General features: G+C 61.3%; 1 protein-coding gene and 3 long non-coding RNA genes across 12 annotated transcripts; 2 read left to right on the top strand and 2 right to left on the bottom strand.

The window, feature by feature from the left end:
* The first annotated feature begins 6,887 nt into the window (after window positions 1–6,887).
* Window positions 6,888–9,469, top strand: LOC105070387 (uncharacterized). Its single transcript, XR_012509474.1, has 5 exons — window positions 6,888–8,210; window positions 8,291–8,421; window positions 8,498–8,614; window positions 8,698–8,826; window positions 8,904–9,469. It is a non-coding gene; the product is annotated as an uncharacterized LOC105070387 (long non-coding RNA).
* A 14,698-nt stretch (window positions 9,470–24,167) lies between these two features.
* LOC105070388 (uncharacterized) lies at window positions 24,168–29,263 on the bottom strand. Its single transcript, XR_012509466.1, has 3 exons — window positions 28,290–29,263; window positions 24,635–28,043; window positions 24,168–24,487 (listed from the first exon to the last, which is right to left on the bottom strand). It is a non-coding gene; the product is annotated as an uncharacterized LOC105070388 (long non-coding RNA).
* On the top strand, window positions 26,015–59,306 carry LOC141578796 (uncharacterized). 7 transcript variants are annotated; one of them, XR_012509473.1, is made up of 7 exons: window positions 41,272–41,959; window positions 48,180–48,316; window positions 50,575–50,785; window positions 50,918–53,426; window positions 53,675–53,759; window positions 54,138–54,235; window positions 58,334–59,306. It is a non-coding gene; the product is annotated as an uncharacterized LOC141578796 (long non-coding RNA). The 7 variants fall into 7 exon arrangements; XR_012509470.1 differs by adding an exon at window positions 49,973–50,077 and having other exon boundaries at window positions 50,918–53,759; XR_012509471.1 differs by lacking the exon at window positions 41,272–41,959 and adding an exon at window positions 26,015–26,151 and having other exon boundaries at window positions 50,918–53,759.
* Window positions 40,194–47,192, bottom strand: MRPL23 (mitochondrial ribosomal protein L23). 3 transcript variants are annotated; one of them, XM_074371458.1, is made up of 5 exons: window positions 47,044–47,192; window positions 44,954–45,076; window positions 43,955–44,037; window positions 43,325–43,398; window positions 40,194–40,412 (listed from the first exon to the last, which is right to left on the bottom strand). In XM_074371458.1, the coding sequence occupies exons 1-5, from the start codon at window positions 47,058–47,060 to the stop codon at window positions 40,245–40,247; spliced, it is 465 nt and encodes a 154-aa protein (XP_074227559.1). In that variant the 5' UTR covers window positions 47,061–47,192; the 3' UTR covers window positions 40,194–40,244. The 3 variants fall into 3 exon arrangements, with proteins under 3 accessions (XP_074227559.1, XP_074227558.1, XP_074227561.1); XM_074371457.1 differs by lacking the exon at window positions 47,044–47,192 and adding an exon at window positions 45,229–46,493; XM_074371460.1 differs by lacking the exons at window positions 40,194–40,412; window positions 47,044–47,192 and adding exons at window positions 40,428–41,089; window positions 45,229–46,514.
* Window positions 59,307–67,992: the final 8,686 nt, after the last annotated feature.

Here is a 67,992-nt window from a genome sequence, read left to right as displayed (position 1 = left end):
TATGGCAGCCCCAGGGAACTTCAGGGTCTGACCATCCATGCACATCATAGCCAGGGGGAAGGGGCCACAGAGGCCCGGACCTCTGGGAGGATGGCCACGTCCCTGAGGTCAGGAACCAGTCCCACGGGCACACCTAGCTGCAAGGGAGGCTGGTAAGTGTAACACCATAACAATACAGCAACTAGAAGCTTCTAATAAAAGATTTGATGGGTGTGTAAGGAAGTGGGGGGCAATTAGTCATGCATGGTATATGCGGCTGGAACAAATACCAAGGGGTTCACCCAACAGGCTCCTGCTCCTCAGCCCTGCTGCCTCCGGAGTGGGGCCCGAAGCATCCAGCCCTGTTTGGGGAGCAGAGGGGGCGCTGCAGTTCTGGGGAGGGCAGGGGAGTGGCCTGATGCCCACGCACTGGGTTTCTGAGTGTCAGATGAGAAGATTTGGGTTTGCTTAAAAAAGCTCTCGAAGTTTCCAGTGTGAAATGTGTGTGCTACCCAGAGGCACTGCAGGAAGGAGGGGGACCAGGTGTGCAGCGAGGAGGCTGAGGAGGGGCTGCTGTTGGGTCTAATGGGCAACCAGGACCTGTCCTGCAGCAGCTGAGGAAGAGGAGAGTAGTTTCCTCAGCAGGAGGAGGAGGCGGGAGCCAGGGCTCACAGAGGCATTAGGATGGCCCCACGATTGTACCCGTGGGGAGAGTCTGTGCCGGCCGGTTTCAGGGGAGGTGGCAGATCCAGGTTCAGACGATGGCAAACGGTCAGCTGGTGTGGCTGGGCCTGGACACAGCACTGGGTGGGAGGTTGGTACCCAGAAGAGGGGCTGGCACCTGGGCGAGAGACTGATGCCCAGGTAGGCTGGTACTGCGTGGGAGGCTAGTCTGTGGTGGAAAGCTGTACGGCACTCAGGCGGGGGGCTGGCACCCTGGTGAGAGACTGGTACCCCGTGGAGGTATCACTGAGTCTTGCTGATGAATTTGGCCCTGGGGCTGGCAGGGTGGAGGGGAAAGGCAGGGAGATGGACCAGCTCACGGAGGTAGAAGAGACTAACTTCTTACTGACTGGATTTGGAGGCTGGGAGAGAGCAAGGGCCAGGGTGACGAGGCCACCTCTAAGAAAGGAACGTGGGGGAAGCAAGGTGGAGGGTACAGTGGCTGGGCTTGGGGCCTAGAGGCACATGTGGGGCTGCCAGGACAGAGGCTAGGGACGAGTTAGTCCTTCGATTGGAGCCTCCAAGGGTTTGATGGGCTGGGATCAGGGCACAAGCACTGGCAGGGGCCGGGCGTGGGCCGAGGAGCACGGACGGGTGACGGCAGCCGGCCTGTGCCCCACCGCCCCGGTCCGCGCTCTCCGTGGCCCCACAGGACCTGTGCTGCCCGCCACAGCCCTGGCTGTCCTCAGCACGTGACGCCAGTTCATCACCCTACCCTGAAGGCTCTGCCGCGCCCGGCTCTCCCCCGCCGTGCTCCTGTCTCTGCCTCCCTCCGGACGCAGCGATGCTCCTGGACCTCTGCCCGGCTCAGGGTGGGGCCTTCTGCAGTTTCCTTCCAGGACAGCCCATGTGACCATGGCCTTATGTCCTCGTGGGCCTAAATGGAGCCCCGGGCCCCCAACTTGGAACTCCAGGGAGTCATTCCCAGCTCATCAGAGAAGTCTGCAAGGTGACCCAACTTGTCACCCCTGTGCCTGCCGGGCATCAGCGTCAAAGGCGTCCCCTGTGTCCCGGCCTCACCCCAGCGGGTGAGGAAGGGCATTGCTCTGACACCCTTTCTAGTCACTCGCGTTGGGAGGCCCTCATCACCCACTGTTAAGCCTGTACACTGCAGGGGACTGTAGAGTGACTTCTCAGATGTCACCAGCCAGCACTTTCCTCTAGCTTCCAAACGCCAGCAGCCCTTCCCGTGGGCACCTGCCCTGGAGCTGACCCTGCCCGGAAGGGCTGGACAGCCCACTGCGCACCCCAGCCCAGCTGCCGAGGCGGTCACGCCGTGTCCCCAGGGCTGGGCGCGGCGGCTGCCGTCTGAGTACCTTTCTGCGGGCTGAGCAGTTGGACGGGAGCGGTGGACTAGAGCGGCACAGTGTCAGGCGGTAGTCCTAGGTGGCCCAGTGCCCAGGTGAGGGCCAGAGGGGGGCGCAGCTACTGGGCCGGGCTCTCCCATGACTTTCAGCAGGCAGACGCTTGGGAGGCGACCTTGTTCTGTGCGGCAGGGTTTGTTCCTAGGGCTGCGTCTCTGGAGAGCTCTCCATCTTGCTCCTGGGGGAGTTGGGGTGACGGAGGCCGAGGCAGTGAGATGCCGGTCAAGCCATGCAGGGCTGGAGATGCCCGCAGCACAGGGGCCGAGAGTGCCCGTGGGAGAAGAGGTCTGCCCACGGCAGCCCACCTCCCTGGCCCGCCCACACCTGCAGGCTCTGGGCACCTGGACGGGGGCTCTACCCAGCTCGTCTTGGTGCTGTCCCACCTGGGAATCACAGCCCCGAGCCACCCACTTTACTGCAGCCAAGACCAGACCTGGCCCGGGTGCCAGGAGCCCTGGGGAGCCCTGGCCATCCCTCCGCTAGGGAGTCCTCTCCAGCAGTGGAAGCTGCCACCCACCTCTCCTCCACTTCGTCCATAGAGATGCAAATGTCCCATCAGGAGGCAAACAGCCTGAGGTCAATGGCTCTCTCCAAATATCCCCAAATCCTCCCCAGCCTAGAGTCAGTGAAGAGAAGAGGTGCACGAGCATAGTGCGGATCTGAACCAGGAGGACTTCTGGGTCCTGGTGCTGTGGCCCGAGCAGACAGAACCAACAGGAGCGCTCTGGGTCAGCCCAGGAGCCCTCGAAATACAGGGAGCCCGACCACAGGGATGGGACCTGACTCGGCTCCCTGTCACCTGGGTCAACGGTAAGGTGACAGCAGATGCTTGGAGGCACAACGGGTCCCCTTGCCCTGGAGTGAACCTGGCTGGGAGCCCAGGGGATGGAAGTCCAGGGACAGGAGACCAGGTCCAGAAGGAAACCCTTCCCACAGGGCCTCCAGCAGCCCAGGGGTCCTGGGGGCTGCCTTGCCCAATGCAGAAGTATTTCAGGGTCTCTTCCCTTGGTCTTGGGCCAACCCCACTGGCCCACTGCACCTCTTAAAGGTGCTGGGTTGTTGTATGTGTAAAGACAGCAGCGGCCGCGAGGCGGCAGTGCTGGCTCACACATCATCGACCGGGGTTCGCCCACACAGCGTCCGGGGTCCACGCTAGCGGCATCCCGGATCCGCTCAAGCCAGATACCGCAGTGGTCCACGAGGGTCATCAGAGAGATGAGGCACTCGTCTGAGCCACCCCAGTCCCCAGGTCGGGCCACATCGCAGCTTCAGCCATGGGTCCCCGTCTGAGGTCCCGCGGTGTGGGTCCCACGTCACGTCTGCCAGGCACGAGGACGGCGGCACACCAAAGGCAGTACTCCAGAACTCCGGGCTTTTTACTGAGCCCAAATCTGCCTCCAGTGTGAACCTCAGACCCTAACAGCCAGTCATTAACATCTCCATGCAGTTCTGCTGTTTGAGATGCTAAAGATCTGGGCGTGCCGCTGCCTCCGGGTTCTGCCGCAGCAGGGCAGCCGTTCGCGCGAGTGCCGCCACCAATGTAGGGTGCAGGGGCACCCTAGTGCCTAGGGACCATTAAACGGTGGGGATCTCGATGGGCAAGCATGCTCTGTGGCCGGTCAGTTCCCCACGCTGTGCTCTGGGACCCTCACGAGCCCGTGGAGGTGCGTTTCCCGAACAGAGCACCGTGGGTCTGCCCTGGAGCCCATGCGCTGCTGGGGGTGGTCCCATCGCCGCCTAGGGTCGTGGCCCCGTGTGTCCAAGGCCATGGGGTGAGAGGGGTTATGGGAATAGTGGGACCCCGTGTCCTGGAGTGATGAGGACATGATGGGACCCGAGAGTCACAGCCCAAGCTCCGGAGGGACACCTGCCGCACAGGCCACCGGCAGTACAGGGCCCTGGGCACCGCCCCCTGCATGAGGGGCCACCCTGTGAGCTGGTCACACCCCTAAACAATGCTAAGTGGTTGTGGATGTGAAGATGGAAGCGGCCGCGAGGCGGCAGTGCAGGCTCACACATCTTCAGCTGGGGTTCGCCCACGTGGTGTCCCAGGTCTGACGGTATGGCGTCCCGGATCCACTCCTACAGCATTACAGGTCCACCCGCACAGCCTCCTGGGTCCGCTCAAGACATTCCGCGGTGGTCCACGAGGGTCTTCAGGGACATGGGGCGCTCGTCCGTGCTACCCCAGTCCCCAGGTCAGGCCACATCGCAGCTTCAGCCATGGGTCCCCGTCTGAGGTCCCGCGGTGTGGGTCCCACGTCACGTCTGCCAGGCACAAGGACGGCGGCACACCAAAGGCAGTACTCCAGAACTCCGGGCTTTTTACTGAGCCCAAATCTGCCTCCAGTGTGAACCTCAGACCCTAACAGCCAGTCATTAACATCTCCATGCAGTTCTGCTGTTTGAGATGCTAAAGATCTGGGCGTGCCGCTGCTTCCGGGTTCTGCCGCGGCAGGGCAGCCGTTCGCGCGAGTGCCGCCACCAATGTAGGGTGCAGGGGCACCCTAGTGCCTAGGGACCATTAAACGGTGGGGATCTCGATGGGCAAGCATGCTCTGTGGCCGGTCAGTTCCCCACGCTGTGCTCCGGGACCCTCACGAGCCCATGGAGGTGCGTTTCCCGAACAGAGCACCGTGGGTCTGCCCTGGAGCCCATGCACTGCTGGGGGTGGTCCCATCGCCGCCTAGGGTCGTGGCCCCGTGTGTCCAAGGCCATGGGGTGAGAGGGGTTATGGGAATAGTGGGACCCCGTGTCCTGGAGTGATGAGGACATGATGGGACCCGAGAGTCACAGCCCAAGCTCCGGAGGGACACCTGCCGCACAGGCCACCGGCAGTACAGGGCCCTGGGCACCGCCCCCTGCATGAGGGGCCACCCTGTGAGCTGGTCACACCCCTAAACAATGCTAAGTGGTTGTGGATGTGAAGATGGAAGCGGCCGCGAGGCGGCAGTGCAGGCTCGGACATCGCTGACCTGGGTGTCCGTGACCGGGATCCACTTGCACGGCGTGCCGGGTCCAACTCGGCCAGATACCGCGTGGTCCACAAGGACCGTCGGCAAGATGGGGCGCTCATCCGAGCCATCCCAGGTTACCCCATCTGAGTCACCCTCGGCTGCACTGTTGAAGTTACGGAGACGAGAGGGGGCACTGGGGAGCAATGAGTCCTCCCCACGCCTCGGGCTACGTGCAATCGGCTTCAGAGGGAGACCCTTCCCACGGGCCTCCAGCAGCAGGGTACTGGGTGCTGCCCTGCCAAGTGCAAGAGGATTGTGGGGGGGTCTCTTTTCCTTGCCTTGGGCCAATACCACAGGCCGTTCACCCCTGAGTGGCACCAAGCAGCTGTGGGTGTGGAGCCAGAAGCGACCGCGAGGCGGCAGCGCAGGCTCGGACATCGCTGCCCAGGTTGGCCGCGGCTGGGGTCTGCTTACGGCCAGATGTGGGGGTCCACCTCTTCCCAGCTTGGGGGTCCTCCCATAGCAAAGGCTGGGTTTTCCCACAATAAGTTTGGGGGTCCACTCATAGAAAAGCCTGGGGTTTTCCCACTGTAAATTTGGGGTTCACCCATAGCAAAGCCTGGGGTTTTCCCACTGTAAGTTTGGGGGTCCACTCATAGCAAAGCCTGGGGTTTTCCGAATGTAAATTTGGGGTTAACCCATAGCAAAGGCTGGGTTTTCCACTGTAAACTTGGGGGTTCACCCATGGCAAAAGCTGGCTCTCAGGTTTGGCAGGGGACACGCAGCACTTCACGTGCTTCCCAGGAGCAGGGTCTCCCCAAGGCTCTCTCCGAGGTGCGGGAGACCCTGTAAAGCTCGGGGTCCCTTGTTTAGACGTGACCCCACCCAATGGCACCAGCACCCTAGATTTGGTGGCCCAGCCCTTTGGACTGCAGGGTCCCAATTCCCCCCGCCCCCTCAAGGCCAAGGTGGCCGCCCCAAGGACGGGGTATCCAGGGGTGGCTGGGGGGGCTCGAAGATCACAGGTCTTTGTTCTGACTGAACGGCAGAGTGTCCCGGGCGGTGGTGCATAGGGCGGCCGCGGCAGGGCTGTGAGGCTGCACGGCTTGTCACCAGAGCGCACCCGTGAGCTGCGGGACACGGCAGGCGTGCCGCGTCCAGACGACGGACTGCAGTGGCGAGGGGACGGGGCGCCCCGGCCACAACGGGGAGCCCACCACATAAAACCTGCTGTGCTTGCGATAGGCACCATCAACTAGACGGTCCTGGAGCTGGGCGCTGGTGCCGCCTGACCCAGGCAGACCTCGGGCCCTTCCTCGGGCCCAGCCTGAGCCCTGACCCCCCAGCGCACCCCGCGGGACCTCTCCGTGGACCCTGGGATCTTGGGGTAAAATGTGGTCTCAGCCATGGTGGTGGCAGAAGGCGTCCCCAAGTCTCACTTGAGCCCCTGGGGCCCCAGCTAGGACTTCCATCCAAGGGCAGAGTGTGCGCCCAGTGGGGGCTGGGCGGGGAGCCGCCTGCACGGCACGGTCCGCCCTGAGGGGACATGACCGTTTCAACCCAGGGAAGGGGGGAGGGGAGGCTTGGGGACAATGCCAAGCCCTGTGTACAGGATGCCAAAGGAGGGGTGCGGGGAAGGCCCTCTTTGGAGAATTCCAGGACAGGCGAGGAACGTGCGCTAGACCGAGCCGGCGGAGGTGGGCTTTGTGGTGGCCCCAAGCACGGTCCCCGCTCTGATTGGCTGGCGGAGCAGGGGCGGGAGCTCTGGGCGGGGCTACTCCAGTTAGAAAAAGCCCGGGCTAGGGCCCAGGCAGCAGGGTGTGGGAGGGGGGTGGTGGGAGGGATGGGGGGGCTCGGGGGAAACTGGGGAAGCGGGGGAGCCGAGGGGTAACCAGGGAAGCGTGGGGAAGCGGGGTGCAGGGACGTGTGCGTGGGCCAAGGATCACCTTGGAATCTGGAGTCTGGCAGGAGCGGAGAGGGGCTGAGGGGCTGGCTTGGGCAGGGCTGGCGGGCACCTGGGAGCCTGGCGGGGACGAGGTGCGGGCTCCCAGGTGCTCAGGAGGCAGGATAGCATCGGCTGGAGAGTGACGGGCCCAAGCTGGGGGTGCAGGAGGAAGAGGGGGGAGCCAGACATTCATCCCGGTCAATTCTGGTTTCAGGTCGTGGCGGCTGGTGGACAGGGGCAGTTGGAGAGTGGTGCGCCCCGGGGCCAGGGGCCGTAGCGGTGTAGCTGGCAGCCGTGGGCAGGTGGAGACAGCGGTCTGCCGGGCCAGGTGAGTCCCCTTCCCCTCCCTGGGCCTTGCTCCACTGGCCTCTGCACCAGGAGGCTCTGGGAGCAAGGCCGGCGAGGTGAAGCGGGTGACTGCCCGGCAGAGCGGGGATGATGGCAAGGCAGGCAGCACAGGGGACACCGTCTCAGGGGGAGCTGAGACCAGGCAGGCTGGGGGCCGCAGGCCGTCCCAGGCGGGAAGAGCATTTCGAGAGAGTAGCGGGGAGAAGAGGAAGGGCTGCCAGCGAGGGAGGTGACAGGGGGCCGCAGAGATCCAGCACTTGCGGGGGGCATTCCAGGCCCGGGTCGGACAGGACGAGGCAGGGGACTCAGGACCGCAGGGTCCCCAGCCGCCACCTCACCCACTGCAATTCATTTAGGAGAAGGTACAGGAGCAGCTCCGGCCAGGCCTCCCACGGCCTGAGCCGGAGCCTCGAGGGCTGGAGAAAGGGACAGAAGGAGCAGTGCGCGGGGAACCGCAGCGGGTTGTCACCTGGAGGGAGCGGTGGCCGCAGGATGGGCCCCTGAGAGATTCCCGCAGCAAGGAGGCTGCTGGGGGCCTGGCCTGCGGACGCGCCGTTCCCACGAGGCACTGCGGCCCAGGGGCTGGTGCGGGAGGGCCCCCGGCACTTGGGGACACTGTACGCCCTCACCGCTCACCTCTGGGACTGGCATGGTAGACAGGACAGCACCCAGGGGAGTCAAGGGCACTGGCGAGACCAGATTAGGCGAGGCGGGCGGGGTGGAGTGAGTGGGAGTTCTCCGGGGGGGGGGGAGGTTGGGGCGCAAGCGGGGGTGAGGAGCCGGAGCCTGGCGGGGAGCCAGGGGGCACTGGCCTCCGAGTCCGTGGCCAAGCGGGCCTCTGCGGGTGATGATGGAGCAGAGATCGGTGCCTCTGCGCTCGGACCGGAGACGAGGGTGAGTGTCCAGCCCGCCTCCCCCGCGACCCCCACCGCCGCCTCTGCCCACTCAACCAGCATCTTCCTGTTTTCCCACAGTCACGTCTCCGGCGGGGGTGGACGTGTCTGCCAGCCACCGAAGGCCGGGCGGTAGGTAGGACATGTTCAGAGGGACATGATATGGTCCGGCGTGACGGTGAGGACAGACAGGATGCCGTCCGGCCTCCCTGGTAAGTGTGTGTACAGGCCACGGCCCCCAGGCTGACTGAGCCGCATCCGGCCCTCATGCCATCTTCTTTCCCATAGAACATCCTTGGCTGGCCCCGTGGGGAGCTGGGCACCAGCATCTCTGTTCCTTTGCTTTCCTGAAGGAGCCAATACACTATGCTGCTCTCTAGACCCCAGAACCCTCAAGACGACAAGGTGAGGGGTCCCCCGCCACCCAGGGGGGAGGGAGGGGTGGGGCCGGGCCAAAAGACGAGCGTTCACTCTCTCCCGACCCGCAGAAATGGTGCTACCCAGCTCATGCCTGGGCCTTGGAACCCGGACTTCTTCAAGTCCTTCTAGCTCTGATCCAAGAATATGCTGCATTCTGGAACCACTACACCACTTGACTCAGAAACCAGCTCTGGAAGGTGGGCGCAGGCACCCCTCCCGAGGCCCCCTGGCCTGCCTGCCCTGCCCCACCCTCATGTTTGGTCTCTGCCTGCAGGTTAAGCCAAAGGAACAGACGACCCACACCACCGGACGAACCAGCGGCACCCGCGGCCGCACCCACCCACCGCCCGGCAATTCCATCTTTGCGGCCACCCTGCCACGTCCAGGAGACCATCACCACCCTCCCTTCCTCCTCTTCATCCTTTTCTCTGACTTTTTTCTACTCTTCTCTCCTCTATCCTTTGCTCAGAGGACCCAGAGCGTCCAGGACTCCGCTTCCCCGTCCCTCCTGAATTAATTTGCACTAAGTCGTTTGCACTGGTTTGGAGTTCTGGAACCAGCCTTGGGTCTCTGAGCGAGTGTCTGAGCAAACTGCTGAGTGGCCCGGCCTCCTTGGCCTGCGTGCCCCGCCCAGCGCCCACCTGTCCTTCATCTCTGTCTGGGGGTGACTGGGTTGGGGCCCGAGTGTGTGAGGCCCCGCCCTCCCCTCGCCTAGTCTGGAGGCTCCAGACACCGAGCCAGCCCTGAAGCATTCCGTCATGCGGCCCTCTCGCCACGTGCCCCTCCCCACCAGGACTTCCCCAGAAGGCCTGGACTCATCAATAAACTCAGTCACAGGAATCTGTCTCCGGGACTCTGACTGGGACCGTTGGGCTGGGGGGACAGGGACGGGGAGGTCGGGACGTGGATGGGGGACACGCAAAGCACACAGGGGACCGGGGAGGAACCTGAGGGGCGGGGCGGGGCACATGGGAGCAAAGTGGGCAGAAGGGGTGGGGATGGGGCTTGGGCAGGGGTGTCGGGGATGGACTGAGGCGCACAGGAGGGGAGGGGCCGAGGTGGGATCACAGCCTGGGGGGCTGTGGCCCGTGGGCTGAGGCAGCAGAGGGAACACAAGGTGGAGGGCAAGCACCACAGGGAGAGGGTGTTGCTGTGGGACCCAGGGGTCCCTGCAGGGAGAGGTGGGGGCTGAGATGGCGAAGAGGGTTGTCAGCCCTGGTGGGGGACCGCCCGAGTGTCTCTAAGTTCCGCCCTGCCCCACAAATCACTGCCCGCACACGTGACACCTGAGCCTCCCCGAGCCTGCGCCCCGGGCCCCAGAATCCCAATCTGGGGGTTTGGTCTGTGGAGTCATCCGAGGGGAGTGGGCTTGACGTGGGCCCATGAGGTCAGGCAGCCCAGCCAGCCCCACCAACAGCCCTGCCAGTGCTGAGCCCAGAACTCAAGGGCACAGAGATGTCCCCTCCCCTCACACTGCGCTGTGGAGGGAGAGGGGGGGCGCAGAGGGGTGCAGGGGGTACGGGGGGCAACAAGGGAGAGGCTCCAGGGAGTCCACTCAGCTGCAGCAAGGGGCGGACCGGCCGGGGTGAGTTCGAGCTCTCCGTGGGCAGAGGACAGGGGCAACAGGGGCAGAGCGGGTGAGGGAGGAGGTGAGGGCCCAGGGGTGGCAGGGGTCCTGTGGTTGGGGTCCTGCCGCTGATACCCCAGGGCCGTGTCTTGCCGGCGCCTGGCCTGGGGTTTGCTCCTGGGGTTCGCGGTCGGTGTCTGGGTACAGGACAGAGGCTGAGCCAATGACGTCCTCTGCCTCTGAGCCCCCGCGGGCCTCTCAGCTCCTGGGCGCCTGGCGCAGGGCGGGAGTCCGAGGGAGCAGCCCTTGGAAACAGGGCCGGGTCCTTGACCCCTTCCTGAGCTCAGGGCAGACAGGAAATGCCTCGCGGGCCGACTGACCGAGATGCGATAGCGAAGTCCTGGGAGACCCTGCTCTCCGGCCTTTCCCAGCGTCCGGGCAGCGTGGCCCTCGGCTGCCCTGAGTCGGGCCCCGGGAGCTCACCCCGCCGTGCACTCCCCACGGAGCCCGTGTGTCTGGTCTCCTCCCTGGGCCCCATCCTCCCACCCGACGGGGGCCGCAGGACTCCTGGGGCACAAGAGCCAGCCGGGCCGCGGTCCGCACCAATGCAGGGGATGGGGCTGCTTGCGGGAGGCCTCGACGACGGCGCCTCAGGGTCTCCTGAGTGCCTGCTGCTGCCCCCGAGGCTTTCACAGGCCAGGGGGCAGCTGACGGGCGAGGCCACACCTGTCTCCAGGCCCACAGCTGGCTGGACTCACCGACAGGGGTTTTGCCAGTGGGACAAAGGGACCCGTCCTTCAGGCAGGGTCTCCCCACAGCCCTTAGTGCAAATTCCCAGCTCTCGCAGAGCTTTCAAAGCTGGGCCTCAGATGGCAAACATCTGACTTCCCAGGGGCTGGGGAAGGTGGTATGGTGGGCACCTCGGGTGGCCTGGAAACCTCTTTGGGTCACACAGAGGACTCTGCCTGCTTCCACGGATTCCAGCTGCGAGGACAGTGGGGCTGCGGCCTCATCCGGTCACACCCATCCTTCTGTTCCGGGCTTCCACCTGAGGCCCTGAGGCTGATCTGGGGAAGTGGGCACATCTGGATGGGCATTAGGCTGGGGTGGACGCTCCTCTCCACACCCACCTGCGGGAGACAACTCCGTGTTCCCCAGGTCAGCCTGGGACCGTGCACACACCTGTCTGCACACACAGGGCAGTCTACACCCACTCTGGATCCAAGGCTGGTTCCCTGCAGCACCAGGAGGGAAGCCACCTGGAGGTCCCTGGGCGAGGTGTGGGCGGCCTGCAGGCAGGATGGTGGTGGGGCGGGGACCCACGGCTTAGGCCTGGCTCTACAGCCAGGGATGAGCCCTGCCCGAGCTGGGAAAACTGCCCCTCCGTGGAGCTGGGGACCCCAGGTTAGAATGTGCTACTTTGGCCCAGCCCAAGTTCCTCCTTTTAGAGAAGGGGCTCAGAGGGGGCTCTGAGAGAGGCCGGGACCCCCCACCAAAGTCATGTTCAAAATGCCCCTGTGCTGAGTTAAATATCAGCAAGCAAACAGGGGCTTGAATTTCACTCCCAAACCCAGTGGGGGCGGGCGGGGGAAACCAGGGTCTTCACGCCTGGACCCTCCCCGGGCTGTGCTTCTTTGGAGGGTTTAGGCCAAGGAATCGCCAAATTGCCCAGAAAACAGCACTCAACACAGCTGTGTGTGCACGTGTGTGTCCACGTGTCTGTGTGTCCATGTGTGTGTCCGTGTGTGCTCGTGTTTGTGTGTGTGTGTATGTGTGTGCGTGTCCTCGAGGAGTTCAGTGCAGCAGGTCAACTGCCAGCTGCGTGCTCTTGGGCTTCGCAGCCCTGACTGGCCTCCTCTCTTGCACTGTGTGTCCACGGGCGTGTGGCTGGGGCTGTGAGCGAGGGTCTCTAGCCATGTGGTCATGCTGGAGGCATGGAAGAGGGCCCCCTCCTGCTTAGGGGCGCTCTGCGGGGCCTGTTGGCTTTTGTGTGGCCCGGCCCCGGGGAGGCAGTGTCCCCTGGAGCATGGACTCTGGGCCTGCCCGTGCATGCCTTTGTGTGTGTGTGGGTTTGGTCTCGGCCCAATTTAATGACCCCAGGCCCACCTTCAGGCAGGACGTGGACAGTGCGGGCAGGGTGGAGGCCGGCTCTGGATGACCCCTGAGTGGGAACAGAAAAAGGTTCGACAGCATGAAAGAAACGACGTCCCTTAACCAGGCCCTATGTGACTTTTGGGGCAGCGGCAAGTCTCAATAAACAGGGTGGGCCTGCGAGGCGGCCCCTCGCTGCACCCCGGGCTCCAGGAGGACATAGGGTGCCGTGGGCCATGGCCCAGGCCAGAGGCCAGTGGGGCGGCACCGACAGGGAGCTGGAACCCGACCCTGGCCTGGGCTGGGAGCACTTTCCTTCGCCTCTCCCTGTGTCCAGGGTCCCCTCGTGGGCTGCACCAACAAGGTCTGGAGCCAGGGGCCCCCGTGGAGATTGCATGACCCCCAAAGGGGGAACAGAAGGCCCTGGAAGGAGCGTGGCCAGCTTGGGCCTCCCTCAAAGCTGTGGGATCCACACCAGGCCACGGCCCAGGCCCCTAGGCCCATCTACTCCCCCCCCGCCCCTCCTTTCTCTGCACCTCTCCCCAGCCTGCACCTGGTGACACGGCTGGCCCTTCGCCGGGGCGAGGGCACCAGCAGGGCCCCTTCCTGGAAGCCCACCTGCAGGCCAGCTTGCTGCGAAGGGGCTGCTCCCTGGCGGACCCCGCCCGCTGGGAGCCGTTTCCTGGAAGCGGTCACTGTGGATACTCTGTTCCTTGTCAGCACCGTGCTTGCATAAAGCAGACACTGAGATCCTTGTCCTCCGGGACCCCGCGCTCCGACACTGAACACCTGGCCGGACACAGGCGGGCAGCCGGGTCCGCAGGGAGCGGCGCGGGCCGGGGCTGGACCAGCAAACAATCTAGGCGCCAAGCGCGGGGGAAACCCGTCCCGCTCCTGCCCGATGCCACCACGTGCCCAGGCCCTTTGGTACATCCTGCAGGCCCGGGAAGCAGAGCTGACAAGGGGGCAGGGGCACCTGCGGGCTGCAGGCCGTGGGTTCCCACACTTTGCAGAAACCCATCTGCCCAGATGGAAGGCTCACTGGGCGGAGGAGCGGGGGCGGGAGGCTGGGCAGGAGCGTTCACCCTGAACCGAGCGGGAAGAGGCCCCCGGAGGTGGGGGAGGAGGAAGGGAAGGCCGCCGACATGGGAAGAGCACTCCCTGGGTTCGAGGCTTTCTGGAACAAAGAGGTCAGGAGTTCAGGATGCCTGAGACAGGACGGCCACCAGCGCTGACCCTGGGGGCACAGAGCCGCCTGGCGGCCAGTCCCAGACCTGGGCGAGCGGTGGCCCAGAGGGTGCTTGGCAGAACACCGACCACCCGGAGCATTCGGAGCAGCAGGTCTGGGCAAGGCTGCAGGTCAGGGCTCCGGGCACAAGTGGGGACAAAGGCACTGCCATGACATGACCCAGGGTGTGGCCTGGGGGATCCTTGGCTGCCACGGGAACCCCGATGTGTAGAAGAGTGGCCAAGGAGGTTTAGGGATGTTGGGGGAGAGGCTCTGGGGGCCACACATCTGAGCGGAGCACAGGACCAGGGCTCAGGCCTCCTCCCGCCCCACCCATCCCTGCACCCGCCTCTCCTGTCTGGGCAGCAGAGTTGGTGGGACTTGCAGGAGACAAGACTGGGAGGAAGTAGGGCCCCTTGGGTTTATTCAGGTGGCTTTCAGATCGCGCCCCGTGCATTGCGGGGCCCACGGAGTGCAGAGGAGCACACACAGAGCCCCCGATGGGCTCCCCATTTGTTGGTGGTGACATCACCCCTGTGTCAACACAGTGCACAGGAGTCGGCAGCTTCCCGCTGGGGGGTTATGAAGCAGGACCCGGCCCACTCGGGCCTCCTCCTGCACCCTGCCCCCCACCCCTGGCCCACACACTGGCCCACTGTTCTGGGGTCTGGGGTGGAGGCCTCCTCCCTCACCCATCCCGAGTCCCAGTGTCCCCATTGGAGAGCATGGGGGCCACGGGCCTGGCCTCCACCTCCTCATCCCTCTGGAAGAGGCCTGTGGCTTTGCGGGGCACACGGCGGCCTCTGGGATGGGTCTCAGGCCCAGCGCAGCACAGTGGGCTCCAGTGGGTCCCTCAGAACTCGGGCCAGCCCCCCACAGATCTCAGAGAATCCAGAAGGGGTTTGCTGGCCCCAAGCTCTGGCTGACTGCCACCCTGGGACCATGGGAGGATGGGAAGACCCACCATGGTGACACCCTGCCCACCCAGCCGGGGTCACCCTGAGGAAAGGGGACCTCTTGGGGCCTCCTCTAGAGGTTGGCCTGTACCCTGCAGCTAGGCCCCACAAGCCCCCGTCTCTGGGAGGGTAGCGGGAAGTCTAGGACAGGGCCAGGGCAGGACATGGCCCGAGAGCCTTGCTTCCCAGAACCTCTGCACGTGACAGGGACCCAAGAGGGTCCCCTCCTCAACAGAGGAGCCCCCAGATTCCGCCAGGCTGTGGGGACCCTAGAGAGGCCCAGGAGCTTGAGGCCTGGCATGGGGCCCAGGCCAGGCTTCTGGATGTGGGACACATGCTCCACTAGCACCAGGGCCAGCTGGGGGGACTGCTCCCCTCCACAGCCCCCGTGGCCACACTGCCATGTCCACTGGCCTGCTGGGGGTTCTACTTTCAAGACTTTGCCACCCTGAGGCTACTGCCCACCCAGAGAGATTCCTGAGGCCCCGAAGGGATGAGCCAGCCTAGGATGGCCAAGGAAGTGATGGCAGGAGAGTGAGGGGGGACCTCGCCCCTCCTAGGACCCGACTCCCGGGGAGACGGAAGCCCGTGGGATGCCCTGAGAGCTCATGGGTACCTGTGTACTGGTCTGGGACAGACCCCAGAGCCCCTGGCCTGTGGACAGAGGGGTGGTGGAGGGAGAGGAGGAGAAGGTGGGAGAGATGAGAGGGGCCCCCGGCCCTCTGTCACCGAGGAAGGGGTGAGGAAGGGGGACAGCCCCCTGTGTCAACAGGAGGGTCCCTGCCAGCTCTCACCATCCAGGCTGAACTCCACTTAACTGCCTGTATCCCCCTGACTCTCTGCCGTGTCCCTCCCTCCCCACAGCCCTTTCTGGGGCTGACCCCGGACCCGGGCCTCTCACCCTACCCATGCCTTCCCTTCATGCCGGCCTGGTGGGGGCCGTGGGCCCAGAGCCTCCGACCCCAGTGGCCCCATCCCAGGGTGAACGACCTCACCTGGGACGTGGGGCAGAGGGCATGTGTGCCAAGAGTGGCCCCCAAGGGACACGTGGCTGTTTGCAGTTCGGGAGGTGGCCGAGATACAGTGGCTGTTTTCCCAGTGGGCACAGAGCCAGAGGGGGCCGAGGGGCAGCCGTAGCCAAGGCCAGGCCGCTGCCTCAGGCTCCCCGCAGGCCAGGGCCCAGAGCACGGGGGGAGGGGGACAGTGACACACCAACCCCCCAGTCAGCGGCCTGTGCCCGGGGCAAGGCTCAGCACCCCCCGCCTCCCGGGAGACAGTTCTCACTCGGTTCCCAGGACGCCCCCGCCCCACAGGCGGCCGAGAGGGTCCCAGAGTGTTAGCCTCCCACGTGTGGGACGCTGTCATGCGACAACTCAATTAAGGCCAAATTTCATGGATCCTGGATTTGGGTGAGCACGGCCCCTGCCTGAAGGGGCTGTGAGCCTCAGACGGCGGGGCCAGTGCAGGGGCGGGGGAGTGGGAGTCTCGCAGACCACAGGAGGGGGCCTGGGACCCTGGGATTAAGGGTTGACATGATATGCCTGTCACGGGTAAGTGCTCACGGGGAGGAGGGGACGCTGGGGGCTGGGTGGGAAGGGCAGCAGGACGGGGTCTGGAGGAAATGGAATTCAGAGGTCCACCCCTGCCTGCTCTGCTGGCCTTTCAGCCTCTTGGAGCGGCAAGAAGGCCTCGGGCCAGGAAACAGACCCCCACGCCTGCCTACCCGGGCCTCTGTGGGTGTTGTAGGGGGCCCCCCGAGAAGCCACCCAGACTTCCCTTTCCGAGCTGGGTGTTGGGCCCAGCCAAGTGGGCTGGACGCCATGCTCAGACCTCCCCGGGAGGCCGGGGTCGGTACGAAGAGGCTGGCCGGAGGGCCCTGGCCGCCCAGCTTGGAGTGGGCCCACAGGGTCAGGACGAGCCCCAGACATCCCCGCTCCCTGGCCATCCGTCACAGAGCTGTCACCCAGGAACCTGTCCCAGATGTGCCCCCTCTCCCGCTGAGGCCCCGTGCAGGATCCAGACCCCAGCCCCGGCCCCCCCAGCACACCCTCGGTCTGTGAACACCTCGCCGTCATCCAGGGGCCCCTGATTCCCACTGCCCGCATGGCCCTGGGACACCCCCTTCCTGGCCTGGGCTTGTGGCTGTCCACTTGGAGGTGGGGGGCACAGCCTGTGCACATCTGTCCTGACTCGTCCCCAAAGACACCAGCTCCAGGAGCCGCAGCTTCTCCTCGCAGCCCTTTTGTACTTACTGGCTGCCTCAGAAAGGGGGTGCCCATGATCCAGCCCATGCCCCTTGGGTCTCACGGGAAGGCAGCCCAGGGTGTCTCAGCCAACAGCAAATGGCCCGGCACTTCCAAAATGGCGGCAAGGCCTCTACAGGTGGCCGGGGTTCCTGCTGCTCCGGGCCGGGTGAAAATGCGCTTGGAGAAGACCTTCCGCTCTGCCCCCAGCAGGCCAGCTCAGGGCAGGGAGTGTCGGGGGGGAGCTGGGTCAAGCTGCAGGAGGCCCACGTCTGGTCCCCACAGCGGCTGCCTCTGCCAGGAGCCCTGCCCAGAAACAGAGGAGGGAAGGGGTGAGAGAGACGGGAGGAGAGACCCCCGGGGAGCGTGGGGCGCCTGGGACTTCGCATCCCAGAAGGAGCGATTTCCTTGGAAAGGCTGGAAGCCCCCCCGCTGCCCCCCGGGCCTGTGGGCTCGCTCCCAGGAGAGGAGGCTGCCCGCCTGCGGGCCTCGCGCTGGTCTGGTTTCCTGTCTCCCTCGGCCGTCACCCCCTCGTCCACCACACACACTCTCCCCCTTTTTATTTTAACACTTGAGCCGGACAACTGAGCGGGGAGGAGAAGCTGACGGCCAGCTTCTGCAGCCTGAGCCCCAGCAACCGCCGCCCCCAGCGGGCCCCACGGGAGCGGCCACTCGGCCTGAACTGAGTCTGCTATCCTTTCTGGATCTGGGTTATTCCAGACTGGGGGTGACCCAGGACCCTGCCATGGGCAGAGGTGCAGCTGGGTGGTCAGAGGAAGCTTCCTGGGAGACGGGGCTCAAGGTCCCAACCCAGGACTCTCTGGCCTCCAGCGCCGACCGGGGGCCCCCTTCACCAGCACTGCCGGCAGGAGTCAGGGAGACCGGGCTAACCCCAGGAACCTTCTAGTGGAAACACACGCCACTCCCCTGAATCGCACAGAGAGGCGGGAGGGGTCCCCGAGCTCCCGCAGCCACTGAAGGGACCAGCCAGGACGCGGCTGCGGCGGCAGGCTCACCCCCACTGTTTAGACCGCCCTCAGGCTTGGTGTGCCCCTGACGGTCGGGGGTGTTTGGAGGTGCCAGGAGCAGAATTGCCCACCATCCACAGGGGGCCGTCCACCAGCAAGAAGACCGCCCTAGAGGGTGAGGGTGAGGGGCAGATGCAAAGAAATCGGAGGAACTTTCTGGAAGGTGAAAGGCTTCCGAGGCTGAGCCAGAAGAGGAAGGTGGGTCTCGGTCTAACCCCGCCTCCCACCGCCCACTCCCCAGCCCAGGCAGAGTGGGCAGGACGTAGGGATGCTGAGCACGTGGGCTCCGGGATGCACCCCCAAGGCAAAGTCCCCAGGCACTGACCTCCGAGCTCAAACAGGGCCAGCGGGGCTGGGCCCACCCCTGGTGGACGGGGGTCAGGGTCGGTGTGCACGAAGCGGGGGGAAAGGGCGGTGTGTCGAGGGGAGCAGGCAGCCCCTCGGCAGGCCTCATGCTGCCCTGTTTTCATGCCATGTCCAGCCCGAAGGTCGCCTCGAGTGGGGTTGGGGTCTCCCCCTGCTGCCTGCACCCTCAGTGCAGGCCGTCTTTACAATCTCACGGTGCTGCAGGGTCCTGTTGGCAGGGGACAGGAGTTGGCCACCCCACGCAATGCCCACCCAGGAAGACCCTGTCTCTCTGAGGTTGCCCTGGCCCTGGGGGCGACTCTGGGACAAGGCTGAGGATCTCCTGGGGATGCACGCACACCTCCTGCTCTGCTCACAGACGCCTCCCAAGTGTCCCCAGGTTCCTTCTGGGCCGGGAGGGCCTCGCACCTGGATTCCCAGTCCCCTGAATGCCAGGGGTCCCAGCTGCGCCTGGCGTGGGGACAGACACAGGTGGGGCCTCTCCACGCACGCAGTGCCAGGAGCCACGGAGGCCCCCTAAAAGCTCCTGCCCCAGGCGCCTTCCCGAGGCTTTGCTGAGCCCGGGAGCAGGCCTGGTGTGATCACGTGCCCAGAAGCTCGCCAGGCCAGGGGAAGAGATGGGGTGTGTGGCGTGGGCGAGGTGCCTGCATCCCTGTTTCTAGACCCTGCTGGGGCCACATGAGAACTCCAAGCCCACAGGCTGGCAGGGGTCTAGGCCTTGCTCACCGTTGCCTGGGGGCCCAAGGGTGCCTCAGCCCTAGGGGCAGGGGTCAGCGTGCAGGTGGAAGACAGCCTCCTCCAGCCTCCCACGTCGCCCCCCAGAGGTCATGGTCGGGCCTGGGCTCACAGGACCCCTGGGAAGGTGGGGGCTGGGCTTTGTTCCAGGAGGAGAAAGTGCCAGTTCCCTTGGCGGGGCTGTGGCACGGTGCGGGGGTCCCCAGGAAGCCCCAGAGACCTCGGTTTCCATGGGGATGTGGGGCTTAAGGAGGGGCCCCTGTTCCCTCCACTGCCAAGCAAAGAGCAGAGGTGGAAGCGGGTGAGGGCCTCAGCCCCCCAGAGCCCCGGGCATGTAGGAGTAAGGCCAAGAGGTGCGGGGGATCCCCCCCAGCCACCCTCAGTCACCCCACATCGTCCCCCGGCAGTGAGACCCAGCCGGGCCGGGCCCTGCCCTGGGAACAGAGCCACGTACGGAAGGAAGGCCACCTCTTGGACCCATCAACCAGGCCAGGAGGCAATTTCCCCGTCTCCGGGTGCCCAGCCTCCAGAGCCATCTGGCAGGGGAAGACCTCCCCCACCTGGACCCTCAGACGCTGACTGCGGCGGCTCCCTGGGGATCCAAGGCAATCAGAGAAGCACCAGCAACTCTGTTTATTTTCAAATGACACTTTTTAAGAAAAACAGCCTCACCCAAATGCTTGGCCCTGAGTCTGGAATGTGGAGAGACGAACAGCTGTCCGCCGCCCCACCAGCACACACAGCCCTCTGGCTGGGGGTAGGGGCTGGGGGCGCCCTGGGGGACACCGGCTGTACACGGTCAGGGTAAGGAAACTGGCTCTGGGCTCCGTCCTGTGTGTCCTGTGCCCCAGCGTGGCCCTGACATCCCTGCAGACCCAGCAGGGCCGGCTTGTCTTGGCCAACCCGCCGGCCCCATCGCTCCAGGCTTGGAGTTCTCAAGACACTCGCTCCTGCTCCTGTGTGCACACAACACACCCTGGGGCAGCCCTGTGCTTCTGCTCCCACTGGGCTCCAGCCTGTGTCCACCTCGGCCTGCAGCCTGCCCCAACCCTCTCGGCTTTCCTCCAAGCTGCCACCTCCAGGAAGCCCTCCAGAAGACCTCAGTGGAGCCTGGTCCTGATGGGCAACTGGCAGGCCCCCATCCCCACCCCGCCTGAGTGAGGGTCCCGTGCCCTCTTGCCCACAGGCCTTCAGGCAGAGGCTGGGTCAGTGGCCCCCACACAGGGGGACAGCGGGCTCCATGCCCCCTGCCCTGGATGATTTCCTGGAGCCTGTTCCCAGCCGCAACGGCTGGCCCTTGCCCCTCTGGCGTGACCACAGCCCAGGAGGCTGACTGGGTGTCAGGAAGTCAGCAGTGAGGTGGCCCGGGGCTGCTCCTGACCTGGGCGCTGACCTATCCCTGGAACCAGCTTTCCAAATCTGGCCTCCTGCTCTCCCCAGGCCACCTCGGCCCCTCCCGCCCTGGGGTGCCCAGCTCTTCCTGGAGGAGGGCTGCACTTGCTCCTGGTCAGGGGAGGTGTAGAGAAACCCCACTCCATCCCACTGCCCGGCAGGGGTACAGGCGAAGGAGGGGGTGCCTGTGCCACCGCCAGGGCTGCCTGGCAACCAGCCTCCCCTCCCCCAGGAGGGGACAGCCCCTGGGTCCCTGACAGCCCACTGTGGAGGGAGGAGGCGCCGGCTCTGCCCCCAAACCCCTGGGCTTCCTGTTTCACAGCCCACAAAGCCCTAAAGGCCGGCAGGCCCTGGACATCAAAGGCCCCGGCTGCACATCCCGCTGAATTAGGTGTAAACGAGCCCGAGGCCTGCGGCTTGCATTTCCCACAATTACCCCTGCTCTGGGCGGGGGTGGGGGTGGCTCGGGCAAGGGTGGGCCGGAGGGGCCTGGGACAGAGCCGCCCTCCGGAACCAGCGCCCCCCCCCCACCGCCCCTCCCTACCCCGAGGCAACAGGGGGAGGCCCAGGCCGGGGTGTAAGAAGCCCCCCCCGGACGGTGGAGCCCACTTTGACCCCCAGAGAAAGGACCAAGGACCAGGACTCGGGTAGGGGCCGCCCACACGCGGGCCCCTTCGGCCTGCCAGGCTGGCCGCACTGAGGTTTCCTGGGGCTCAGTGCCCTTGTGGGGCCAGGGTGGCCTGAGGACCTGCACGTGGAGTTCTCTACCCTGGTCTGAGGGCAGTGGCCAGCACGCGCGCGCCCCGGAGACAGAGCAGGAGCACCGGCGCCTGGGCACTCTGCCCCTGAAGTCCTGCTAGGTGGGGAGTGGGGGGTGGGTGCAGCTGTGGGAGCCCCAGGCCGCCACACAGACCCCTCCTGCTCCCCTCCTCGGCCGGGTGGGCAGTGTCATTTCCCATGCACCCTGGAGGCCCCAGAGGGAGTGAGGCAACAGCGCAGAGGGAGGGGGCGGGGGCTGGGGGTGGGCAGAGAGACGAGGCCAGTGAGGAGGCCACAGGAAGGGGGCCCAGGAGTCAATGACCCAGGGGATTGTCGGCCCGGGTCTCTGCAAAGTTGGCTGAGCAAACGCCGAATGTCAGGGAGACGTGACTGGCGGGGCCCCCACGGCCCCCTTTCCGCCCACCTCCCCCAAGCCTTGTTTTTCAGGTCAAACTCCAACTCATGATCCACCCCCCTTTGGGACTGATGTTCCAGGAGGCCCGGCGGTGGTCCCAGCAGCCCCATCCACGTCCCACCCCGGGTATCCGGGGCTGAGGCCCAGCCCTTCTCCCCCTGGGGACGGCTCCCCCTGCAGTGTCCCTGAGTACCCCCACCCCCACCCCGCCTCGAGCCAAGCCCTCCCCTGCGTGGGCAGCATAATTTTCTGCTTCTCTGGTGCTGCAAATTGACTTGGACCTGGTAGGGGGCAGCTGTAATCTCATCGTCCCCAGTCATGCCTCCGCTGGGCCAGAGGCGACCTGGTTTCTCTAAGGTCACCAAAAGCCTTGGCCGCCACGCTTGGGTCGCTTTGCCGGGGTTTGGGGAGGCGGGGGCGGGGGCTGCCTTCCTGAGACCCCGGGAGGGGAAGGAGCCAGGCCAGGCAGGCAGGGGGGAAGGAGGGGCGGTGTGGGGGTGGAGGCGGCGCCCCTCGGCCCCCGCGGCCCCTCCGAGCAGCTGCAGGGCTCACTGCCCCGGTGTGAGTAGCCACCACAATCGATCACAGAGGCCCTGGCCCAGGGGGCCAGGCAGACCTGTCAGCCGGCTCCAAGCGGCGGGGACAGCTGCTATTCCGGAGTCTTCCCAGGGGCCAGACCCACCAGACAGCAGCCTTAACCCCTCTTCCCCTAGGGGCACCCCCACTGGGGGCCCAAACTGAGGGGCTCAGAGGCGAGGGCGAGAGACAGAGGATGGAGCCGGCGGAAGAGGTGGTCCTCCAGGCCCAGACTTTGACATCTGGGGAGCCCTGCACCCTGAACCCCCATCGTCTGTCTCAGGTCCCCGTGCAGGTTGGGGGTGCAGGCTGGCGATACAGGCTGGGGGTGTAGGCAGGGTCTCCAATCCAGTTTCCCCCGGCCTGGGGTCGAAGGTCTTCGATGAGACACTGAAAGGAGGGGCAGGCTGACGGATGGGAACAGCTGCTCCCGCAGCCTCACCCGCATGGGCAGGAGAGCCCCCGGCTGCCCCATCCGTCACGGCCCACCCAGGACTGTGTGTCCACACTTTCTTTCTCCTAATCCCCCTGCCGGCATCTGCCCAGTGCTCCCAGCAGTGGGATGCATTTTCCAAATTCTCGGCTGCTGCTGCTTCCTCCTCAAATTCCTTGCCCCCCAGCCCCAGCCTCGCCATGGGAAAAGGCAGTGATGCCCCGACACTTGCTTGGTCCCGGGCTGGGCGGGGGGGGAGGAGCAGCTGGCTGGGCCCAGCAGCTGTGAGGTCCGGGGGTGCCAAGGAGCAGAGCCCAGATTACGGGGGCGTCATGGGAAAGCTGTGAGGAGACGCTACCCAGAGCCCCCCCTGCTGGCGTCCCGTTCCGCTCCCCGTCTGGAGTTCTGGTCTCCGAGTGTCCCTGGAGGGAGGCAGACAGGGCTCCAACAGGGACCACTGTGTCCTGCGGGCCACAGGCTCTGCCAGGAATGTTCATCTGCCTGGGCCCAGTTACCTGGCTCAGAGCTCGGGGACCAGCTCACCCACCGACACCTGCTCCCTGGGATGGGCCGGCCAACCCCAGCACACCCTCTGGGCGGGCGGGCGGGCAGGCTCCTCAGATGGGGCCCGAGATGACCATAGCAGCCTGGGGTTGGGGGCTTCCCAAAGGGCAAAGCTCCCTCCTGGAAGGGGCGAGAGTGTGGGTTGGGCCAGGAGAGAGGCAGGGGCCGCCCCAGCCAGGTGTGCACAGGGCAGATGTCAGTAGGGGCTGTGACCCCCACACGTCCAGGAGCCCAGAGGACAGACTCTCGCGGGCACAGCTGGTGGGCTCCCTGATGCTGATGGGGGGGGGGTGTCCCAACCAGAGACCCTGGGCCTCGCCCAGCACACCCCTCAGGCCACCCTGTTCTCCATCAGACCAGAGTTGCACAATGGTCTCAGTCACTCCGAAAGTGCACAGCCAGCACGTCTGTGCTGGACGGCGGCCCGGGGTGGGATGCACCAATGCTCAGGTCTCAGGGCCGTGGTGAGCGGGCCCTTCGAGGGCCTTGAACCTGGACCTTCCCCCAAGCTGGCCAGCCTGCCCGCAGCTCGGTTCCCGCCCTCCTATAGCTCCAACTCCACACTCTTCAGCAACAGTTCCCCCTTTTCTTTTCTGTAATAAAAATCAGAGTTCTGTCTCCTACCCACTGCGACAGGACCCCAAGGCACGCGGCCCTGGGTCCATGTGGGTTGACCGCAGCCTCCTCCCTGCGCCCGGCCACCTGAAGACATGCACCCATGATTCCGCCCTAGTGCCCTCGTGCGCGGGGGCCCTCTCCCCTCCACCTTTCTCAAGCTTCCCAGTCTCTAAATGCCCCCTGCCTCCCACGCTGCCCACCCCGCTGGCGTCCACCCTGCAGGCCGGGCCAGTGCGCCTGGCTGCCTTCCTGGGGATGAATTTGGCACTTCCCTGGGGACATGCTGAGGGTGCCCGGGGCATGTGTGCCTTCCCACACTGCTGTCCCCACAGCTCCCCACCAGCGGCCACAGCTGGCTCAGGTCCAGCCTCCACTACTCTGTGCAGTGCAGGGCAGGGCTAGGGGAGCCGGGGTTCAGGGGTGGGTCAGAGGACACAGTCTCCTGGTTGCCGGGGGGGGGGGTGTCAGTGGGAGCGGGGCGCCAGAGCCAGGCTGGCAGGCCCACCTGGAGAGGGACGGCGAATAGGACGCTGCCATCTGGCAAGTGCAGGCAGTCCGGAGCTCAAAGTTTTCCAGTCCCTTGGGCAGTTTATGCTTTATTGTGGTAAAATACATGTGACATAGAAACCGCCATTGGACCCGTCCACTGGGGCACAGGGCAGGGACGGCAAGCACCTTCCACTGCTGTGAGCCTTCACCACCTCTCTGTAACGCTTCCTCCTCCCGAACGGAAGCCCCTTGGCTCGCCTGGCCTCCTTGGCCCTCACCCTGGAGGCAGGTGGACGAGGAAGCCGCTCCGTGGCACCCCTCTCCTCAAGGGGCCACCCGAGACACAGAAACGTCGGCTAGCCTCCCCAGTCCCATGGATGGTTCATGGCAGCAGGGCCCTGGGTGGAGAGACAGAGAAGTGGTGGAGGGGCCCATGTCCCAAGGCAGCGGCCGAGTCAACCGTCGCCAGCAGGGCCCAGGCCTGCTGCCCACCTGCCGGCCAGAGGGTCAGCAGCACCGCCCTGACAGCAAAGGAGGGGTCTCACCTTCCAGCCTCTGGTTGTCATTAGCTGCTCCCGGGCGCGAGGTAGGCCCTGCCGCCCGCCAGGATCCAGGCTCGCGAGGGGCCACCTGGACCTCATTACTCTTAAGTGGTCGGGTCTGCGAGTGCAGGGCTGGGGGAAGGAAAGGCCTGCCCCCCGCCCCCACCCCTCCAGACCCGCACTTCGGGGGCTCCGCGAGAGTGGGATTGAGCTGGGCCCACCCCAGAGCCTGGAAGGGACGTCTCTGAGCCCAGCCGGGGAAGAGACCAGAGGGGGGGCAGGGAGGACTCGGGAGGACGGGGGCCAGATCTTGGTCCCTCTCCATCCCCTCGGGGTCCCTCTGCCCTCCCTGAAGGTGACCTGGATTACCTGCAGTTAAGGTCACTGTCAGCGCCTTTTCTGACAGGTGGGAGGGTCAGAGTGCCTCCTCTACCAGCCCCACCCTGGGAAGGACCCTCCTGGGTCTCCACCCCCTCCCAACACCCCAGGAAGTCTCCAGCCGGTGATGGAGCCAGGAGGGTGCCGAGGGGGCCCTGGAGCAGCCACCCAGGGAGCCCAAGATCCCAGCCCTGTGGGCACAGGGGCTCCAGGCGCCCAGGCCCTGCTCAAGGTGCATTTTACCTGACAGCAGGCGCCTGGCCCCAGGTGGGACCGGGGCGGGATCCAGGGAGGGGCCCCCAGCCTAGGCCAGAGTGGCGCCTGCAGCTCCTGCCCACGTGGAGCAGAGGCCTCGAGGGAGGACCCTCAGGGCCGGGGTGGGGCAAGGCCGGCCTGGAGGCTGGGTGGCTGGGCAGGGCCCTGGGGTCCAAGGGACTGGCTGGGGTGCCCACGCTGAGGGCTCCACACTCATCCCCATCCCTTTATCCCAGAGCCCTCCTTGCTGACCACAGGAATGTGCAAGATGGCTGCCCTGGAGGCCGGGCGGGGCGGGGCGGGGCAGGATGCGGTTGGGGGGGGGGGCCTCCGCACAGGCTGACCTGAGAGACGGGAGCACGTCCGGGCTCTTGGCGCCATCACCTCTGTGTTTTTACCCACCGAGCAAATATACACTAAATGGAGCTCAAACAGGCACAGCCACAGGAACGGCCGATTCTGTCCTTTCTTCTTAATCCCTTTGGCTTAGGGTTTCCCGGCCTGGACAGCCTGTCGGAGGGGAAGGCTGCCCAAGGGCACACGGGCGTCCGTCCGGGGACATTCAGGCAGTGACCAATCCCTGGCCTCCTCGGCGTGCGCCCTGCGACGAGGGCCGTCTCCCAGCTGACCAGTGGGGGAGCAGCCACTGTGGGTCCCCGAGTCTCGGTGAGATGGCCAAGGATGGAGCCATGATGGAGACCGGCGTGCGGCCATGTCCGTGGGTGAAGGAGGCACGCAGACCGGGACGGAGGACATCTTTGCCGTCCCCTCGGCCAAACTATGAAAAGCAACCCTCTCCCCCGAGCCCCAGGCACCAACCCGGAGACCACCCTGGGCCGGAGCCCAGCACGGCCGCCTCCGCACCTCGGCCGTGCAGCTTGGGACAGGTCAGTTCCTGGACGTCTGGGCTGGAGCTAGTCCTTGAAAAGCCTCAGGGTCCAGCCCGGTACAGGAGGGCCCGGTGTGGGCTGTAAGGATGCGACCAGGGGCTGGCGGGGGCGCCTGAGCTGGAGTGGGGGGCGATGCCTCCCCTCGGCAACCATTCACCAAAGGAGGTTCCCGGAGTCCAGCTCCGTGGGCTGCAGGGTACTGAGTCCCACCTGGAGACGGCCGCCCCTTCTGCCAGCCACCCGGCCAGGAACCTGGTGCCCGAGTGGCCGTGGCCCCTGGGAGGAGCTACCCCCGACCCCAAATCAGGAAGTGTCCCTGATCCCATCTGATTTCAGCCTGTTCCCTCGCATCCTGGCTTCCCAGGAGGTGGGAGCAGAGCCGGCCCCTCAGGAGGCTCCCTGAGTCCCAGAAGGGGGTCCTCTGAGCAGGTGTCACACTAAGTGTGTTGCTGTGGGGGCCATGCTTGCAGCCTAAGGGGCCTTTGGGATAAGCAGACCCCATCAGGAAAAGGCCCCTGTGTCCTTCACCCTAATTCCCCAGCCCCCAACCCCACTGGGCTGGGAGTTTTGACTTAAGCAAATAATGTGCACCAGCTAAATCACGCACCAGGAGTCTGGTCCTCCCCCTGCCCTCCCCGTGCCCTCCCCCTGCGCAGGCCTTGAACTCCACGGGGCTTTGCATTCTGGGGGGCTTTCCCCAGACGCCCTCCAGCCCCGGCATCATGGAGTTGGGGCAATGGGTCTGTGATCCCAACATGCAAGGAACAGAAGCCCAGAGAGGACAGAGTGGGCCGCTGGGGTCCACAGTGGACAGCAGGGGTCCCCGAGGGGAGTGACCACCATCCTGCTCAAGTGGAGCGTGCGGGAAAGGAGCAGGGGTGAGCAGACGAGGGCCGCTTCGTCTGGGCAGAGCACCTGCCTTGGACCCCAGTGCCCAGCACCCAGCCCTCAGCTGCTGCGGGGGCACTCAGCCTGCTCTGAGACAACTGTCTCCCCCTTCTCCCTGTTCCCGGTGAAGATGCCTGGCCTCTCGGTGGGGCTGCCCCGAGGGCAGAATGCAGCCCGGGACCCCCAGCACCCCCCATGCCCTCCCACCCTGACAACCTCCAAGACACAGACGCTTGTCCTTCTGGTTGTGTGTCCACCGCTGGAGGGTGCTCTTGCTTGCAGGCACACAGAGCGGGGGCGCCCGCCAGGCACACAGGGCCGCACAAAATGGCCTCCGTCTCGCTCCCCTCAGCAAGAAGGGAAGATGCTGCTCCTGGGCCTCGGGCACCGCTCACTCTGCCTCCAGCCCCTGCCGGCTTCGCGCACTCTTCTATCTCCAGGAGTGGCCATCAGGGCCCCTTCCCCCCGGCCCCAGGGGCTACCACCCCCAGTTTCCACCCTCCAGTCTGGTGTTTTGGCCCCTTCCCCAGGGCCCCCACCTGACCGTCTTCCTCACTCCCTCCCCCAAGTCCTTCCTCTTTCTCAGAATGTCCACCCTGTCCCCACTGGAGACCGCCCACCCCTCTTGCATTCTCTCTCACATGTGTGCAGGTCTCGCCCCACCCTCCCCACGAACTCCTCTCTCCTGCTCCTGACCCTCAGAAATGTCCACCTGCTTCCTGCTCCCGCTTCAGAGGGGCCGGGCTCGGAGGGGCTTCGGTCTGTGGGATGGTGGCCCGTGGCTCCCAAGGAAGCCACGTGGGTGAGTGGGTGGGTTGGTGGGCTGGAGGGCAGGGGTCAGGGTGTCTCTCTGCAGTCTCTGCATGAACAGCTGGAGGAGCCAGTCCAGGGGCAGCTGGAGCCCATCCTGGGCCTGGGGGAGGTCTGGCCTGGCGACTATGTGGTCACCCCGTCGGTGTCTGTGTGTCCTGGCCTGGCATGGAGTGGTGGGACACCGGTTGCTGCGGGGACCACACACAGCCTCAGCTGGGGGCCACCGCCTTATAGCACTGGACCCATGCATGTTGCTGCTCCCCTTACAGTGTGACCATGGGACCCCCGATGCCGCCCTCAGGCCAATCTGGAGCTTGCCCAGGCCCCACAGAACCCCAGTGGGACTGAACTTGGAGCCCTTAGAAATATGGGGTTTGGGGGTTTGGGGATCCAGAAACGACCCAACAGCCAGACCAAGATGGCCCACACCTTACTTGCTCTCTCGCTTCCTGTCCCGAGAGACACGCTGGCCACTCATCCGGCTCCAGCCCCCTGGGGCCGTGGCTGCCCACCGGGCTCCAGGCGGGTCCGGGGTGCCCTCGTCTGGGGCTCACCCGCCTCTCTCTGCAGCAGGAAGAGGACGCACGGCCCCCTGGGCCGGGAGAAGAGGGTTCCCAGGCCACGATGCTGCCCCTGGAAGTTGAGGAGGGTCTCGGGGCAGGCAGGAAGTGCTGGGGAGATGAGAGACCCCAGAGGAGTCGGCTCAAGGAGGCAGCAGTGTGGCGGGGTGCGCGCCGGGGAAAATGGCCGTGCCCTGGCTCACAGCGGGGCCTGGCCGCCGGTCTCTCCGCGGGCGTGCCTCGGGCCGCCTGGCCAGGCTCTGCTTGCTGTGTGCAGGGTTTGCAAAAAGTGCTGACTGGCTGAGCCCACAGGCCAGGCTCAGAGGGGACAGGAGGGAGCTTGCTGCCCGGCCTTGGGCACTGCCGACCCAGCTCCCGTTTCCAGGGCACCGGAGCCACCAAATCTGTCGGCTCTGTGCCCATGGACGGGCTTGCCTGGCCACTCAAGGCCGGGCTGTTGGCCGTCACCAGGGAGAGGGTTAAACATCCACCCGTCAACCAAGGCTCCTGCCTACCCTCCACCCAGTGCCTTCTCTAAGACCCTGGACCGCCCACCTTTCCCTTGGGAGCAGAGGGAGGAGGAGGAGAAGGCGGATGGAGGCAGTGACCCTGCCGGCCCCTGCGGGCACCTTCCCACGTGCCCCCACCCCGCCTGCATGCCTTCTGCCCCCAGTTCTCACGGGGCCCAACTCCTGATGGAGGAAGGCTTGACCTCCAGGCTAACTAGCTCTTGCCTGCTCCTGGGGGGCCCCAGGCCGCAGGGAGGAGTCTCGGAGAGCAGTGCTGAGGCAAACCCAGGAGCCTTCTAGAAGGAATAGGCCTGGAGGGCCCGGGGAGGACCCAGGCGTGCCACCTCTGTGGTCTCTGACCCTGTGGTCACTCTGTGGGTCCCAGGGGATACGAGCGGGCAATGCTGAGACGGAGAAGGAAGAGCCAGGGCCCATCTGCCCGGTGCGCGCTGGCGCCGGACAGGGACCCCGAGGGAGGAATAGCCGAAGGGCCGGGAGAAGCAGGGGCCACAGGCAGGCCGGGGAACTTGGGGTGGGGCCGAGAGCGGTACCCCAGGGGAGCTCCAAATGAGCGCTGGCCCCGTTCCGGGCCCCAGGGAGACCACAAAGGGGCTGGGCTCTCAGACCTGAGCCTAATAACTCCATTCCCCAAGGAAGATGCAACGTGAGGCAGAGGGAAGGGCCCAAGGGGGTCCCCGGCCATGAAGGAGGAGGGAGGACACAGGGCCCTGGCAGCGTCAGGAACCCACTCGGTCTTGCCAGGATGGTGGGGGGGCACGTGGGGCACGGTGGGGCTGGGCAAGAGGGGGTGACATGAGGCTGGCAACAGGGAGCGGCCACATTGTCGCAGGGGGTGGGGAGCAGGGGGCAGTGTCTGGCGTGGAATCAGGCCTCTGAGGGTGGACACGTGGGCCCGGCTGGCGTTAGCAGTCAGCAGGACTTGGAGCAGGCTGGAGTCAGTGCGGAGGCCCAGGCTGCGTGCTGGGGCAGCGGGGGATGAGAGAAACCGGTTTTGCCCAGAGTGCGGTGGGACTGGGGTGAGTGAGCCGGCAGCACGCGGCCCCCCGCCCTGCCGCCCCGCCCCCACCTCCGGCCCGCCGCCCGCTTGGGAGCCTTCTGGACTCCATCAGGTGTCACAGCAATCTGGCTGTGACATAATGAGGCAGGCCGGGCTTGGCGGGGTGACCTCTTGTGGCCCCAAGGTTTGGAAATCCCCAAGTCAAAATGACCCAACAGACAAGCTTGAGACTAGATTTTCCAAGAGGGCCCCTTCAATCACCAAAAGACACAAGTGGACAGGCCGTTTCCATTACCGCGGCCTGCGGACAGTAATGCAGCTGGGGCCCCAGGACCACCGGGGCACGCACAGAGCAGTCCTCAGCCCTCTGCTCCCTTGGCTCACCTCTCCTGAACAGGAGGCTAGGACCGCTGGCCACCCGTGTCCCCACAGATGTGAGCAGGTCTGCCTGGAGCCGGCGTGCGAGACAAAGAACAATGTATGATGGAGTGCTAAACGCAGTGTGACCCCATGCCACCCTCGGCACCCGCCACGGGGTCCAGGGGCTAGGGCAGCTGGCAGGATTTGGCAGCTGGAGGGGTCTGGCCAGAGCCGAGCCCCAGTGAGGAGGCTCATGTGGCCGGGATCCGTAACTCACGTCTGGGAGGGGGAGGCATCCCCAGCGTTGCTGGTTTTGGTGGGGGGGGGGGGTGTTGCTTGAGGGATGGAGAGTCCCTCCCACCCCCACGTTCAAAGTCTTGTGCAAGCAGACTTAACATCCCTTTTGTCCTCCCCTCCAGGTGTTATTTGGAAAAGAAAAATACTTTTCAAACTGCATGCTGAAAACTTCAGCATGAAAATTTAATGTCAGAAACCGCATAATCTCTTTCCCAGAGATAAGACACAGCCCCGTGGGGAGGGTCTCTAACCCAGAGAGCAGACTCGGCTGGAAGGCAGGGCCTGGGGGCCGCCTTGGCTGAGGAGGGGCAGCTGAGACCCGGGCCCCTCCCCTGCCCCGGGCGTCCTCCCTGGGGGCACCTGGAGCTCTCTGAAAACCTGTCACCAGCTGCCCTTCTGGGTGGCACTGGCCTCTCCGGCATCAGGGTCGGATATTTCTGCTGCCCTGGAGGCTCAGATGTCCCGGTGATGCCATAGCCTTTTCCTCAGACCCTAATTTTGGCCCCAAGGCTCCCAGCCAGCACAGAGGTTTCAGGTTGCCGACAGCTGAGCCGGGAAGGACAGTGTGGCCATCACCGCACACAACCTTTCCAAGCCACACCCGGACCCCATCCTGGCCAGCAGCGCCGCCCCTGGGGGACATGAGGGGCGCACGTGGGTGCTTCCAAGCCCGAGGCCGTGGGGGACACTGTCCCGTCCAAGGCCCCGGCACTGGGTCCACACCAGCTGTCAGCCCCCAGGGGCCGGGCCTGGGTGCGGGTGTTGGCAGTTTGGGACTGCCCTGGTTGGCCCCCATGTTAGCCTGGTTTGGGGGGAGGTGCACAAAAGACCCCAGACTGAAGCTTGCCTGGGTTTCCCCCTGGTGATACAGACAAAACTCCTCTAGGTGGTCCCCAGGGGTCTCCACCTGGAATGGAGCCTCCCCCGGGCCCTTAGGGAACACCCGGACCCCCACGCCCAGGCCTTGCCTGCCCAGCATGGCTCAAACTGGACAGGCACCCCGAAACGAAGATGGGTGCCCCGGAGCCTGCAGGGCCCCAGGCCCGAGTCTGGGCCTGCATTCCTGGGGAGGGGGTGGCAGGAAGGTGCCTTTCCTGGGGGCAGGGGCCCTTGCAGATCATCAGCAGACGGCCCTCTCACCATGTGACGCTACTGCCCCCGTCAGGCGGCCACCCTCAGGGCTCCATCCCGGTGGCCTCCCCCAGCCCTCCTCTGAGGGGTCCGGGTACCCTGCCAGCCTGAGGGGCAGGGGAGTTGTGGCGGGGTCCCTGGGTCCCCATTTTAGCAGAAGGAGATGAAGGCCTGCTGGGAGGGGGCGTCCATCTATGAGCAGACAGCCCCAGAGCCCCCAGAACATGGTTTCAAGATGTCCAAGCCCCTCTCGTGACAAACCCCAACATTCTGGGGTCCCCCAAGCCCGGGGGACCTGGCTGCCTCGCCCCAGCCTCCTAGCCCCCGTGCACAGGTCCCTGCATGGCGTCCTGGCTCGGGCCCTGGCGGGGCAGGGATGGGACGGGGTGCACACGTCCCGGGGCAGGGCTGGAGCCAGGCCAGCCTGCAAGCTCCTTCTCCCAAACTTGGCAGTGTCTCTCCAAGCCTGTCCCACCCCCTCGAGGGGACAACCAGGAGTCAGGGGGCCACTCTGTTTTGGGCTGTTTGTGGGCCCCTCCCGGCGTTGTCATGGCAATATGGGGCGAGGCCGGGGAGCCATACCTCAGAGGTGACTAAGTGTGCGTGTGCCGCGTTATGGCGCCCGGTGCCCCCCCGGGACTCACACACCTCGGGCCCCGGACCTGGCCCCCCGCAAGAATGTTCCATGAGCCCCGTGGGCAAGCATGTGGCCCAGCATGCCAGGCCAAGCACGCCCGGCCGGCGCCTGCTCCCCTCCGGCCCCAGGGTCACCACCCGGCCCGGAGATTTCCGGCTGCGGCCACCCTGCCTGTCTGGAGCCTCCTTGCTGCTGTCTTCCTGGTACAAGGACCTTCCGCGTCCCCTGCCTTCCTTTGTGTCCCTGCAGAGAGACCCTTGGTCACTCTTCCTATGCTGTGTCCCGCCTGCGCTGCAATGCGCCCCACACTCCATGGGTCCCTCATGGTCCTGGTCCCCCAGCCGCCCCCACAGTCTGTCCTGCTTCTCAGGGAACAGGCGGCTGACCGGCGACTTCCAGCTAGGACACCCGCCCAGCATCCCAGCCTGCAGAGGGGCCCTGGGTGGGGAGGAGAGTCCAGGCCAATGTGAGGAACGGAGGCCAGGGCCGCAGCAGTGGCTTTTGAGTGGCTACTCTTCACCCCTCTCCTGGGGGCCTCTTGGGGGGCCTCACATCCTCCCTGGCCCTGGGGTCTGGAGACCCCTGGTCAGCAGCCCTGGAAGAGCCTGAGGTCAGGGGAACTCGGACTCGCCGCTCTGGCTGGGGTCATTGTGACCGATGTGCACAGCTGCGTCCCACCTCCCGAAGCTATTTTGGTTTTAGCGGGAGTCAGGAGGGCTGGCACGCGGGCCCCCCGGCATCCAGGCGGGCAACACGATAGTTTCAGATAAAGGACATCGCTCATCACCCTCCCCGGGCAGCTGCCGGCTCCCCTCACTCTCTAAGCCCCAAAGGAGGCTCGGAACACACAGTTTTCCTGTCTTATACCAGCCGAGGGGCCCAGGCGGATTTAGCCAGGGTGAGCCCAGGGCCCAGGACAAGCAGGGGATGTTCTGGGAGGTGAGGACAGGCCAGGACAGGAGTGGCAGCTGGTCCTAATACCACTGGCCTCCTTCAGGACGGGCCCCCAGGCCTCGGGCCTCGTTCTTATTTTTGGGAGGTGCCTTCTGGAACTGTGCTGCCTCTCCCAGGGGGCCCAGGACCAGCCCGGTGTGGTCACTCTCCGTGGTGCCCCAGGACCCTGGTGTGGGGCCCTCCTGTTCCTGGGCTCTGGGGACAAGAGGCCAGAGCCTCAGGGCTCGGGACTCACACACTCAGCTACGCCTGCCCAGGGTCTGGATGAGCAGAGACTCCCTGGAATTGCTGGCCACCTGCTGGCCTTGCCACTGTCCCCTCCAGGGTCGGGGGCCGGATGAGGGAAGGTTTCTAACATAGACCAGCAGGACTGGAGGCACTTGCAAGGATGTGGGCCGACATGCCACACCTGGCAGTGACGAGGCACCCACTTCCAGCAGTGCCCCCCGGCCTGGACAGTCCCATGGACTGGACGCCCCACGAGACTTTCCACACTGGTATGTGAGGGAGCTCACCCTGGACCAGGGCGCCACGCCCAGTGGGGACACAGGCTGTGGCAGGCCGCACAGGTGGCAGGGCGTGGTCACAGACAGCCATGGGGACAGAGACCTGGGCTGGGCAGGGGGGCTCCAGGCCTTTCACGACACCCCAGAGCAGTGAGAAGAACCCTGCCCAGGTGCTGGCCATTGTCTGCTGGCCACTAGGAGTGGGGTAGGAGGGTGCCTGTGTCCCCCTAAATCCCCAGATGGGCCTCTCATGTCTGAGGTCCCCATGGCCTGCCATCATTCAGTGCTCTGGCTTCAGACACTGCAGGACAGCCTCGGAAGGCCGCCTGCCACCCTGCCCGCCGTGGCCTGGGCCCCGGCGCCCACCTGCACCCCTTGCCCGCTCCGGCCGGCCTCTCTAAAGAGCGTGTTTTGCAGGCCCTTGAATCTGGCCTTCAATGACCGGCTTGTCAGTGGCCACGCCCCACCCAGTGCCCCTGGACACCCTGAGCTGGGTGCTGTGGGCTCACGGTCACGCTCAGGGGGCTGGAGGGTGTTCTTGGGGGTGTCAGGGCTTGATGTGGCCAGACCAGGCGTCCCAGGGTCTCCTGGGCACCTCCCAGGACTGATGTTCAAAGGGGGACCCCCCTACTGCTCATCAGTGGGGCCAGCTTGGAGCCCCAAGAGAAGGACAAGCTGTGGCCCCACCCTGAGGGCCAGGGGCACTGACCCTGCCACTCAGCTGGAGGGCCAGACACTGAGCACGGCTGGGCTGCGTGTGCTCAGGTGGCCCAAGGTGTCCCGCTCTGGGCACCCTGGCCTTCCGCTCGGCAGGCACGCTGGTCAGTAGAACCTGGTCTCCCAGCCTCCAGGTCCCTCCCCATGGTTGTCCGGCAGGAAGGGGCTACACCCCGCCGCCAGCCGCTCTGTCCGGCGAGGATGACCTGCCGCTGAGGCCTGTGACACCTCTGGCTGCAGGGAGCAGGGTGGAGGGTGCCTATGGCGGGGGCCGGTGGAGCCACAAACCGAAGTGGGGGTCCCTAGAGCTGCGGGACCCCACCTGCCCCCGGGCACCGCTCGCACACTCACACACGTGCACCAACCGGACGTGAGGCTCTGCAGTGCCCAGCTCACACCCCCCACCCTTCTGACCAGCAGGCATGGGGTTTTATTGGGGCTACAAATCAGGTACCACACAGTTTGGGGCTGACACGGTTTTTATAAGAATTATTTAGGGCCCTGGCTGCCGGTGAAGCCCCAGGGAGGACCTGGCAGCGAACATCAGCTCTTGGGGCTGTCGGAATCCCAAACACCCCCCAGAGGGAAGGTGTGACAAGGTGTGAGAAGGCCAGCTCCTTGTGCTGCTTATGGGGACGTGGCTCCCCTGCCCTGCCCCCGCGCGCAGACTACTGGGAGGCGCCGCCCCGCTGCGAGGGGACTCAGAAGCCCAGCCCCTCTCGGTGGTCTCCTGAGGTCCCTCAGGAGTACTCTCAGGCTCCCCCTCAGCCATCAGCGGGCACACTTCTGCCGGCGGGGGTCTTCCCTGCACCCACTGTCCCGATGTTTGTCACCCAGTGGCCAGACAGAATGTCACAGGAACAGCGCGGTGGACAACCCAGGGCACCCGCCTCCATGTCCTAGAAAGCTGCTCACATGTGCCCATCTGGAGGGGGCGGCGGGAGGCACCCCCCACGCACTGGCACAAACTCCCAGACATGCTGGGTGCTGATCGTGGGCGCACTGGAGCCCTTCCAAACCTGTCCAAATAGCAGAGCCCCGGGCACCGGGGCAGTGCCACCCTCTCTGCTCCAGCTTTAGTGCCCAAGGACCCGGCCCAGGACCCCAGCTTTAGGCCAGAGGGTCGGGGGCAGGGAAGCAGCCTCCCAGGACTCAGAGGGACAGGACACCCAGCGGAGTGGGCCGGAGGGAGGAGGGGTTGACCTCGGCCTGCAGGCGGCCCGCTGGGGACCCCAACCAGGACTGTGCTCCGGGACACTCTTGGGAGAGCCCTGAGGGCTGTGGGAAGGCACTGGGTTCTGGCCCCTGATGGAGATGTGAGTGCCCACGTGGGAGGGGGAGGAACACCAGCCAGGTGAATCTCACGCCCTGTGTCTGCTGGGCCCCTGTGGAGGCTAGGGGAGCCTGGCGGGGGAAGTATCTAGCCATGGGGGGAGCCCCTAGGCCCCAACCCTGCAAAGGCAGAACCAGGGATGCAGCCTACAGAGCCGGGCCCAGACAGGAGTGCACTGTGCCCAGAGAGGACAGGGGTCTCCTCGCCATAGCGCCATAGCGTCAGGGCGGCACAACACCACCCCCCCACCAGGAGGCTGCGGCTGATCAAAGCCAGATGTGGGACCAGCCAAAAAAAAAAACGCTGCTTATTTTGACTAGGCAAAGCCCTATTTACAAAGAAAGAATGAAGTGATTTGGGGGGACGGGTGCTGGGGACGGTCTCAGTCGGGAAGGAGCAGGGCAGGTGCTGGCCCGCAGGGGAGCGGTCCTGGTTGCTGCTTCCTGGGCCAGTAGCCCTGGTGTCCCTGAGTCTGCCTCGGGGTGGCCGGCCAAGCCCTGGAGGGGCACAGCTTCCTCCAGGCTGGATGGGTCAGAACCTGGGAGGGAGACCATGGCTCTAGGCTGGGCCGGGGAGGCCAGAGCAGGGCACTGGCTGAAATGCAAGGGCTTCCCTGAGGTGGGGGCACCCCCCCAGCTCTGGGAGGGATGGAGACCTTTGTCCTGACAGGACTCAGAGTCAGTGACAAAGATGGGACAGGCACCCACACACACGGCGCCTTGGGGAGCCGTGTACATGCGTGCTGGCCCCCACGTCTGGGAAGAGGATGTCCCAGGGCCAGAGCTGAGTCTCCTTGGGACCTGGGGTGCAGCATCTAGGGAAGGTGAGGGGGGTCCTGGGGCTGAAGGCCTCCTTCCTGTGCCAGCCTCACAGAAGAGAAGCCCCCAACCCCAGCCTGACACTGACTCCAGCAGAGCTCCCGGGGCCCTGCAGGAGCCGACCACGGGTGGTGTCCCCATTGGGGCCCCAGAAGTGGGGACGGTCTGTGGACATGGCTCCATCTCTCCAGAGCCTTCAGGGACTTTCAGGGACTGATAAACACCCTTGTGGTGATGAGGCAGCACCGGCCGCACATGAGACATTCCAGACTAAGCACCGGGCCTCCCCAGGCGATGATAACACACATGCCAAGCATTGTCCACAGACAGACAGATACACAGCACGCGGCCCGTGCACGCAATGGAGTATTACTCAACCTTAAAAAGGAAGGACATCCTGATATGGGCTACAGCCCGGGTGGACCTGGAGGGCATGACGCTGAGTGACAGAAGCCAGGCACCGACTACCACACGCTGCAGACCCCAGCTCCGTGGCGTGCCCAGAGCAGGCAGATCCAGAGCCAGAAATCAGCCTGGGGGTGGCGGGGGCAGGGCGGGGAGCAGGGGTGGCAAGTGCTGGCAGTCAGGTGCGGGGGGCCGGATGGGGGACAAGGACACGCTTTAAGATTGACTGTAGAGATAGACAACCTCAGGAATACTGACACACCGAAAGGCACGCTTGCAATGGGGATGGTCGGCCATGTGAACTGTATCCCAATAAAGCTGTTTGAAAACAGGAAAGAATGCCCCTCGACCAGCTCTCCTGCCCTGTGTGAAGTCAGGACCGGCAGCCGCCAGCTCCAGCGAGAGCAGCGGCTGGTGCCAGAGGTGCCTGGGCCTCACCCAGACCCCCTCCTCCCCACCTCAAACTCCCGGGACAGGACGGCGAGGGGGCTCCTGTGTGGCCCAGCTGACGAGCTGGGCTTCGGGGTCACCGGTTATCCTCACGCACGCTCGCTTGCTCGTTCACTCCCAGAGTTAGGGTCCCATGAGAGTCTGGAGTGGGGAGGGGAGCGCTGGCTTCTTCAGGTTCCTCTGTGTCTTAAGACCTGGGGGGGATGGGTGGGAGGAAGTGCTGTGTCCCTGGGCCCAGGCCCCTTGCTAGGGCTGCCGGGGAGGGTGCGCAGAGGCCAGAAGACAGGGGCCCCCAGTAGGCAGTGACCTCCAACTCGGCCGGGGGTCGGTCCCGGCCACAGAAAAGAGTGGGTCTCCCCCCTAGCAGAGGGGCCCGGCCAGGCGGTGGGGCACCTGCAGTCAGTTACTTAAGCAATGGCTTGGAGTAGAGATGACAGCGTGATGCAGCCCCGGGGAGACTTTCTGGCCCTTGAAGAGGAAAACCAGACGCGGATGGAGAGGCTTTGGCCAGATGGGTTTCCGCTCCATCCCGGCGGCCCTGGCGGCGAGGCCTCACCTGGGGCTGCTGGGGGGTCTGGGATGTGTCCCCGGGGGCCACAGGCCGGGCCTGCTGCAGCTATAACTCACCGGCACAGGCCAGCCGGCTCCAAGCAGGGCTGGGCGCAACCCCAAGGGGCCGGGAAGGCGGCGGGCCCCGGCCCCCAGCCCTTCCCCTCACAGGCTCCGCCGGCTGCCCCCTGGGCCTCACGTCCCCCCGCGCCTTGACTCGTGACCGTACGGATGACAGGGGCTCCGGGGGGCAGTGCTGTGGCCTCTGACTTGCCCCCTTGGGCCATTTACTTTCCCTTGAGCACTGGCCCGGGGGCCTCCCCACAGGACTGTCCCTGCAGGAAAGGGAGCCGCAAGCCCACTGGGTCAGGGCCCTCCCCTGTGCCCAGCCCCACGTGAGGCTGCCCAGCAAGGCCAGGCCCGTGGGAAATCCCTGTCCCTGCAGGAGAGGACAGGCTGTGGGGTGGAGAGGAGGTGCTGGCCAGGCTTCAGTGGGGAGGATGGAGCGCCCTTCTCCGGTCCCCATGCCCGGGGGTGCAGTGGGGACGAGGCTGCTGGGACTGGAAGCCAGGACCGCCACCTCCCAGACGTCCATGGAGGGGGAGTCGGAGTCCCAGGGAAGACAGCTGTGGGGGCAGAGGCCTTCTGGCCACTAGGGATGCCAAGCAGCTCCGTGCCTTGGGGGGTGGGGGGGTGGGCAGTCCCCCAGCCGCAGGCCCAATTCCTGTTCCTGGGCGTCCTGCAAGGCAGCCCCTTCCCCTGCCCTGTGCTCCCAGCTCTGCCTCCCCTCCCGCCAGCCCTGTCTTGGAGCTCCTCTGAGACCACAGCCCTGGGGGGCTGAGGGGTCAGGATGCTGCCACTGGCCCCCCTCCTCCCCAGCAGTGACCAGCAGACACCCTTGCTGTGGGGGCGCTGGGGGCCCAGGCAGGGCAGTGGAGGGCCAGTGGGCGGGGAGGGTCCGAAGGCCGAGGCCGGCAGAGGCACGGGGGCCGTCTGGGGGAGTCTGGGGGACGTGTGGCAGATGAACAGTGAGATCTCTCTCCTGGCCTTGAGTCGGGGTCCTCGGGGCCGCAGGCCCCATGAATTATTTCTCTAAGGAAAATACCACTGGCCCCACTCCCACCTCCTTCCCGAACCTCCCCGTCACTTAAATCAAGGCTGAGGGGCGGAGTTTGCCCGAACTGTCACCCTCCAGGGCAAGGGAGCTTCAAAGGCCCACAGGCCTGGTGTTGGGTCCCTCAGGTGGAGGGGGTGGCCCAGCCAGCTCCACACTCTGGGCCCCTCGTGAGGCCCCGGAGGCGGCCCTCAGTGCCAAGGCTCCAGAATGGCGTTCAGGGTCTGGGAGTCCCCAAGCTCCCTGCGGTGCTGCATCCCAACCCAGGGGCACCATGGCCTAGGCCCCCGAGCACACCGACCAGGCCCTCTTGGTGCTCCCGATCTCGGGCCCGAGCTCTCAGTATCAGGACCCCTCGCAGACACAGAGATGGGCTGGGCTGGGTCTACGCTGCGCCGGCTTCTGGAGGGCTGGGGGACCTTTAGTGCAGAGCCTGACTCAGAGACGACCCCTGGGGCCGCGGCCACTTCCACCCCCGCCACCAGACACCCTCCCTTCCGATGGCCCTCCCCCAGCGCTGATGCCCCCTGACCACCCTCTGTTTCCTATCTTCAAGACTTCAGACCAGCAGTCTTTCCAGATCTGGTCTGTTTCCTGCCTCCTGCTCCACAGCCTCCCCCTGGATTAGTCTCCTGAATGCCATTTCCTTTGGATCCCTCCCCCTCCAGACCACCAACTGTGCCAAAGTGGACCCTCAGCCTGGATGGGCTCCCAGGGCCCCTGTTCTCAGTGTCACCCTAACCCCCTCAACTTGCCGCCCCAACTCAAGCCTTTAAGCGGAACTGCTCAGGGTCACCTCCTGGGGGCCTTGCACAGGCCTGTCTCCCTGCCCCACTACAAGGGGGCTCCGGCCTGCCCGCCTTGCAGGCCCATCAGCCCCCACGGTCCACTCGGGCCCCTGCACGGTGCACAGTGGCTTCAGTAGAGGCAGCCGTCGTGGGCGGCGGGGCACGAGGGCAAGCACGCACAGCCGGGGCCAGTTCTGCATAAGCGGCATTTTTATTCGAACTGTCACATGTCACGGTTGCCCGTCACAGGCCGAACCAGTTGGGGACGCCCCCGCGCCGGGGGTCGGGGATCTGCCTCTGCCGCTGGTCCTCCAGGAGCTGGTCCCTGATGTCATCATGGTCCCCAGAACTGCCCTCAGGACTCTTCTTCTCAGGAAACAGATCTGGGAACGTGAAGGTCTGTCCATGAGCCTGGGGAGGAAGGATGAAGGCTCAGCCCAGAGGGTGGCCTGGGGCTCCCGTGGGTACAACCACGGGCCGCCACGTGGAGCCACACTTCCCAAGAGGAGCAAGGACAGACAGGATCCTCCTGCCCCTCGCTTGCAGGGAGGGCGCCCGGCCAGCAGCCCCGGTGCAGTGGGAACCCTAGCGGCGGTGACGGTGCCCCCCCTCACCGGGGTCAGCACTTCACACGGGGCGGCGGGGAGCAGCCCGGCCGGACTGGGGCAGGCGCGAGGAAACATGGCACAAATGACGTCTGGTGCCTCGCTGGAACCCTCTCCACCCAAAATAACGGCCTCTGCCTACATTAAAGACCACCCCTCCTCCTGGCTCAGAGCTCGGCAAATGAAACTCACGTAACACACAGAGAAATGTACATGCGTAGCAGTCTATGAATCAAGACCAGCTTTGCTTACATCTTTCGCTCAAAGCTCAGAATGCGAGCGTCGGCCAAGCGCCAGCGCCGGCCTCGTGCGTGGCCGGGGTCCCCGCCAGGCCCACGCTCCTCCCCGGGGCCCCGAACGCGAGGTGAAGTCCCACCTCCACGTGTGACACATCATATCCCGATCAGTCCCAGAGATGGGGGGCTGGGGTGGGGGACACGGCCCCTGTGCTCAGACGGGCGGGGCAGAGGACAGCACCCCGACCTGGAAAGTTTTAATAAGCAAAGTCAGTGAAGGGCGCTTGGTTCTCAGAGACCCTTGTTTTGTAAAGAAGTTTGGATTTGGGCAGGCAGCCAAGTATGACCTGAAGCAGCCCACATACTCCGCCCTGAGTGGAAGGCTTATAAATCCGGGTCACGTGGCGCGGCGCGCAGGCCCCGCGTGATGAAAGGCAGCGGCTGTGTGCTCGGTAGCCGGCCTGCGGGAGGACTTGCTCGCACGCTTCAGAACTTTTTTTCCTCCTTTTTCAAAATACCAAAGGGCAATAGTTTACATGCAGGGCTGACTGCCCAGAATGGGGGGTTTATGTTTTATGTACTGAGGTGATTCTGCTAGTCTTCTGAGGTGGGGGAGACCCAAAGCGACACTCTCAGATACAAATACAAAGATGGCAATCCACAAAAACGGAGGACGCTGGCGAAACCCCTCGCTTCTTACGGAGGCGAGGGCCACGTGCAGGTGCGGGCGGGGGCCTCCGGGGCTCCCTCTCTGGAGACCGGCACCTCTTGCTTTTGAAAACAAAACCCTCATCCTCCCGAAGCTGATCAGAAGAGGAAAAGGACAGGAAGGGAGGACAGTGTCACGATGGAAAGTGGAGAGTCCAGCCAAAGGGGCAGTGGGCCTGGGTCACCAGCAGGCTCCGTGCAGCCTGCAACCCGAGGATCTCGGCAGTGTGGGTGACTGAGGCTGGCGAGACTGGGCGGCGGGAACCGGGGACCCCCACCGCGTGCGCTGCCTACCACAGACAACTTGGGGAATTTAACTGTCTTTCCCATCGACCCTCCGAGGGCTTTGCAATCACCTCTGTGATCAGAAGTCCGGAACGGAACGGGGCCCCGAGGGGCACACAGAGAGGTGTGTTGAGATGGGGCACAGAGAAGGACCCCTTCGGGGGACGAGGGCCTAACCTCCCGGCTGGTTTCCAGGCAAAAGTCTGCTGCAGCCAGGAGGGAAGTGGTGTGGGGGGGGGGTCCGTTACAAATTTAATTTCGGGAGGGAAGCATGCCCGGCAGGGACGCTGTGTGCCCCAGTTGTGCCGCCTCGATTTCACAGGGGGGGGCAGCCGAGTGGCAGCTGCAGACACTAGATCCCAGGCCCAAAGCTCGGCTTCCAGGGCGGGGTGGGGCCCGGGAAACGCCAGGGCTCGGATGACTCAAAAGCCACCGGTAACTATAGCTCCTGCCGAAGGGCCGGTGGCGAATGCCACGACAAAGACAGATGGCCTGCCGGCACAAGGGACACAGGCGTCTTTATAAGGCTAACGGCCGTGCTCTCGGCCTGGATTGGCCGACTCTACGTGCAGCAAATATTAGGCCAAATAATTGGGGAGGGGGGGCCCAGTTGAGAACAACTGTGACTGTTTTCCAGAAAAACTGTCATGTGAACTTGGGCTCCCAGCAAACTGCCTCCCCAGCCCCAGCGCCAACCGGCCGTGCCGGCCGGTTCGCAATAGCGCTACTGCCATCTAGCGGCCGGCCGGCTCAGGCTCGGGCTGTTTACCCGGAACTAGAGCAAATCCTCCCCACCCCCAACCCGGCTAGACTCCTGGCAACGCCTGAGGCCCAAGGTCACCTGCCCCATCAGCGGAAGCCCGCCTGGAGCCCACAGGGCCTCGGTGCTGGGACCAGGCTGTCGACTCTGGGTCAAGAGCACACCAGAGAGAGCGTGTTAGGGGTCGCCTGGGACTGGAGAGGAGGAGCCCGGAAAAGGGGCTTTGAAACCGGGTCTTACTCTAGACAGCTCTGAGTTTGGTCAGCAAAGGCTCAGGCCAGGTGCCGACCGCCAGGCAGGGCACACGGTTAAGAGGACCTGCTGGCTGTGCTGTGCCCCGTACTCCTGTCCGGGGGGGGAGGTCTGCCAGGGCCCAGGACACCCTCGCCGGTCCGGGCTGAGACCAAGGCCCCTGCGGCAACTTCCGCCCCCACGGCATCGAGGCGCTGACCGCCTCTGCTTTCTGTCCCAACTCCACACCCAGGGCCCAGCGGGCCTGCCTTCGCCCACGGCATGTTCAGGGCGGCTCACAGCACAGCATGGCTGGTCCCGGAGGAGCTCCCCAGGGCCTGCCCCCACAAGGGGTTCTGTGCTCCGAGCCCCAGCTCCCCAGGGGCTCCACATGGACTGGAACGAAGTGGCAGCCCAGGGCCCCGGGGCCCTGTCCCCGCCCCCAGGCTGCAGTCGGGGTGAGCCTCGCCCAGGACTTGGGCCTCCGCAGCCACTCACCAGCTGCACGTAGGCCACCTTGTAGTCTGGTTTCTTCACCCTGATGTTTCTGTGATCCCTCTTCCTGTTGGAACCTGTTGGAAAGTGGGGAGAAAAAATGTCCCCCTCAGCACAGTTTTCAGTCCCACTAATCCAGGGACCCACTTTCTACAAAGAGGCAAACAGGAACCTATGGTCCACAGCAGGCAGCCTGGCATGCCTGGACCAACAGGCTGGCTCACACGGACAGGCCTCAGCCTCCACTCTAGAAACCCAAATGTGTCTAAAATAACTCAAGAAACTAATTTCTCCTTTGTCAGCACAGAGGCTCTTGCAGGCTGACCTCAGCTCAGAATGAAGGTTGTCATATTTACAACTGAGCAACTGTGGGGCGGGGGACGGGGTCAACAGGAAGGAACAAGAAAGGGCTGGGGCGGTGGGGGGGGGCGGTGATAAAAAGAGGGCTTTGCTGAACTGACCTCGGGGGCAGAGGGGGAGGTGGGCGGGGGGGGTCAAGTAGGGGGCCAGCCCACCCAGGTTCCAGGCCCGTGCCTCAGTTTCTTCAGATGCCAGGGAGGCTGTAAGGGGGCTGCAGGCCAGTGGCATGGACAGCCTGGCCCACGGGGGAGAGCCCCCACCACGCGGGCTCACCGTGCTGTATCCTGGTCCGCACGGCTGCCACCGGCACGTTGTAAATGCGCTCGAGATAGTTCCTGAGGTCCACTCTGGTCATCCTGGGATAAAAGAGAAAGAAGGGAAGTCTGAACTGGGCCAAGGGAAAAAGCAGCCTGGCCGACAGGGTGAGTTGCTGACTGCAGGCCACAGGTGGGGGCCAGCTGGGGACCCAGCCTCATCCCTTGCACCTGGGAGAAGCCGGGGCTCACCCCAGAGGTGCAGCCACTGGTCCCCACCTGGCACCCTCCCACCCCCAACGTGGCAGTCTGCGGTGACAGTGGGGTGGGGGACCAGCCCCCGGGGGCACAGTCACTCCCACTCACCCTCCCGCTGGCCACGCTCACTGGGGGCCAAGCTGCCAGGAGTAGGTCCCTGAGAGAAGGGACAGTCTCGAGTGCCCCCTGGCTGCCAGGAGCCAGGCCACAGTGCCAGGCAGGCCCCATCTGCAGCTGCCACCAGCCACCCCGTCCTAACAGGCACATCCCAGAAATGAGGGCACAGTGGGCTAGGTCCCCTCCCCTCTTCAGCCTCTCCTGCCCTTGCCTCTGAAGGCTGAGAACATGGCCCCTCAGCTCACACAGGAGCTCGCGCCAACCCCGGGGCACTAGGCCTAGATGGTCACATACTAAGGCTTCAGCATGGAGGACAAGGAGGCTGTGTCCCTTCAGTAACTGGGGCCTTGGTGAAGGAAATGCTGAGGACGAAGGCTTTGGAAGCCTGGCGAGCAGGTGCAGGGGCCACAGGCCAGTCCCCTGGAAAGGGCAACAGGCTCGATGCGAGAAAAGAAGTGGAGTCCCAAGCTCTGGGCCCAGCTTCCGGGTGTGGGAAGCCTGGCCCGAGGCTCTGCAAACACCAGGCCTCAGACCGACCTCGCAAGGCTGCCTTTTCACAGGGAGCTTGTGACCGGGGTCGGGGGCACCTCCAGGACCCCTGGTGCTCCCCAACCTGCACCCCTCGGAGGGGAAGGGGGCTTACTCCATGGGGATCCGGAACTGCACAGTATCCTCGGGCTGGGCTGTGCCAGGCCGCACCAGCCGAATGAAGAAGTTGGTGCGAAAGACGCGGAGCTGGGGGTTGCCCAGCTGGTACAGGGGGTACCTGGGAGGGGAAAGGGGTCGTGTCAAAAACTCGGAACACAAGGCTCCCAAGGACGCCCCGGCAGGGTCCATAGATCACCTTGCCAGCAAGTTCGGAAGTAAACGGAGCAGCTCCCCGCGCCCCTACCCCACCTCTGTGACCCCTTGGATCACCTGATGTGGGCAGCCGGTTCCCCAGTCCCCGGGGCGGTGTGGGCTGTTGACCCCCAAGGCCGGCCTTTGGAAAGGGCCAGTGAATGATTCATAAAGAGGCCAGCGAAGAGCATGCCCACCCCGCCCCCGTAAACAGTCTCTGAGACACGTGTTTGTTCAAAGTGCCCTTCTGACACGCACGCAGCCCCGGCATGGCTGTGGCCCCCGGGACCGGGCCCCACAAGGGGCTGGCCTTGCCCACCAGCTCCCTGCTGCTCAGGTGAGGTGCAATCGGTCAGAACCAGCTTGCTCTGAACTGGCTCAGCCCCCGAGGCGGGGACAGGGACAGGGTCACCTCCACATCTCTGGTGCTGGGAGCAACAGCTCCTTGACAAGAGTGAAGATCAAAAGATAGAAGGGGGTTGGCGGAGGCAGTGTGTGCAGTTCCCCAGCTACATGCAAGCTGACCGCCCACCTCCCCAGGCCCCCAAGCCCCCTAAAGTGAGCAGAGACATCTAGAAGGTGTGGGGGCCACCACCTACGGCTCCAACCAACTTGCCACTGCTAACTGGACCCGAGCCCAGGGCTGAACGTGGTGAGCCAGGAGGCCATACTGCCAATTGAACCCAACTGGGCCCCAGGGCTGGGGCGAGAAGGTGGTCTGCAGAGTCTACAAGGGGCAAGGGGTCCACTGGGGTCCCAGGGGACGAGGCTTGGTGCAGGATGGGCACACGGGCAGAGGATGGCATGAAGGGTCCCACTCCTACCCTCTCCCCTGATGACTCATCCTTCAAGAGCTGAGCCTATTCCTTTCTAGCACATGGTCCACAGACCCGGCTCATGGTAAATTTCTTTCCATCCCCTTCAGAAAAGTCAGCATCTTCCATTATGATGCACCTTTTCAGTTAAAACTGTCAATACAGCTCTCAAAGTTCAAGTTTCACACAAACACATCCCGGTTTAGCTGCAGGTCAATTAACGAGCCTAAGCGCTGCACGTGGCCCTGAATTTGGGGAGCCCCAGCACCACGGAAGGGGCTTAGTGAAGCCAAACCCCATGCTGCTCACGACCTCACAAGTCTGGGGAAGTGGGGGTCGCGGCATTGGTCCTGGGTGGGGCACCCCGAAGGAGGACAGGGCTCGGGCAGGGCACCTGCGGCACAACCAGTGCTAAGCTGAGTGCCTGGGGAACGTCTGCGAGGTCTATGGGCGGCCGAGTCAGCGCGTGCCCACTGGCCCCGCAGAACTTCGCTGCAGGCCGGGGACCGGTGAGAGGATGGAAGGGAGGTTCTGGAAGCGCAGGGCTGCCCTCCAGGACCCTGCTTTGTTCTACCCTCATGGGAGTTCAGATCCGCACGTCCCCTCTGGTGACCAGCGGCGGGCACTGCAAGGGGGTCCCCTCGGTAACGGTGGGAACAGGGGTGCGCTCAGCTGGAGTCGGGCAGAGGCCCGAGACCCAGGGGGGACCCTGCTCCCCGACGCTGAGCACAAGGCGCGGCGCGGGCCTTCCAGCTCCGGAACCGCCCTCGCGGCCGCCCGCCCCGCCCCCCAGGGCGCCGGGACTCCCCGCGTTCCGCGCGGGGCCCAAGCGCCGCAGCCCCGCCCACCCCCTGGACGGGCCCGCGCTCGTGCTCGCCGCGGGCGCGCGCTTCCCGCTCAGACGGGCGCGACGGGCCGGCCCTCACGGGAGAGCGGAGCGGGGCGCGGGCCCCCCGGCGACGCCCGGCCCCGGCCGCCCGGGCCTCCGGGGGGCGTGCAGGGACCCCGGCCCGGCCCTCGCCGCCAAGTCCCGGGCGCGGCCACGCCCCCGACCCCGCGCCCCGGGACCCCCACTCACAGCACGTTCCGCGCCATCGCCGGCTTCCGGGGCCGCGGCCGGAAGGAGGGGCGCGCACGGCCCGGGCCCGCCCTCGCCGCAGCGCCCCCTGGCGCCCGGGAAGACGCGCGCCGCCCGCGCACCTGGGCCGCACCTGGGCCGCACCTGGGCCGCGCCGGAGCCCTCCGCCCGCGCGCCCAGCGCCCACCGCCTGCCCCGCTCGTGCCGCAGCGCAGCCGCAGTTCCCACCCGCAGTCCCACACGCCCTCTCCGCCCCGGGGCCCAGCACACCGGCGGTCCGCACCGCGTCAACCCCACGGCCGTTCCCCTGCCCACGAGCCTGCCACCCTGGCCCCTGCTGCCCAAGGTGGGGGGCTGGGGGAGTGGGGAAGGGGTGCGTGCATCTGAGGCCTCCCCCCTTTCCTGGGCCGCGGTGGTGTCCTCCCTTCCTAGTCTGGAACCCCACTGTCCCCTCCCCAGCCTTTCTGGCCAGCCCAGTTGGGGCCCCTGCTCTGGGCCACTCTTGCATCCCTGCGACCCCTCCCAGGCGCCCCCAGCCACCCTCCGCGGTGAGCCCACTGGCCTCTCCTGGCCTGATGCTGGCCCACTCCACTTCCAGCCTCCCACACAGCCCTCAGCGGGGACCCTCCTCCATAGGGCTGAATCCGGGCCCACCTTCCCCCAGACTCAGGCACAGAGCAGGCAGCAGGCAGAGCTGCGGGGAGGAGGGGCTGCTCCGTCTCCTGGCCCCCTGGCCCAACTCCCCACGAAACCCTCCATCCCTTTCTCTGCCTCTTCCACCAGACTGTCTGTTCTGCTGTGCACCCACAGCACCTCAACTGCCTTTCTGAGCCGGGAGGTCACGAGGGGGAGCGTTGCAGGATGCAGGGAGAGTGGGGCCCCCGGGAAGCAGGGGGAGGCCGGGGAGCAGGCCCCCAGGGTGCGGATGGGACCCCAGGGAGGGCAGCAAGAAGGCCGAGAACAGAAGGAGCTTTGCCAGTCAGGCTGGGGAGATGAGGCTTCTTTCAGAGAGCAGTGGGTGCCCCCGAAGGGCTCCAAGGGAGGGACAGGAGAGCTTGGCGGTGCCTTCAGGCCACAGCTGAGGACAGGAGACACTCATTCACACCCTAACTCATTCTGCTGGTGTGTCCTTTTAGGGGCTGAGGACACAGCCGCGCGCCAAGAACCACACCAGCAGATTCCTGCGTGGAACACACACTCCCTGAGTGAGACAGACAGACAGACAGACAGTACTCAAATCACAGAGTGAGACACACTGGATTCCCTTGGAAACGTATGTGGGGAAGAGTAACAGACGTGGGACGGGGCTGTGATTTTAAATGAGGCTGTCAGAGGAGCCTTACTGAGAAGACAGCATTTTGAGTGTACTGGGATAGTATGTGCAAAGGCCCTATGGTAGAACACATAAGCCCTTGGCCCTCAGGGACCCCGTCGCCACCCCCTCTTCACGGAAGGGCTACCCCGAGGACAGGAGTGGTGGATGGGCCCTGGGATTGGGCCCGCAGGAGCAGGGTGCTGGGCAGGGTAGTACCCACCGACCAGCCAGAGGTGACCCTGGGAAGCAAGGGATGCAGTTTGGAAAGGAAAGAGGGAGGGGATTGGGGTGACTTTTTTGATAACTGCAGCTAATTCTGAGCTGCTCTGTAAAAGCACAGTGACTCCCTCCCTGCTGTCACTGGGTGGCCCGGGCTGTAGAGGCTCACGTCACCACAAAGACCCTTCTAGAAAGGGTCAGGGCATTTCCTGGCCCGTATGAGGGTTCTGATCATCAGATTCCAGAGTGTGGGAGTGGTTTCCACACCGAGCCGTTCTCCCACCCAGCTGGGTGTCCTACAGTTCAGCTCAGTCCTGACCCCACAGGGGATCGACTCAGGCCCATGAGACTGTTCCCACACCCTCCCCTCCCATGACTTCAGACCCCAGTCACAAGGCTAGGTCGTCACCTGTGCTTCTGACCGCGTAGCTATAAATCAGGGGTCCCCACGGTTGCCTCCTCAGGCTTGATTCATTTGCTAGAGTGGCTCAGAGAACTCAGAGAAATGTTTCACTTATTTGTTATAAAAAGTTTATCAGGAAGAGACTAAGGAACAGTCAGATGGAAGAAACGTGTAGGGTAGGGTCTGGGGAAGGGGCGTGGGACCCCCAGCCAGGCTGGCACCCCCCCCCACACACACACACCTCTGCCTAGAACCTACCTGGCCTGCGGAGGGGAGGGTGTCCTACCCTTGCGCCCCCCTCCACCTCTCTTCCTGACTCCACTGGCCTGGCTGCCCCCACCAGCTCCTCAGTCGAAGCTGCCCCTTCATACGGTGGGCGCCCTGGGTTTCTGGGAGTCCTGCCCAGGAGTCCCCTGTGCCCCTAAATTTTGCTGGTGGCAATCATGCTTAAGTGCCTCCTGTGTGGGTGGGATGGTTCCTTCTGATTCGGAGGTGACCCTGCATATGGTTGGTGGTCAGACTGATCACTGGCACAGGCAAGACGGCCCAGGCTCGCCCCTCCCCAGCTCGCCGACCAGGTCCCCGTCCAGCTTTGAGTCTCGAAGCAGGCCAAACCCCCTGGCCCCCGAGCCAAAGGCACCTGCCGGTACACTGGGGGCAAAGGGGCCAGACACACTGAAGGGCTGTGTCCACAAAGAAATTAATCAGTAGTCCACCCAGGAAAGAAATGGGCAGCTTGATCCGGGCCGACCTGGGGTTTGTAACCGGGAGGCAGTCTTCCTGAGATCTCTGAGGGCTGTTCCAAAGAGTTAATCTGTGAATTATGCATCAGTGAGTACGTGATTCTGCTGAAGGGATACGTGTGGCCTTGCACGCGTCTTGGTAGGAGATGTTTTCAATGGTTTTCGTGTTTTCCTAAGAATAGGAAGGTGCAGGAAACTGGGTCCATAAAATTTTCTCCTAAAAACCCATCTGAGGGCTTGTTCCGCCAGTTTTCCTGGAGCGGCTTGTCCTGATCTCGGTCCCGAGCCCCGTTCCCCGTGCTCTGCGGGTCAGCGACAGCGCTGAGGATGACTTCGTCCTTGCAAAACTGGGTGGTGGGCAACATTCTTTATTTTACATCCCCTTCCCTTTCCGTCTTAATTTTGACCAAAGCCTGGGAGGCATCTCGCGACCGGTTTGTCCCAAGGCGCAAGAATGCACACTCCCAAGTCAGGCGAGGATCCCCAGGATAGGCCACTCAGTGTGCCGCTCCCCCAGACTGTGGCCCGTTAACCAGAACCACGGGCCCCCGGGCTCCCGTCTCACTAGCCATCGTGGTCCAGCCACCGGCACCCTCCTGTTGCGTCTTCTCACATTCAGGGTCACACCATTCCAACCACTCATCTTATAGAACTGTATGTTTGATCAACGGTTTTAAGGCACCTAATCAGCGTTAATTTTCTTTGAGACTCCGTCACACAGTTGGCACTGCAAGAAACAATAATATTGTAAAATCCACAGAATATAAGCAGTCCGGCCAGTAACGTTCAGAAGGTCAGGGGTGAGTGCTGAAGCCAAGAGCTGCCATTAGGCGAGGCCCGTATCTCCGCAGGTCATCTGGCCGGGCTGTCGTGTTCCGGGCTCTATCTTTAAGGGAAATGGTGTATCGCCGTTACTCGTAAAGTTCTCGAAAGATGTCTGCACGTCCAAGGGCAGCGGTGGGTCATCGCGACCTCTCACAGGACCGAGAAAGGAATGTTATCTTCCAAAGAGTTACATGGCTGACGTCAAGGGAAGAAAAATAGATTTTTATGGTTGAGCAGGTATTCCTTTCGTGGGGGAGGTCTGGTTAATGCATAATGCAGATATACAGTGCATGCCGCAGGGGAGGAGCGAGGCCAAAGGGCAGGGAAAAAATGTCATGTTTTTTAAAATTTGAAGTTTTTTTCCATCAGGTGTTTCCATCCATGTCCAGGCCAAGCACCGTGAGATCTGGCCACCCTCGTGGCCCGGCTGGAGGAGGCCCCCAGAGCCCCAGCGGGTCCCTCCCCAGGGGCTCCGGGCACCTTCGTGGGATCTATATGTCCGGCTTCCTGGAGCGTAGCGGTCACCTCTAGCCAGGGTCTGGTACACAGTAACAAAGGGTCCTCAGTGCCGGGGGAAGCCTTGCAAACGGAGGGAGGTGGGGGTTTGGAGACATGGTGTCTCATGGATTTGCATTTATACTTACTTGGTGACACGACTTCTTGGTTCATTTATTGCTCATTTGTACTTCTGATTCTGTGACTTGTCTGTTTATATCTTTTGCTCAACTTCTTTTCCTATGAGGGTGTGTTATGGGCTGAGCTGTGTCCCCCCAAATTCAGATACTGAAGTCCTGAACCCCATCCCCTCCGAATGTGGCTGTATCTGCAGCTGGGCCTTTAAAAAGGAGATTAAGGTAAAATGAGGTCTCTAGGCTGGGTCTTAATGCAATCTGATTGGTGTCCTTGTAAGAAGAGGTGATCAGGACACAGACACGCAGAGGGACGACCACGTGAGGATGCAGGAGAAGACGGCCGTCTCCAGGCTGAGGACAGAGGCCCCAGGAGGGGCCAGCCCTGCCCACGCCTGGACCTCAGACTCCTGCCTCCAGGACGGGGGACAGTCAATGTCTGTGGTTTCAGCCGTGGGCCTTGGTTTTGGTCACCAGCAGACTAATTAGGGTGTCCCTGTTTTTCCTGTGGATTTCCACGTGCACTTGATGTGTTAATTATGTTGCCCCCTCGTCTGCCATTTCTGACTCAAAGTGTTTTCCTGGTTTTGCTATTTGCCTTTTAATTTTTAAAAACAGCCCTCCACTGACGTGGAGCTGGCATGCAGCGCACAAGGCGGGAAGTCCCGGCCTCTGTGAGACCCACGGAGCCGTCCCCAGCCAGCAGGATAGTGAGCACGCCCGTCCCCCCGAAAAGTGTCCTGTGGCCACTGAGGTCCCTTCCCTGGCCCCCCCCCCCGTGCCTTCCGCCCCTCCCCCCCACCCTGAATTCTCAGGCAGCCAGTGACCTGGTCAGTTTGCATCTTCCAGAGTTGTCTGTGAGTGGAAGACTGCACAGAGTGTGCACTCTTTTTTTCAATCTGGCCTCTTTCTCTCAGAGCAGCTACTCTGAGACGCGCCCGTGCCTCGGTGGAGCGCTCCTCCTCACGGCCGCGGCGTGGATACGCGAGAGCTGGCCTGTCCATCCATCTGCTGGTGGACATTTGGGATGTTTCCAGGTTTTGCCAGTTAAAAAGAAAGCTGCTCTGTGCATTCATGTGAAAGTCTTTGTAAGGCCAAACGTGTCCTTCGCTCGTGGACTTGCCGGGTCTTGTGGGAGGGGCACACACTCAGGTTCTCAAGAAAAAAGATGCCGCCAGGCGGTCTCGCTTTACGTCTGCCCCAGAGATGCTAGGGCTCCTCCGCATTCAAGCCGTCTGGGACGGTCAGGCTTTTTCACTCTGGCTGCCCTTTGAGAGTGGGGCCCGCAGTGCCATTTCCCTGGGGCTGGCGGGTCCTGCACCTTCCGCCTGCTCGTCTGCCATCCGGGTTAGTCACGTGCCTGTCCCGCCCTGTTGCCCATTTTCAAAACTTGGGGTGCCGGTGTTCTTGTTATTGAGCCTGAGGGTTCTCTAGGTAGTCTGGGTCAGCCTTGGATGAAGTCTGTGCCCTGCCAAGATTTTTCCTCCCAGTGGCTTATCTTTCCACTCTCTTGATGATGCCTTTTGAAGAGCAAATTAAAAAAAAAAAATTTGATGGATTTCAACCGACTGGCTTGTTTTTTCCAGGGCCTGTGGCTCCAGCACTGAGTGCCGGGGAGCTCTGCCTCGCCCGCGCTCCCCGGGGTCCCTCTGTGTTTGTATGGCTCTCCTTTTACATTTAGGTCTGTGATCCACTTTGAGTTGATTTGTGGGTATAGTTTGAAATATAAATCCAGGTTCCCCTCCTCCCGCTCCTCCCTTCTCTGTTTTCCCCCTTTCCAGGCATGTGGATATCCAGTTTGTTCCAGCGTGATTTATGAAACGCTATCACTTGTGCCCCAGATTGCCTCTGGATGGTCCTGTGACCACGAGGAAGGCAGTTTCCTTCGCTCTCCAGTCCCTGTGGCTTTTCCTCGCCTCACCGCACTAGAAGCCCCCAGACAGTGCTGGGTGGGAGTGGTGAGAGCAGACACCCTTGCCTTGTTCCCGCTTTAACTGAGGAAACACTCAGTCTTGGGTGCCCTTCGTTGGTCTGAGGAAGTCCCCCTCCAGCCCTGTTGCTGAGAGCTGTGTATAAACTGTTTAGTCAGGACTGAGTGTTGAATTTTGTGAAACGGTTATTTTCCTGCATCTACTGAGGTGGTCATATGGGTTTTCTTTTTCAGTTTGTCAATACGGTGAATTACTCTGATTGATTTTCCAGTGTTGTGACCAACCCCGTGCTTCTGGGATCAAGCACACTTGGTCATGGTGTGTTACCCATGTTGTACGTTGCTGAATTCTGTTTGCAAACTTTCCTTCAGAATTTTTGCGTCTATGGTGATGAGGAATAGTGGTCTGTGGTTTTCTTTGGTTTTTGCATCAAGGTAGTGCTGACCTCCTAGAAAGAGGTTTTTGTGTGTGTGTGTGTGTGTGTGTGTGTGTGTGTGTGTGTGTGTGTGTGTGGAGTTTGTATACAGTTGCTAGTCTTTCTTTAACTCTTGGGTCAAATCCACCAGTGAAACCATCTTGGGCCTGAAGGTTTCTTGTTGGGAAGGCTTTAAAGAACACTTTCAACTCCTTGGTAGACACAGGGTTACTCAGGTGAGCTGTTTCCTTTTGAGAGAGCTTTGGCACTTTGTGTTCCTTGAGAAACTCATCCGTTTCAGCTAGCCTGTCAAAATGGTTGTCATAAAGTCATCACACTCCGTGTTGCTCTCTTGCTTGCTCTAGAACCTGCAGTGTGTCACCTTCCTCATTCCCGATAGTGCTGGTTTTAGTTTCCTCTTTCCTGCTCAGGTTGGTTAGTGATTTATCCATTTTTACTGCTATTCTCAAAGAAACAAGTTTTGGGTTGATTTTCCTAATTTCTTTCTATTGCTGTTCTGTCTCTGTTGCACAGGCTTTTACTCCGTCTTTCTTGTTTCCTTTCTCACGCTTTCTTTAGGTTTAATTTGCATTTCTTTTCCTATTTTTCTTAAGCTGGAAGCCAGGGTCACGGATCTGAGTTCTTTCTCATCGCCCAGTACGGGCACTTGGCGGCGGAAATTTCACCCTGCGTCCTGCCGTAGCAGCTTTCGGTAAGTTCCCGTGTGTTGTGTTTTTATTTTCATTCTGTTGAGAACACTTCCTAATTTCCTTTTCGATTTTTCCTTGACTCAAGGATTATTCAGAAGGGTGTTATTTAAATTGCAAATACTTGAGAATTTTCCAAGGATCTTGCTGTTACTGAGTTAAAATTTAATTCCATTATGGTCAAAGAATATAATTTATGTAATTTGAATCCTTCTCAACCTATTAAGTCCTGTTTTATGGCCCAGAACATGGTCTGTATTGGTAAATGTTCCACGTGCACTTGGAAAGAATGTGTCTTTGAGTGGCGTGTTCTATAAACGTCAATCAAGTCAAGCCGCTTGGCAGCATTGCTCACGTCTCCCGCATTCTTGCTGACTTTCTGCCTGCTTGTCCCATTAATTATGGAGAGAGGGGTATTGAACTCTCCGACTGTAACTGTAGGTTTGTCTGTTTCTCCTTTCAGTTTTGTGAAACTCCTTTTAAATTGAAGTGTGGCTGGTTTACAGTGCTGCGTTAGTTCCCGGTGCACAGCACAGCGGTTCCGCGCTGTGTCTGTGTCTGTATCTTCCTTTCCATCCCAGGTGATTACAAGCCGTTGACTAGAGTTCCCTGCCGTGCGGCGGGGCCTGTTGTCTGTCTCTTCCGTGCATAGCACTTTGTGTCTGCTCGTCCCAAACTCCCAGGCCACCCCTTTCCACCCTGGCGACCGTAAGGTTGTTCTCTACGTGTGAGAGCCTCTTGTTGTTTTGTGAGTAAGTTCATCTGTGCCACTTTTTTTTAGGTTCCATGTATGAGTGCTATTATGTGACTTTTGTCTCTGTCTGACTGACGTCACTCAGTACGACGGTCTCCAGGTCCATCCATGCTGCCGCAAATGGCATTGTCTCCTTTGAGTTTCACCGTGTTTGGCTTCACGTGTATTTCAAAGGCCGTCATTCCGTTTAACCTATGTGTGGTTTTACATTTAAAGTGTGTTTCTTGTAGGCAGCACCTAGTCAGGTTCTGCTTTCTTAACCGTGTCTGACCACCTCTGCCTCCTAACGGGGGGGGGGGGGGTCTAGACCAGTCACACGTAGGCGCTCACGCACATCCTGCTTGTCCTGACTCTTTTTCCTCTGTTTCCTCTTCTTCGGTCTCCTTTTGCCTCAGCAAGGGTCCTTTGTAACCCATTGTATCTTCTTTGCTGGCCTTTCGGCTCTGACCCTGTTTTGTCACTTGGTGGGTGTTTTACGAGGTTTTGGTTTATGGCGTCAGCTTGTCACCGTTGGTCCTGACTGACTGACTTTCCTCCTCGTTACGGCTTTTTCCTGCTTCTTTGTCTGTTTGATGATTTTTGATCAGATGCCAGGCATTGTGAGTTTTCCCTTAGTTGGTGCAGGATATCTTTATATTCCTACAGATACCCTGGGGCTTTGTTCTGGGCTGCTGTTAAGTTACCTGGGCACGGCTTTGTTCTTTCTGGTCTTGTTTTTCTGACTGGTAAGGCGGGTCTGACCCAGGGCCCCATTCCGGGATTGCTGTTCCCACTGCTGAGGCAAGACCTTTCCGAGCACCCTGGGCCCCGTGCCTTGTCCACCTTTCTAGTCTGACTGATGGGAACAGACCCCATTCCCAGCCCTGTGTGAGCAGCGGGCGCTGGTCCCTCCAGCCCTTGCAGGGAACGGTTCTCTTCTGACCTTGAACAGTTTCCCCCCAGGTACATTCTGGTCCTCACTCAGCTGAGTGCTCGAGTGCTCCCTCTGCAGGGCCGCCTGTGCACGCTCCCCTCTCCGATTCTGTGACCTATGACCTCTTGTTGCCTTGGTCCCCCTAGACCCTCAGCTCTTTCTCATTAGCTCAGGGATTCTGTTGGGCTCCCCCTCAATTCCCCCGTCCTGCACTGAGCCCTGGAAATCTCTCGAGGAAGCAAGTCGGACCATGACAGGGCTCGTCTCCTGGGGACTGTTGCAGTTCACTGCCCAGTGTCCACTGTCTGGGAAAATACGTGGTTTTATGTATTTACATATTTGTTGTTGTGCTTTTTTGATTTTTTTTTTTTTTTTGGTTGTTTCAGGCGGGAGGATAAATCTGGTTTCTGTTTCTCCATCTTGGCCAGAAGCAGATTCCGCCTTTTAATTTTGGTGAACTCTCTTTGCTGTACTGAAACTTAACAGGAGTAAGGAACGAACTTCCTGAGCATCTCCCTCTGTTCCGTGAGCTCGCGCTGCCCGTGAGCTCAGAGGAGTGCTCCCTGGCGGGAAAGCGGGCAAACAGGCGCCTGCGTCTCTCTCTAGTTGTTTTTTTTTTTTAATGGAGGTGCTGGGGACTGAACCCAGGACCTTGTGCGTGCTAAGCACGCACTCCACCCCTGAGCTATACCCTCCCCATTCTCCAGTTTTATTTTTAACATTTTTTTTTAACATATTGACCTCTGATTCTCCTAGCACGTGTTTTGGTGTTCGGCGTGGGGTGAAAATCTCATTGTCTTTTTCTCCTTTCATATGCACGTTTCTGACTTTCTCTGCCTCCTCTGTGAGGGGCCCTGCCGCCGCCCACCTTTGACTGTGCTGCTCCCAGACCCTTCCGGTTTCGTGGCATCGTGCTGACAAACGTTGTAGCTGGAACAACTTGTCCAGCAGCCGACAGCGGGCGACGGGGGCTACGATTTACGGCCGACAGCTGAGGCCACTCTTAGGAGCTGTGCGGCCTTGGGACTCGGCTTCGCCCACTCTGGGCTTCAGGTTGCACTTCTGGAAACGCAAGTGAGGAGGGCGCTTACCTCCTTGGGCTGCTGCGACAACGACAGAAGACAGAGGGACAGCAGCTCTGCCAGCCCGCAGGTCTGCGGGAGCGCTCTGTGTGCGCCCGTGTTCCTGCCTTCACTTCTGAAATCTGCTCTTAATTTTCAACAGTGTCTTAGCTGTCCCTGCCTGCTTCTCCTCCTGTGTGAGTGTTAGCTGCGTCTTGCCAAACCCCCCGCCCTTGGCTTACCCCTCACCCCCAAATAAGCCCTATCAGAATTCTGAAAATCTGACAAACCTGTGCGTTACGCTAATTTGGGAACATCTGAGGTGTGCAAACTGCCTCCCCAAGAACGTGATGTGTTTTTTTCCCCTTTGTTTCTTTCTTTTTCAAATTTCAGTTCTATATTTCTCAGCAAACGTTCTCGTTTTCTTCTGACAGACTCTGAACATTTCTGAAGAGGGTTTTTGCTCAGTATTTTTATGTTTGTTTTTTTTCCCTTTTGTCTGAGAATGAAATTTTTAAGAAAATTCGACTCTATCTCCTAACCCGTGGTTGCTAGAAAATACTAGAAAACATTGATTTAAAATATGTATTTTGCATCTGGCTACTTTTCCTGAACTCTCTCATTCATTCTGAAGGCTCTTCCGCTGGCTCTCTGGGGGCCCCCAGGAATGCGGTGTTTTGGTTCCCTCCTTTCCAGAAGCTGCACATCTGATTTCCGTGCTACAGCTTTTGCATTGTCTTCAGTTTATAGACCAGGGCCGCACAGTAATGGTAAAAGCAGGCATCCTTGCTTGGTTCCTGCCTCGGGCTGCAGCGCCTCGGTGTTCCACCATCACGGGTAGATAAAGGAAGTGCTTATTTATAATTTTCTATAGTTTATTGAGCTTTTGTTATGTTTTGTTCTCAGAAATAAGAGCTGCCTTTCAGCAAATGTCCTTCCCCTGACGTTTAACAATCATGAACCGTTTAAGACACACCAGCAACATAAATAAAAATCGGAAAAACCTGCACCTACCCACCCAGCCGTTGGCCTAAGAAACCCGACACCCGACCAGGCTGTGCTCCCCGGGTGACCCCTCACGGAAGAGCCCCTCCCCCGCCGCAGGGGACTGTCCATCTGAGACGGGGACGCCTCGCACCTGGGGCACAGAACTTGTTTCCATGTGTTGAAACGTGTTATGGAAGCAACATCACCCTGTGTTCCCCTTTCTCGCCTTTCTCGCCGCTGCCCGCGCTGTGTCTGGGAGACTCTGCCAGGGGCACGTGCAGCTGTGGTCATGGTTTTGACTGTGTCCACTCCGGCCACGGATACACCTCCACGTGGCTCCCCTGGGCGAAGGTTTGGGGCGGCTCTGATTTTCTGTGATCCCCCGCAGGGACCTGGATTAGCTGCCCAGATGCGGCCGAGCTCCTCCCAGACGCCACCCCCATGTGCCTCCTCCAGGGACGTGTGAGCAGCGCCTCCCTGCTGAGCCTCGAGAGGAAGATGCAGAGACATCAGGGACAAGGATGCCCCCCGACCTCGCTCCGGCCCAGCACCACGGATGCGGGGCCTCCTGGCATCGGGGCAGCGCACTGCGCTTAGCGCTCCTGCGCCTTTCTCGTTTCACCCGGATCAGGCCACCACTGTTTTCCCCTTGGCTTTTAGATCAGCAGCAGCTTTGAAGAGTCTCGGCTGCTTGTCTGGAAGCGGGTCCTGCAGTCGGGTTTGTGGGGCCGTGTCTTCATGATCAGACGCGGGTTGAACTTTGGGGCCAGAACGTGGCTTCCGTGGTGCCGCGCCCTCAGTGCACGTCACGCCAGGGGCGCGTGCCTGTTTGTCTCACTGTCGGTGACACGAGGAAGGACCCCTAGGCGCGGCTGTGGTCCACCAGTTTCCTCTGTTTCCAAGGCACCCTTTGAACTTTGCAAATAATGGAAGACATTTTCGCACATCGGGGTCTGGGGAAGTCATTCTGATTGAACTTGAATTTTATGCTAAATAAAACAGCCTGGTACACCCGCTTTAATTATTAAAGAAAAGGGCACATTGATCAGAAGTAAAGAATGTCCGCGTTAAAAATATACATGAGATGCCGCCCTTCCTGGGACACCAGTGCTGGTCCTGCTTCGATGACAAGCCCCCTTCCCAGGCAGCAAGGTCGCTCTGACTCGCTGTGGACGTGCAGGTCTGTGTTTTCTGAAACCTGAAGGAGAGCAGCCCTGACTTGTTTGAGGTTCTGTGTTCTGACGGGATATTAAACTGTGCCGAAACCCGTGCTGCTCTGGGGCAGCTCCTCAGGGCCATCTGAGAGGCTGGCTTCGGGGCTAGTCTGTTTGGCCCAAATAAAACTCTTCTTTATTCCTTTATAGACTGTTTACTGACTATTTCTGTTGTCATTGCCCGGTGTAGTTGGGAGGGCTCTAGAAAAACCCACCTGAGGTCACCTGGTGTCTCCTTGGGACCAGCCTTCTGGACCAGGCGCAGGCCCCTTGGGCCCCCCCCACCGCCCGCCCCCAGCCACCCCGCTTTTCAGCAGCCTCCAGGTGTGCGGGGAGTTTTGCCTGAAATGCTGGGTCTCCTCGTGTGAGGCGGTGGCACCCAGCTTTGATTTGGACTGTTACCTTGAGTGGCGGCGTCCTGAGGGGGTGCTGGGCATTTCCTGGGCAGAGGGCCTGGGGGGGGGGGTTTCTAGGCGGGAAAGGTCTAGAAGGAACTCTGGAGTGGACTGAGTTGGCCGGCTGTTTTTTTTTGGAATGTGGCTTAAAATTAAGAGGACTTGTACTTCATACTAAAACGAAACTTAGAAAAAAAAAAAGTGGGAACTTGTGCTTCCAAAGCCTCGCGGTTCCCAGGTGGGCAGCACCCACCGCCACCCCGGCTGCCTCCACGGCGGGTGCGAAGCTGACCCGTGTCTGTCCCCGAAATGGCCCGGATGGGCTCTTGACGATGTTCCCAAATGGATTTTTTGCACGTGCAGTTAAAGAACGCTAGCTTGATAAAACATCTTTTCACAATCCTGACCCCCAGAGAACAAAAGAGCTCCTAGGAGAAAGCCTGAAGCTGTAAATCCTTTTCTGTCCTTGAAATGCAAACACAGCCCACACTGCCGGAGACTCCAGCCTTGGCTCAACGTGTGGGACCTAAAACTGAAAAAAAAATAAATAAATAAAGGGGAAACTTTCAAAGCTCAAGCAGGGAAACTGTGAGATCTCTGTGTCTCTGGATGTGTACGTGCTGGGGTGTCTGTCAGAAACGCAGGCTGGCTCTACCTGTGGGTGACGGTATCAAAATTAAGTTGTAAAAGAGCTCTATTTATTTGACTTACAGTCAAATGTTTCTAAATGTAACAAAAATCTAACCCCAAATTTTAGAAGAATCACATCATCTAGGGTTAATCCTTTGCTTTACAAATACACTCACGCTGCTGGTGCGGTTCGCACGCGCCCGCGCAGCCCGCCGCGGGGGACAGGGCTCTCATTGTGCCTCGCTCTGCTGAAAGCCAATAAGCTCGTGTTACAAAATGTTGTCTCCCTGTTACGAAATTTGTCGACAAGAAATCTACCTTGATATGATGGCATTTCCACAAGTAATGAAAGAGAGAGAAACGGGATACACGTTTTTAGGGACGCTCTTCAAGAGTAATTACGTTTTATGGTCTGTCTACCTAAAGGCACTTTCCCCAGGCTTTGGTAACTTGAAACGTTAGTGTTGCTAAATCAAATGAGACAACGAGAAGTGACTGAAAACCTAGGTTATTTCCTATTAAGAGAAAACGCTAAAAGATTCATTGCTAAGCAAGTCGGCGTTTCTCTACTTTGCTTTCTTATTAGAGAAAAAGTAAAGATGTTTGAATTTATTGGACACAGGTCTTACACCACATCGAGGGAAGCAATTACACTATGAAAAAAAACGTATGTTTCTGGAAGTTATGAAATACGTTCGTAAGTCTGCCGACCAGGAAATGCTGACACGAGAAACAGTTCACAGCTGCTTGCTTCTTGGTTCTTGCTAGAGATTCAGGTTTTTTTTTCAAGGGTTCGAGTTATATCGTATCTGTAATCAAAGCTACTAAAAAAAATAAGACAATCATTTCATTATACAAGGGAAGTAGGATGTATGTTTTCAATTAAAAACAGGTATGAGAAATGGAAATGCATTTTGTTACGGGAAAGGAGAGCATTTTGAAGAGAGAGATTCAACTCTCTCTCTTTCTGGTTTACTGGGCGTGTTAAGTTACATGGGTACCATTGTAAACTGAAAAGTGCCATTAAGCCTTCTGTACGTCATGTCTGTATAAATATGCATTGTAAGTGTTCCAGAAGTCACACGCAGTTTCTGAACGTCTTCCACGCGCCGACCTAACGCGTTGCCGCCCGCAGCCCCGCGCCTCGCTCTGAGGCGCTGAGCTCCAGTGTGAGGCAAGGGCCTGCCGGCTGGTGCACAAACAGCACCCACGGGGTCGGTCAGGATCCTGGGCCCTGCAGATAAAGGCCATTCTGCTCCTACCAAAAATTAGCCCCTCACTGTCAGACTTGCCGCCCTGATGTCCTTGTAACATGGCAACTGTCTGCTCCTAAATCAGAGAAGTGACGTTGGGTAAACGGGGGCTGTAAATTCGATCAACAGCTGGGTCTGTGGGAAACCCAAGACGGCCGTTTGGCTCTTGCTGGCTCCCTGGAAAAATCCCACTTTGTTTGTTTGTTTGTTTGTTCTGTCTGATGGGCTAAAGACTTCCAGTGCTGCAAGGCTGCCGCCCTCACGACAACAAAGAAACTGTCAGAAAATGTGTTTTCTGCTTGGGGTTCGCCTTCCACACTCTCCAGTGATCAAGGCACCCACTTCACTGGGCAAATCAGACGAGCCTTAACAAAAACCTTACAAACTTCTTGGAATTATCAGTCACCACCGTCCTCAATCATTGGGCAAGGTCGACGGAACTAATAGAAAACCTGGACTCAGAACAAAAATTAATCACATGGCATTGAATGAACTAACAAACAGGATTATAATTTTTATGACTTTTTGTCTGAAGTATCACTGGCTTTTACTCTGTTTTCCAGATGTAAGAGACTATTTCTCCTTCAGCTAACCATGACTTAACAGCAATTTGGTAAATTGCACATTTGTAAACAGTACTGAGGCATTTATCTTTTCTCTCTACCCAAACCCTCTAGAATTTGGAAACTGGGGTTCCCAGCAGCCTTTCCAGGTGAATAAGGAGGGTCACTTTCTGGCAGATGCAAGAATCTCGAGACGATATTCTGGACCCCGAGAAGAGAGAAAGCCGCCTACCTCTGTAGAAGTCGCAGGTGGAATCGAATGGCAAGTCCTTGGTGTGGCTTTCCTGGCCTTGTGCGGTCTTTTAGAGGTTCAGTCTGAGATCCTTCATAAATAGTTCAACTTGAGTTCCTTCAGCAAAGCCAATTTAAAAGAGACTGTAGCTCCAGAGAACACACACAGATGGCCAACAGGCACGTGAAAACACGCTCAACATCACTGCTCACCAGGGAGGTGCAAATCCAAACCACAAAGAGATACCACCTCACACCTGTCAGAACGGCTGCCATCCAAAAGGATACAGATGTCAGATGCTGGTAAGGATGTGGAGGAAAGGGGGGCCCTCACCTGCCGCTCATTGGTGCAGCCGCCATGGAAAACAGTGTGGAGGTTCCTCAAAACATGCAAAGCAGAGCTCCCACACAATCCAGCAAACCCACCTCTGGGTGTATACCCCAATTATACAGAAACACTAATTTGAAACGACACCTGCATCCCAGTGTTCACAGCAGCGTTATTTACAACAGCCAGGATATGGAAGCAACCCAAGTGTTCATCAGTGGATGAATGGGCAAAGAAGATGTGGTCTATGCTGTCAATGGAATACTACTCAGCCATCAAAAAGAACGGAATTCTGCCATTTGCAGCAATGTGGAAGGACCTAGAGAGCGTTATGCTTAGTGAAAGGAGTCAGACAGAGAAAGACAAATACTCTGTGTTATTGTTCATGTATGGAATCTGAAAATAAAACAAATGATTGTGTACAACACAACAGAAACAGACCTACAGGTACTGAGAACAAACTAGTGGTTCCCAGTGGGGAGAGGGCTGCGGGGAGGGGTGAGATGGGGTATAGAATTTTAGACACAAAGTACTATGTTAAAAGTAGATAAGCAGCAAGGATACATTGCACAGCACAGGGAGGTATTTTGTGATAACTTTAAATGGAGTATAATCCGTAAAAATATTGACTCACTATGTTGTGTACCTGAAATTAACATAATACTGTAAATCAACTACGCTTCAGTGAAAGTGCCATGGAAGACCCTGTGTGTTCAGCTACACTTACGTAAATAATCAGGCCGAGTTTATTGAAACCGGATTTATTTTGCAAACAAAATGAGTCTTAATTTGACTGTATTTGATAGAAATAAGGATAATTTTAAAGAGGAAAAATTATGTTTCCGCAATATAGCTTTATGGGTCTTTGCGGTTTGGTATTTTCCGCCTAAGATTCTCTTCCCAGATGACACCTCGTTACTATGTTACATTATTATAAAGTTTAAGTGAATTGTTAGGAGGCCGTTCCACGCTTGTTTCTGAATCTGACTCCAGTGAGCCGTCTCTGGATGAAGATCAGACGCTCCGGCACCGGCACCCGGGAGGCTGCGCGCTGGAGAAGGCCTCGTTGAAGAGGCTCTCCGGCCTGGGTGGAGGACCCTTGTCAGGCGCTGTTACCAGCTCGCGCACGGGGGCGCTCCAGGGGATCAACCTTGGGGTTCATATGTCCCACTTAAACGGGGCCTCTGCGTCGGACAGACCTGCTGTGGGTACTGCCGACCTCAGACTCTCCCCAGCACGGCCGTCAGGCCCGTGTGAGGAGTAGACGCCAACATGGTGGCCAGTTGGCCCTGGCATCTGGACCAGGCCTGTCAGACCCAACCTACTAATTTCAGTTGTGCTGTTTACCAAAAGTTGGTCTCCTTATCAAAACTGAAAGTTACTGTTTTAGCTACACTTTCGCCCCAATGTCAGTGTGGAAAAAAATGTTTTTTGGTAAAGGCGTCACCAGGCATAGCTCCTGGGGCCTGTCATCAGATTCCTTGGTCAGTACAAGACTGATACAGACCCCTCATGACACCCACACCGGCCTCTCAGCCGTCCCTAACGTCGCCGCTCACCTCGACTGGCCGCCCCTGGCCTGACCTTTCAGGTTCAAATTCTTCAGCAAATGAAAGTGTCCACCCCTCATCCGATACGACCCTCGGTCCTCAGGGATGGAGGAAAGTTACCCGAGGGACAGCCCCCACGCACTCTGTCCCCTACTTAATTAACAAATGTCTTAAAGAGAAAAACACAAGTAAATTATGTCAGCAGCCCCCTTGTGTCAAATACCGGACAGATGGCTTTTGGCAAGACTACAAGAGAAATGACCCGTGGTTTAACACCATGTCAGCAAAACTTCCAATTAATGAGGCCGTCCATGGGAATGCTGTGGGAGGGACTGCCTCCCTCCCCCGGGTCCTGTCTTCACGTGTGGTGCTGGAAATGGTCCACCTCCCCAAGGGCGGGCGCGCCGGTGTCTTCACAGCGGGCAGATGGATTTATGCTTACTGGGACATTCCACTGCCCCATCGTCAGGACACCAGGAAGCAGGTGAACCTCCTTTCTCTCTTTGTCACCGAGTCAGGAGGCCCAGGTTAGCAGGACTCCAGGAGACCTGGCGGCCAGGTCTTTCGGGAATCTTAACTCCTGGGGCAGGAGTGTCTGTAAACAGGCAGGTGCTCCGACGTGTGTTGGCCACCACTGGTCCGACCGCTGGAGGGACCGCATCGTGGGTTGCGGCGTGACACGTCCCCAAGCCCCTCGGCCCAGGTGCTGGGTGAGCACACGGCTGCCCTGGGCTTCCTTCCCGCCAGACGCCGAGGCGCGTTTGCACCGCTGCCCACACTGCCTGCGGCCCGTAGATCAGAACCTCTAGGGAAGCTGAGACAGCCCTAGAAAGAATTGCCCCCGAGGCAAGCTGGTTACAAGCTGTAAGAGGACCAGGGAGCTGTTCAGGTGGCTCCCTCCTGGAATAAGCATTTTTTCCACCTGCTTCACAGGTGATTGCTATTTTCATAACAGGTACTTATCATTCTTCTCCTATCAGCCTACTCACGGCATGTCCACCGCTTGCTTTCAGCCTACTGCTAAAAACACGTGTTACAAGTTTGTGTGGAACATTCAGGGTAACTGATGAAGTGTGTCGCCTGCAGAACGTCTCCCCCCGCCCCCATGCTCATTCGCTGTGTCTGAACAGACCCGCCCCCAGCTCCCCGCGACACGGGGAACCAGGCGAATGTCTGCACCCACATAAAGGAGCGACCCAAATCAGGAGGCCTGGCACCGAGGGATGTGGCAGCCTCCGTGGGGGCAGGACCAGTCCTGGCATCAGGGGGCAGATTTTTGGATCATCAATGCTTCCTATCGAAACCTTTATAATCAGAGGGGAAACTGAGAGAAGGCGTTTGCACGTATCCAGGCGTGGGGAAGGCAGTCTGGCCCGTACGTGAGGGGACGTGAAGTTTATGCTGAAACAGCCTGTTTGTGGCCCAACAGACACACACTGTCCATCTGCTTTAATCATTAAAGAGAAGAGTATGTTGACTATGTTGTCCGTGTTAAAAATAAAGACGAAGCGCCTCCCTTCCCGGGGCCCCAGTGCGGGTCCTCTGTTGATGAAACGCCCTTCCCAGGCACCAAGGCCGCGCTGACTCACTGTGTACGTGCTGGCCTGTTTCTTCTTGAAACTCTGAAGGAATGTACGCCTGACTTGTTTGATGTCCTTTGTTCTGACAAGACATACAACTGTGCTCAGAGCCCGGCTTCTCCGGTGCGGCCCCTCGGAGCCGCGAGAGGCTGGCCGGGCCCAGGCTCCGGCGGCGGCCCGGCTGGAGCAGCGCCCCTCTCCTCCTGCGCGGGCCACGCGTTCTGCCGGCCGGCGCCCTGGGCCGGGGGACCTGGAGACGGCGTCTCCGGTGCTCCGCCGGCTTTCCACCCCGTCGTGTCGGCAGCCAGCGATGACCCTGGCCTCCGTCAAGGATCACTGTCATGGTTGCAAATGGAATTCTTCTGGTTCTGTCCCCCACCCCCTGTGTTTATTAGCTGCATTCTTCCATGGGGACGAACGTTCCTTCCCTCCCTGACATCTGTGTTCGGTCCCTCGATTCGGTTGGAACTGGCTCTGTGCTGGTTTAAACTGGATCTCCCACTGGCCGTGACCCCTCGGGCTCTCTCCTCTGGGTGCCGTTTGCTCCCAGCTTGGCCCTTTTTTCTGTTCAGTTGCTTGCCTTCCTCATGCTACCCAACAGTTCCTTACAGAGCCCGACTCAGGACCCGCGGGGCGCTGGCTCCAGGGGCCCACAGACCCCCAGATCCCGGGACGCTGACATCCCCTCCGTGAAAGTCTTTGCAGATAACCTTCACACGTGCTCCCATGTACTTCAGATCATCCGTAGATCGCTCACAATACCTGACACAATGCAAATGCTGTGAAAGGAGTTGTAAATAAATGTAAATGCTACTTAAAAAGTTGCTGGCTTGCAGCAAACACAAGTTTGGCTTTGGGGAACTTCCTGGAATTTTTTTTTCTGAGTATTTTCAACCCGAGGTTGGTCGAACCCCGAGACGCAGAGGGCTGACTGCTGACTCTTCATCAGTGATGTGTGCTGCAAATCTCTCCTCCCGAGAGACGGCTTGACTTTTCGCTCACAACTTCTTTTGATGCGGAGAGGTTTTTTGTTTTTGTTTTACTTTATTCTTGTTGACTTTATCAATCTCTTGTTTTGTGGTTTGTGGGGTTTTCGTCTCATTTACTACGTAATGGTCCCTGACAAGATAGCTTTCTGATCAGTCTCCTGCGGTTTTTTCCTGCAAGCGCAAATGTCTCCTTTCTCAGACGGAGGTCTTCCAACGAGCAGAGCCGGCCCTCGGTGGCGGGCGGAGGGAGGACCGTGCTTACATGTTACTTACTCTCCGGGGATGTGCAGCTGTTTCTGCTGTAAAGGAACGCAGCCCACCGCCCGGTTCTGCCCACAATGCACCCCGAAAGGAATCTAGGGCGGAGATCAGGAATGAGGCGCTCCGTGCGCTGGGAGAACAGGCCGAACAGGCCCTCAGAGAGGGAGATGTTTTCAGGAGGCAGTTTATGAACCCGGGTTCTCGCATCTTTCCACACTTAGAAAAGCACCAATGTCATTAACTGAGACCTGTCCCTCGTGACCAGCAGCAGCCTCCCGGTGAGGTGCGCGCGCGACGGCACGTTCCCCTCCCCCCAAATCACGTGTACCCCGGCCCCCCGCAGCCCACCCCTCCCGGACGGTCCTCAGAGCTGGCTGAGAGGCTGTCCCCCTGGCCGAAGTTCTGAGCAAGACCCCTGAACACCGCTGAGCTCGCAGCTCTCGCGTGGTGCTTCTCATTTCAGTGCACACGGCCCACCCTCTGCCCGCGTTCTCCGGGCACCACGCCTGCCCCCCACCATCCCTGACCAGTCAGGCTCCCTTGTGTGTGTTTGGGGAGGGGGCTCCACTCCCTTTCTGTGTCCCAGGGGCTTGGAGAGCCCAGCTTCACGTGGGGTGGGTGCCTAAGCCCAGCCCCGTTTCCTCCCATCAGGATTCTGCCTCAGTGTCAATTCCCACGTGAATCCCTGGTAGAAGGTGGTGGAGTCGCCCTGAAGCCACGGATTCCTTTAGGGGGAGGCAGCATTTTGAAGGCGCCGCGCCCTCCCCTCTGGCGGAGCAGCCGCACCTCCCGGGGCGGGGGTCGCTCTGGGGTTCTCTCCCAGAACGGCGTTTTATTCTCTAAGCACCGTGCGCACCTTTTGTTAGATTTATTCTTAGCAGTCGGGTGCTTTTCATGTTCCTGTTGTCAGTGGTGTCTTGGAACCTGTCTCCTCGCTTCTGATTTTTCAGTCTTGTGTCCACGTGCACCCGTCCCGAACGCGTCCTGATGCTAACTAACGTTCAGGGTTGCAGAGTCTCTGGAGTGTCCTTGCAGACAGTTCTAGTGCTAGTC

This window comes from Camelus bactrianus, chromosome 10 (genome assembly GCF_048773025.1).
Source record: "Camelus bactrianus isolate YW-2024 breed Bactrian camel chromosome 10, ASM4877302v1, whole genome shotgun sequence".
Lineage (NCBI taxonomy): Eukaryota > Metazoa > Chordata > Mammalia > Artiodactyla > Camelidae > Camelus > Camelus bactrianus.
This window is presented reverse-complemented; position numbering and strand designations above follow the sequence as displayed.

What these genes read in the sequence shown, in the direction of transcription:
- MRPL23 (XM_074371457.1), bottom strand. Translation starts at nt 45,341, where the DNA reads ATGCTCTTCGCTGGCCTCTTTATGAATCATTCACTGGCCCTTTCCAAA. An exon ending in GCGGACCAGGATACAGCACG is followed by an intron (nt 43,399 to 43,954) that starts GTGAGCCCGCGT and finishes ACTTTCCAACAG; the next exon opens with GTTCCAACAGGAAGAGGGAT. An exon ending in AGGTGGCCTACGTGCAGCTG is followed by an intron (nt 40,413 to 43,324) that starts GTGAGTGGCTGC and finishes CTTCCTCCCCAG; the next exon opens with GCTCATGGACAGACCTTCAC.